At 38.6% G+C, this 72089-nt stretch overlaps 1 pseudogene across 1 annotated transcript; it reads right to left on the bottom strand.

Annotated features, from left to right (window-relative positions):
• Nucleotides 1-22520: 22520 nt before the first annotated feature.
• On the bottom strand, nt 22521-23056 carry LOC308610526 (ferritin light chain-like; annotated as a pseudogene). Its single transcript has one exon. The product of its transcript is annotated as a ferritin light chain-like (transcript).
• Between the last annotated feature and the right edge of the window lie 49033 nt (nt 23057-72089).

The raw sequence follows: 72089 nt of genomic DNA, 5'->3' as shown, positions 1-72089 counted from the left end.
GATTACTGTAGGTTTGTAGCATAGTCTGAAGCCAGGGAGCATGATTCCTCCAGTTGTGTTCTTCTTTCTCAAGACTGTTTTTGCTATTCAGGACCTTTTGTGTTTCCATACAAACTTTAAAATTATTTGTTCTAGGTCTGTGGAAAATTCCCTTGATATGTTGATACAGACTGCATTGAATCCATTGATTTCCTTGGGTATGATGGTCACTTTAACAATATTAATTCTTCCAATCCGTGACCATGGTATATCTTTCCAGCTGTTTGTGTCATCTTTAATTTCTTGTATCAGTGTCATATAGTTCCCTGGGTACAGGTCTTTTACCTCCTTAGGCAGATTTATTCTTCTGTATTTTATTCTTTTTTACACAATTGTAAATGGGATTGTTTCCTTAATTTCTCTTTCTGATAGTTCACTGTTAGTGTATAGAAATACAGTAGATTTCTAGATATAAATTCTGTATCCTACAAATTTACCAAGTTCATTTTTGAGCTCTAATAATTTTTGGATGGTGTCTTTCAGATTTTCTATGGATCATGCCATCTGCAAACAGTGACAGTTTTACTTTTTCCTCTCCATTTTGGAGTCCTTTTATTTATTGACTTTTCTTGTCTGATTGCTGTGGCTAGGACTTCCAAAAGTACCTTCAATAAAAGTGGTGAGAGTGGGCATCCTTGTCTTGTTCCTGATCTTAGGGGAAATGCTTTCAGCTTTTCACCATTGAGTATGTTAGCTATGAGCTTGTCGTATATGGCCTTTATTATGTTGAGGTATGTGTTCCCTCTATGCCCACTTTCTGGAGAGTTTTTACCATGAATGGATATTGAATTTTTTTCAAAAGCTTTTTTTTCATCTATTGAGATAATCATATGGTTTTTAGTCTTCAATTTGTTACTGTGATGATAAGAGACCTAAGAGAGCTACAGAGGCTAAGTGACCTATCCTTCCCTGAATGGGTAGGTATCCTTGTTCTGCCTTCTAATTGAGTTAGTATCTGAGTAAAGAACTGCCAGGTGTCATTTAGTTCACAATACACTGTTGTGGCAATATAGAAATGAATTTGTCTAAATCATTTGGCTTTTCTAAATTATAGTAAATGAATATACTGAATGAATACTTCAACTTAAGGAAATGCTCTTAAAGATATATTAATGTAGGCACTTCAGCGGAGAATTGAAAACAAAACAAATAATTCAGGTAAAATTAAAGTACACTCAGTTGTATCCAGTTTCCTCTTGTAAATCTCTCTTTTTCATTTGAGTGGACAGTCACTGGAGAATATCTGACTTGGGGCTAAGGAAATCTAAGCCTTCTTGGCCACACTGTATTCTCTTATGTCGTTTAATAAAGACACCAGTTGGGTTGCTGAAAAAATAGTGGGAAAAATCAATGCCTCACATCCAAAGGGCAGCTCTTGAAAATATGTGGATTGTTGTAGTCATTTTGCTCTTCTGGCCTCAGAAGTTCTAATCTTAACCTTAGCCCCTCATGCAGAGAGACTTTTTAAACCAATTCGCACATTACTCATTATGTGACTGTTGAATAAGAGAAACCCAGCTCTTTTCCTGTGCTTTCAAGCAGTTATCTTCTTCAAAACTTTGTTTGGATTGTTATACCTTAATCTTGCCTGGCAAGGGACTTATGGGAAGGTTGTTATTGTTTGAAAGTTTGGTGCCAGTATCTGCAAAGAAAGAAGAAAGTAAAGAAGGAAAGGTGTGTTTATCAAACATCCCAATAGTGAAGGTGTGTGAAAGCAACTTTTGAAAAAGTGAATCTGTCAGAGTTCAGCCGTATTATTACATTTTATTTTATTCATTGAACATAAATAATTATCAGTGAATCCTTTCTAGATTTTCTAGTTTCCCAAAGTTCCCTGTATTCACATTCTAAGGTGAAAAATGGTATTTTAAGTCACTGCTCTCCACCTTATATTATTTATAGTCACTCCTCATGACCTCTTCCTTCAAAGAAACGTGATCCTGAGAAGTGTCCTTTGTTTGTCTTTGTGGAATAAGTGATGGGGATGCATCCTGGAGACCTGTGAGATGTTTAAATTGTGGCCTAATGAAACTAGGATGGAGAGTTCTGGAAAGATCTGGAAAGATGGCTGGTAGAGTGTGGCCAGATGTGGGAGAAGAGACACGTACCGAGAGAGGGAGAGGAAATTTTCAGAGGGAGACAATTAAACAAATAATTCAAAAAGTTTTGTTGTGTGGTGTGGGATGCAAGCCTTTCTCTCCCCCTTTCCTTCACAATCTCTTTGTTAAAGACTGTGTTTTTCATTAGTTTTACTAAGATAGGATTTGCCGTTTTGTTTGGATACTGAGAATGGACCCATGGAAACAGTTACATTTGGGTTATCTCTGACTATCTTTAATGAAGAACATAAATATTGGCCACACTATCTATGCACATGCTATCACCATGCCTTTTTTGTTCTCTGTTCATATATCTAAGTCCTCTTCTTTGAGGTCAATCTCAAATCTCATCTGAAATGTACATTTATTGATAGATTCAAGCCATAATGAACTGTCCCTTCTTTGTGCTCCTTAGGCTCTGATTATTTATAAAAACTCATTTTTGAACTTAGACCCTGTCCAATATGATATATTACTTATTTCATCAGCATATGTTATATCCTCAACACAGTTATAAGCTTTTGTGGGGCTGGGATCATACATTCTGTAATTTTTCTCAGTACTTACACTTACTTTGATAGAAAGCGCATTCATTCATCTAAACATCATTTATTGAGTGTTAATTAAATGTCTCAACTCAGTCAATATTGTTTGAGTGAATGCATGCATGAATGAGGGAGTATGCAATAGGTAGCCTAATGTACCGCCCGATGTGAAAAAACCAAAAGCATAAACACAAAAGCAAGCCGAAAAGTGGCCCAGGACTTTCTGTAAAATATCCTGCTTTTGTTGGATGAGGCCATGAAAATCAAAATGCTCCTGAAAGGTCTTAAGAGCTGACCAAGAATAGTAAACAATTGAAATTCTCTCAGGCTTATTCAACCCTATCACTGGACACATTTATACCTCTCAGGAATGTTATTAAAAGAAGAGATTAATAAAGCTTTTATAGATGAGTTGATAAATCTCTAAACATTTAAATCTTCATTTCCTCCTAGGTTTCTCTAGTTTGGGTTTCCAAAAGATTTCAAGAAACCACAGGATAATTAAAAAATTAGACATTATCTTTCTTACCTTCATGTTTTTTGATGGTAAACACATTTTATTTTCTCCATAGTGCTGCCCAATTTCCACCAGTACAGTTCTTAAGTGAATTTTGCTCTGGATGGTGGGATATATAAGATGTAAATGAATTGTTTGTATATGTTTTAGAATTCTTCTAAAGGGCCTGGCCATGGAAATGCATTGAATCTTACTTAAATAAGTAAAGGAACTTCCTCAGAATTATTATTTTATTCTGGTTAGGATACTCTCTGCCCTGGTTTGTTAAAATTTCCCTCTAGAGTGGTTTTAATTTTGTTTCTGATAGGGTCCTAGGATTTATTGCCACACCCATCCTGCATCTGGTTTTCTTTGAATTCCTCTCCTTGCAGTTTCTGATTCATACAGGGCCTTACAGGTTAGTGACAACCTGGCCATCACAACCCTGGGAAGGACAGGCCTACTTTTCAGAGGTGCTGATGTTTTCTGTACCTGAAGGTTTTCAAGAGATATCAATCTTCCTCACCACCTCCCTTGGCCCTCTTAATGGACTAAGCAGTTCCTCATGAAAGTTCTGTAGGATATCTGTACTAACTTCTCCATATTGTTCCATCCTGAGTCTAAATTCCTGGCCTCAAGGTAATGTTAGATTTCTAGCTCCAGCCCCTATGTACATAAGGCCTCTACTAAGGAACAGAACGCATACACATCAGTCTGCTCTTATTTCTCTGGATTTAATTTCTCTGTTACTTTCTGAAACATGCAGGTGCTCCTTTCTTTCTTTTAATCTCAGCTATGTGCTTTTAACATTTTGAAAACTGACCCAGAATTTACATGTGTCTCCAGTAAGAGTACATTAAATTGAGCTTAGTCTGCTCTTCTACTGGCATATTTGAGATCCAAATAATTTGCTACTTAACTGGATTCAGTTACCTGTATATTTCAGGCACCTAAAACTCACCATGTTCCAAATTTCCCCCTTTATAGTTAGTAATTTTCTTGGGAATCTGGATAACATTAGATGGAATAAAGTTAGTGAGTGGCCCAGGATTGCCTGAAATTTTGTTTGTCAGAGTGGCCAGGGAAAGTTAAGCAAAGAAGCAAACCAAATGAAAAACAGAATCACATTATTATGGCTGAGACAAGATTCCATGCAGAACTCTCTGTAGAGCTGGGTTGGGTCATAACTTATGCCAGAGCTCTAGGTGGGGTTGACACCATCTCATGCCAAGCTCTCAGTTCTGGGCTAATGTCATCTCTGGTCCACTCTATGGAGTGGAAACTTTGGAGGAATGGCCAATGTGTTCCACAGTGTAGGAAGAGGGAAATTGTGAACGTTACTTTCTAAATTGTGGAGGAACTAACCACTGTAAATGTGCCTTGAACTATGGTGTTTAATTTGACCAGTCAGATCAATGACTTTCCCCTTGAATGAAATGCTGCTACGTATATGAGCAGAAAAACAAAACTGGTATAAGGAATAGATAGCTAGTGGGAAGCAGCCGCATAGCCCAGGAAGATCAGCTCTGTGCTTTGTGACCACCTAGAGGGGTGACATAGGGCGGGTGGGAGGGAGGGAGTTGCAAGAGGGAAGAGATATGGGGACATATGTATATGTATAACTGATTTACTTTGTTAGAAAGTGGAAACTAACACACCATTGTAAAGCAATTATACTCCAATGAAGATGTTTAAAAAAAAACTAGTGTAAGGAGCTGGAGAGACTGGGAGTCTTATTTTCCCAGCAATTAACTTTTCCTCGACCATGACCTTCCTTTTGAGTCTCCTAGACCTTGGGCATGATAGCAACCCCTTGGGTTGGGTGATGGCAACCCCATCTTCACTAGAACCTCTATAGTTAACTTTGATTTTTCCCACTCCGTCTATCCATCCCATGTATGCAGTCAGACATTTGATCTTGGACTTTTACTGACAAAATATCCTTGAATATAACCATTTCTTTTCACTGCCACTGCTACTGCTTTTGTCACTGCCTTAACTAGAGCTTTAACTTTAAGTTCTTTATATAAATATCTAAATATCTATATATAAATAAAATATACAAATAAATAAAATGTAATATTAATTTTGATGATTTAAAAGTCTTTTCTTGATAAAGACTTTTCCTGATAAATATACACAATATCTTATATAAATATTTGTGTATTATCTGTTCTTTTCTTAGAATTTTAGTCATATGATTCTATCTCTTGGTATGTCTAGAACTTTTTGATTGAATGCTGACTATTTTATTTGGCTTTTAAAATTTTTCTCAGTGGAAATGTTGTTTTGCTTCAAAATATTTTACTCTACCTGGAAGTAGCAAATCTTCAAATTACAATTTGTTAAATGCTTTGAAATATCAATACTATAGGTGTCACAAAATCTAGAAAAATGACATTTGAAAATTAACTACTGCCAGATGTGTCTCTATAAAACTTTTTCCCCACTCTTGTAGCTATATATTCTTTAACTGCCTCCTGTTTTAGAAATAAAATTTTAAGAAATAAACTTTGTAGTTTATAGACATAGATTTCTTTTCACATGGTTGATTAGAGTTTGCTTTTAGTTATTAATAGTTTAGAAAAGTTTATTTCAGCATCACAATTTATTATTGATAATGTCGCATTAATGTTCATTGTTAACTTTGAGAAAACCTCTATGGATTACTTCCTCATAAATATTTACTATTATAAATGCATTACTGATTTCAGTACTGCTATAGGTTTGTGCATTACAGGAATTCTGATAAAATACTCATTCACACCATTCCATTACACACATTATTGATGGGGTATATTCTTTTATTTCTTTCTTTATTTATTTTTGACTGTGTTGTGTCTTCGTTGCTGTGCGCAGGCTTTCTCTAGTTGCAGCGACTGGGGGATACTCTTTGTTGCGGTGTGCAGGCTTCTTATTGTGGTGGCTTCTCTTGTTGCAAAGCACAGGCTCTAGGCACACAAGCTTCAGTAGTTGTGGCTCGCAGGCTCAGTAGTTGTGGCTCACGGGCTCTAGAGCGAAGGCCCCATAGTCGTGGCACACGGTCTTAGTTGTTCCGCGGCATGTGGGATCTTCCCGGACCAGGGCTCGAACCCGTGTCCCCTGCATTGGCAGGTGACTTCCTAACCACTGTGCCATCAGGGAAGCCCCTGGAGTATACTGGGTTTTTTTTTTTTTTTGCGGTATGCTGGCCTCTCACTGTTGTGGCCTCTCCCCGTTGTGGGGCACAGGCTCCGGACATGCAGGCTCAGTGGCCATGGCTCACGGGCCTAGCTGCTACGTGGCATATGGGATCTTCCCGGACTGGGGCACGAACCCGTGTCCCCTGCATCGGCAGGCAGACTCTCAACCACTGCACCAGCAGGGAAGCCCTGGGGTATATTCTTGACAGAAGGAAATTTCCGTTTTGACTAAGCATTGAAGAAAACTGAATCTTTGACTTATCCTTCACATGCCTGATGATTGAAATAATTTTCCACAGAATAACTTCTGGTTTTATACTTTTCAGTTCTTTTTTTCTTCTTCAAACGCACATGCTTTGAGAGCTGTGAAGTGCAAGACATGGCTATATTGTAAGGTGGTTTTTGTCCTTACACTTCTGTGTCTTGTGCTAGTTAAGTCAGTAGAGTAGTCAGTAAGAGTACTGGAAGTTATTCCTGTAATGGGATATTATATAGTCAGTTACATATGGTGGTGTCTGAAAATCACATAATAGCCTCACTTAAAACATCTCCTTAGCCAGATTTCAAGAAAGCCTGTGACCAATCCAATATGATCCAACATAGCAGAATATGATAGAAGGAAAATTGACAAAGAAATAGACGCTGGACTTACCTGATGGAAATAAAAATATCTCACTTTTGACAATTTTGCAAAAACCTATAATGACATGAACTAATTTCTAGGGTTCTTCGTAGGACCTAAAAAGGAACCCATAGAGTTGTGGAACAACAATAGAAGCTACTGTGATGAGAAGCCCGGACACCGCAACAAAGAGTAGCCCCCACTCGCCGCAACTAGAGAAAGCCTGCATGCAGCACTGAAGACCCAACGCAGCCAAGATAAAAATAAATAAATAAATAAAAATAAATTTATCTTTTAAAAAGTGATACTCAGGTTTGAGGCATGAGAAATTTGATGAGGAGAAATTAGCTCATGTTTGCAGAACTTTTAAAATATCAAACTCAGTCTCTAAGATTTTAGCATTCTATACAACATCGGTTACTTATTAGTGGTTTGGGAAGGCCAATTTAAAATTTTCTCATCTTACTGTATTGAAATTCACGGCCCTAATGTTCTCCACGTTGACTATATGAATGATGAAGAAAAGTCAATCATGTATTTCATTTCCAACTGGACAGAAAACAATATTTTGAAAAGTGTTTGGCCTACTGACTTTTGATTTCTTCTAAGGCAAATGGATAGGTAATTTTTATTCCCTGATTAGGAGAAAAATGGGGGAAGAGGGCAGGGTTAAGAATTAAGATTTCAAGAGCATGAGAGGTAGATGGCCAACCATAGTTCCTAAGGTTCGGTGCCTGTAACTGTTGCCGCTGCTTAAGCGTGCCAAAGCAGTGGTACGGCTGCTGCGCTCGTGTTTGCTACCACTAGAAACATTCTTGCCAGTAGTGGCGGCAGCGGGACTCAATTACTCCCTTTTTTCACTCTCTCCAGAAGCTCCAGATGGCGTCTTCCGTGGGCAACGTGGCCGACAGCACAGAACCAACGAAACGTATGCTTTCCTTCCAAGGGTTAGCTGAGCTGGCACATCGAGAATATCAGGCAGGAGATTTTGAGACAGCTGAGAGACACTGCATGCAGCTCTGGAGACAAGAGCCAGGCAATACTGGTGTACTTTTATTACTTTCATCTATACACTTCCAGTGTCGAAGGCTGGACAGATCTGCCCACTTTAGTACTCTGGCAATTAAACAGAACCCTCTTCTGGCAGAAGCCTATTCGAATTTGGGGAATGTGTACAAGGAAAGAGGGCAGTTGCAGGAAGCAACTGAGCATTACCGGCATGCATTGCGTCTCAAACCAGATTTCATCGATGGTTATATTAACCTGGCAGCCGCTTTGATAGCAGCAGGCGACATGGAAGGAGCAGTACAAGCTTACGTCTCTGCTCTTCAGTACAATCCTTCTTTGTACTGTGTTCGCAGTGACCTGGGGAACCTGCTCAAAGCCCTGGGTGGCTTAGAAGAAGCCAAGGCATGTTATTTGAAAGCAATTGAGATGCAACCGAACTTTGCAGTAGCTTGGAGTAATCTTGGCTGTGTTTTCAATGCACAAGGGGAGATTTGGCTTGCAATTCATCACTTTGAAAAGGCTGTCACCCTTGACCCCAATTTTCTGGATGCTTATATCAATTTAGGAAATGTCTTCAATGAGGCACGGATTTTTGACAGAGCTGTGGCAGCTTACCTTCGTGCCCTAAGCTTGAGTCCAAATCATGCAGTGGTACATGGCAACCTGGCTTGTGTATACTATGAGCAAGGCCTGATGGATCTGGCAATAGACACCTACAGGCGAGCTATTGAATTGCAACCACATTTCCCTGATGCTTACTGCAACTTAGCCAACGCTCTCAAAGAGAAGGGCAGTGTTGCTGAAGCAGAAGATTGTTATCGTACAGCTCTCCGGCTGTGTCCCACCCATGCAGACTCTCTGAATAACCTAGCCAATATCAAAGGAGAACAGGGAAACAGTGAAGACGCGGTTCACTTGTATCGTAAAGCATTAGAGCTCTGCCCAGACTTTGCTGATGCCCATTCAAATTTAGCAAGTGTATTGAAGCAGCAGGGAAAACTGCACGAAGCTCTGATGCATTATAAGGAGGCTATTCGAATCAGTCCTACCTTTGCTGATGCGTACTGTAATATGGGAAACACTCTATGGGAGATGCAGGATGTTCAGGGAGCCTTAGAGTGTTATACTCGTGCCGTGCAGATCAACCCTGCATTTGCGGATGCCCACAGCAATCTGGCTTCCATTCACCAGGATTCAGGGAATATTCCAGAAGCAATTGCTTCTTATCGCACTGTTCTGAAGCTTCAACCTGATTTTCCTGACGCTTATTGTAATTTGGCTCATTGCCTGCAGGTTGTCTGTGATTGGACAGACTATGATGAGCGAATGAAGAAGTTGGTCAGCATTGTGGCTGACCAGTTGGAGAAGAATAGGTTGCCTTCTGTGCAGCCTCATCATAGTATGCTCTATCCTCTTCCTCATGGCTTCAGGAAGGCTATTGCTGAGAGGCATGGGAACCTCTGCTTGGCTAATATAAGTGCCCTTCATAAACCACCGTATGAACATATAACAGACTTGAAGCTCAGTGATGGTCGACTGCGTGTAGGATACGTGAGTTCTGACTTTGGGAACCATCCTACTTCTCACCTTATGCAGTCTATTCCAGGCATGCACAGTCCTGATAAATTTGAGATATTCTGTTATGCCCTGAGCCCACATGATGGCACAAACTTCCGAGCGAAGGTGATGGCAGAAGCCAATCATTTCACTGATCTTTCTCAGATTCCATGCAATGGGAAAGCAGCTGATCGCATCCATCAAGATGGTATACACATCCTTGTAAATATGAATGGTTATACCAGGGGTGCTCGAAATGAACTCTTTGCTCTCAGGCCAGCTCCTATTCAGGCAATGTGGCTGGGGTACCCTGGGACTAGTGGCGTGCTTTTCATGGATTATATCATCACTGATCAGGAAACGTCACCTGCTGAAGTTGCTGAGCAGTATTCTGAGAAACTGGCTTATATGCCCCATACGTTCTTTATTGGTGATCATGCTAATATGTTCCCTCACCTGAAGAAAAAAGCCGTCATCGATTTTAAGTCCAATGGGCACATTTATGACAATCGGATTGTGCTGAATGGCATCGACCTCCAAGCATTTCTTGATAGTCTATCAGATGTGCAAATAGTCAAGATGAAATGTCCTGATGGAGAAGACAACGCAGACAGCAGTAATACAGCTCTTAATATGCCTGTCATTCCTATGAATACTGTTGCAGAAGCAGTTATTGAAATGATTAACAGAGGACAAATTCAGATTACAATGAATGGATTCAGTATTAGCAATGGCCTGGCAATTACCCTGATCAACAATAAGGCTGCCACTGGAGAGGAGGTTCCCCGTACCATTATTGTAACCACACGTTCTCAGTACGGGTTACCGGAAGATGCCATTGTGTACTGTAACTTTAATCAGTTATACAAAATTGACCCATCTACTTTGCAGATGTGGGCAAATATTCTGAAGCGTGTTCCCAATGGTGTACTGTGGCTGTTGCGTTTTCCAGCAGCAGGAGAAGTTAATATTCAACAGTACGCACAAAATATGGGCCTTCCCCCGAACCGTATCATTTTTTCCCCTGTTGCTCCTAAAGAGGAACATGTTCGGAGAGGCCAGCTGGCTGATGTCTGCTTGGACACTCCACTCTGTAATGGCCACACCACAGGGATGGATGTCCTTTGGGCAGGGACCCCCATGGTGACTATGCCAGGAGAGACTCTTGCTTCCCGAGTTGCAGGTTCCCAGCTCACTTGTTTAGGCTGTCTTGAGCTGATTGCTAAAAATCGGCAAGAATATGAAGAGATAGCTGTGAAACTGGGAACTGATCTCGAATACCTGAAGAAAATTCGTGGCAAAGTCTGGAAGCAGAGAACATCTAGCCCTCTGTTCAACACCAAACAATATACAATGGAACTAGAGCGGCTCTACCTACAGATGTGGGAGCATTATGCAGCTGGCAACAAACCTGATCACATGATTAAGCCGGTTGAAGTCACTGAGTCGGCCTAAATAATGACTGTGTGCCCAGGAGAATTACCCCTGTAGCTGAGCCTCAACCTTCTGGGGGAAAGGGAACTACTTTTTCAATATCATGGTGCAGATGGGTGACAGACAATGATAAGAAATAGCACAGCCAGACTTGCTTCCTGCATGATCACGATAGGGAGAAACCCAAGAGATGCGAAACTGCTGTTCCACAAGGAGTCTCCATCGAATTTTGCAGCAGCCAGGTGTCTGGAAGGTCTGGAAGGTAAGTCTGGAAGGTAAGTCTGGAAGGTCTGATCTCCCTTGGTCTTCCAGGGGATGGATGGTTAATGTGGAAGGGAGATAGAGATTGCCCGGCCGTTTTGTGATTATCACGGATTGATTGAGTCTTCTGAATTAATTTTTTTCTTTCTATTTTGGGTATTGGAGCTTTTAAAAATGTTTGGTTTCAGGTATTTTTATTCATGTGAAGTGTATATGATTCTCTTGAGATAAGGTTTTAAGCTAAAATATTCCTTGTTTTAGTTTCTGAACTCTACCGATAAATGGGGACTTTGCTGGTGTAGTCTTTTTATAGGTTTTATAAACCACTTGAGCCTCTATCAGTCACTTTAGTGTCTGACATAACGTTTGGAACTCTCAGTGCTTTGTTGGTCTGTAGATGATGGCTTCAATTCTTTTTCTGGTCCGTTTCCTTCTTCCCTTCCCCCCACTTTAAAAATTCTCCTGTAACTTGGCTAACAAAATACCAAGTGTGATTCAAAACCTCCCAGAATGTTTCTCTTCAACACATCATCTGGTGCCAAATGAAGATTGTTAGGAGTGCTTATTAATTATGAAGGGCACAGTTGTGGTACTGTCACTGACGATAATAATAATGGATTTTTGGCCTAGAGTTTTGACCTATTTCACCAGTGTTTTACCATTGACTGCCCCTCTATGCTGCTTCCAAAAGTGAGAGTGTGTGATAAGATTTTTACTTTCATTTCTAAAGTTTGTTTTTTTTAGGTGAGTCCTGTTCTTCCTTTTTCTTTCAGCAGAAATGAAATCCCAGGTAAGTATAAGTATTCAAATATTTGATCAGTAAGTCACAGTTATCTCCAGTACATTAAATAACTTTCATCAAAAAACATGTTATAGGTGAAAAGCTCTGAAGGACCAGCTATGTATATGATAATTATGTTTCAGGCCTTCTAGGGTATTATATATAATAACTTGTCTTCTGGTCGTGGTCTTGAAGTCTTTATGGATTCAGCCTCAGTAGTAGCGAACTGCACTGCTACTTGGTTTGGAGTACAAATTAGACTTTAGCCCTCCTGGAGGTTGAGTTTTTGGTATTGAAAACCATAGGAATGAAATTATTGTATTTCATCAAAGGATCGAGGGCTTGAGGCTTAAACAAGCCAACATATGTGTGGGAAGCAGTCAGCCTTGAGAGCAGGCTACGGACATGCCAGGCATGCCGCCGCTGCTCGAAGGGACTGTCCCTACTTGTTCCCCTCCTTGTTCCATTCCACGGGAGATAAATCACCAGGGCCCAGAAATCAGAAAGAATGTAAAATGAGACAAGCCAATCTGTCTCCACCCTGCACGTGCAGGTTATTTTGGATGATTCTGGGTTTATGGGTTTTCTCCCAGGGAAGTTATCCTTGAGCCGAGACAGTCATTAGATGATGTAAACCACCGTCTGGCAACCTTCCCTTTTCTAGTCGATATAATCTGCAACTGTAGCATAATAAAACTTGCCTTGCAACCGTCAGTTGTCTTGGTCCTTCTGACCCCATTTGTCGGTGCTACTTCAGTTCCTTACCCCGTCCCTTCTGACCCTGGGCGGTGAAATCCTCTTTCTGAGGCTGGTCCGCGGCAAGTGGCGCCTGAACAGGGACCTGAAGCGTGAAGCCAATGAAAAGAAAAAGAAAGTGCAGGTAAGAGAACCCTTATGCAAAATATGTGTGGACACGAGTAAAAGTGAAACTAACAGAGGCATAAGGCAACAGTCAGAAGTAAAATAAGATGGGGCAAAAGGGCTCAAAGGAGCGTGAATTATTTGCTCCGGTTTTACTTTCGATGCTTAAAGCTCGGGGTAATAAAGTTTCTACCTCACAGTTGACTGAATTTTTGCAGCATATCCATGATGTATCTCCCTGGTTTCCTGATGGCGGCTCTGTGACATAGAAATCTGGCAGAAAGTTGGAGAAGATTTTAAAAATTATTATGAGTCTCGAGGGCCTACTCATACTGCCGTTGTTACATTTAGTTTGTGGAATCTGATAAAAATATGTTTAGGTTCTTCTCATGATAGTGTTGATTTGAATGTAAAGTCAGAAAAACATAAGCCTCTGACAGAAGAAACGACTGTATTATCAGCTACTGTGTCGCCACTTCCTAAACCAAAAGAGCTAATAAATTTAAATATTTCAGATGAAGAGGAACATTTTGACTTAACAGATGAGGCTTTTAAACATAAAAGAGAGAAGTATCCTGAAGATGATTTTCTAATGGCTATAATAGATAAGTCAGTGAAAAAGCTGCAAATTAGTAAGGACTGTCTTCCTCAAAATTCTCCATCTGTAAAACTGCTCAGTCCCTTGCAACGTGCTGTACAAGCAGCAATAAAACGAGGAGAAGATCCTATTTTCTGTTGTCCTGTCACGGAAAGACCTGATCCTAATAATCCTCAACAGGCTATTAGGGAGCATCAGGCTCTTCCTTTTAAAGTTTTGAAAGATTTAAAATCTGCTTGTGCTCAATATGGGCCCACTGCTCCTTTTACTACTGCTATGGTTGACACTATTACAGGAGAAGCTCTTCCCCCTGCTGATTGGCAGTCTATTGCACGAGCTTGTTTAAATGGTGGAGATTATTTAATATGGAAGTTTGATTTTTATGAACGGGCTGCTGAACAAGCAGAAAAGAATGCTACCCATGATATTCCAGTTGATTATCATATGCTGATTGGGGAAGGACCATATATTTCTTTACAAGTTCGATTAACTTATCCCTTTGTTGCTTATCCTCAAATAAATCATTTGGCATTACAAGCCTGGAGGAAATTATCTTCTACACACAAAACTGAGGATCTTTCAAAAATTAGACAGGGACCTGATGAACCATATGCTGATTTTGTAGATAGATTGTTACAGCCGGTGGGGAGACTCATTGTGGATGGACTCACTGGTACAATTGTAGTTAAGCAACTTGCTTTTGAAAATGCTAATAATGCATGTCAGGCTGCGATTCGACCTTGGAGAAAACGGGGAACATTGGAGGATTATATTCGCCTTTGTGCAGACATTGGGCCTGCTTATATACAGGGTGCTGCTATGGCTGCAGCATCAACTAAAGTGGGGTTTAAAAACAATCCAAAGAGAACAAAGACTAGTTTTAAATGCGGAAAGGCAGGTCATTTTGCTGGAGAATGTAGATCTTTTCACTGTAACCCTGGTCCTTCCTTCCCTACTCAAAACCCTCCAGATGGTCAGAAAATCCCTGGTTTATGCCCTAAATGCAATAGGGGAAAACGTTGGGCACGCGATTGTTGGTCGCTCAGTGGCCCACAAGGATGGAACACCACTGTCGGGAAACTCCTCCCGGGGCCTTCCCCGGCCCCAACAGATAATAGGGGCAATGTCTGTGTATCCTCCTCAAACTATCAATCAGACATTAACCAAAAACAAAAACATACAATATCTTTGCTCTCCAGAGAAACAGCAGGAAGCGCAGGACTGGACCACAGTACCTCCGCCCGCTATGTATTAACTCCTGAAATGGGTCCTCAGGCCTTCTCTACGGGCATCTATGGACCTTTACCCAAGGGTTTGATGGGACTACTATTGGGAAGAAGTAGTGTCACCATGAAGGGTTTAACTATTATGCCAGGAGTCATAGATTGTGACTACGAAGGAGAAATAAAAATCATGGCACAAACTATTAAAAATATAATAATGATTTCTCCTGGGGATAAAATTGCACAATTGCTACTTTTGCCCTTTGTACCTCATGGACAAATTTTACAACATCAAAAGAGAGACACAAAGGCTTTTGGATCATCTAATGCTGCCTACTGGATTCAGAAGATAGGGAAAGAACATCCAGAAAGGAAATGAACCATTAATGGAAAGGTTTTTTCAGGTTTGTTAGACACTGGAGCTGATGTCTCTGTTATGACACAGATTCACTGGCATAAACATTGGCCCGTTAGTCCTACTATTACAGAACTTCAAGGAATAGGACAGAGTTCTTCTCCTATGCAAAGTAGTCAGTTATTATGGCAAGATAGTGAGGGCCATTCAGGATACTTCCAGCCTTATGTTTTGCCTAGGCTGCCTTTAAACCTCTGGGGCCGAGATATATTAAAAGAAATGGGAGTATTACTTTATAGTCCAAATTCTCAAGTCTCTAATATGATGTTGGATCAAGGATTTCTTCCCACAAAAGGGCTGGGAACAAATCAACAAGGACCTGTCTATCCTATTGATGTGAAAATAAAATATGATAGACAAGGTTTGTGTTTTTCTTAGGGGCCTTGGATTCTCCTCCACTCACTGCCGATCCAATTACTTGGCTGAGTGATGACCCTGTATGGGTGGACCAATGGCCCCTCACAAAGGAGAAATTAGAAGCTGCAGAACAATTAGTACTGAAACAATTAGGGCATTTAGAAATTTCCAATAGTCCTTGGAATACTCCTATTTTTATTACCAAGAAAAAATCTGGAAAATATAGGTTATTACCGGATCTAAGAGCTGTTAATAAAACTATGCTAATAATGGGAGCTCTTCAAGCAGGCCTACCCTCTCCAACAGCCATACCACACGATTATCATCTTTTAGTTATAGATTTAAAAGATTGTTTTTTTCACTATTCCTTTGTTTCCTGAAGATAGAAAACATTTTGCTTTTAGCTTGCCTTCCTTAAATTTTAAGGAGCCCATGAGGAGCTTTCAATGGAAAGTATTGCCTCAGGGCATGGCAAATAGTCCTACATTATGCCAAAACTATGTGGCTCAGGCCTTAACTCCTGTGAGAAAAAGGTTTCCAACGTTATATCTCATACATTATATGGATGATATACTTTTAGCCACTGATAATATTTCTTTATTAGAGACTGCTTTTCCATTTTTACAACAATCCTTACAATCATTTGGCTTGGTCATTGCCTCAGAAAAAATTCAAAGACAATCTCCATTTTTCTATTTGGGAAAATATATTGATAACACTACCATTAGGCCTCAGAAACTGCAAATTCGAGTTGATAATTTAAAAACATTAAAGGATTTTCAAAAATTACTTGGAGACATTAATTGGCCAAGGCCTTCCTTAAAACTTACTACTGCTCAATTAGAGCCTTTGTTTGATATTCTTAAAGGTGACTCAGCTCCTTCTACTTCACGCTCTATGACTCCAGAAGCACTTCAAGCTTTACAAGTAGTTAATAGAGCTATCAGCTCTGCACAGTTAACTCGAATGCATACTCACCTGCCAATTTCTTTAATTGCTTGTCCAACACCTCATGTGCCTACTGCCATCTTATGGCAAACTGTTGGCATTATTGAATGGATTCATATGAAAACTACATCCTCTAAGGTTATTAACCCTTATTTTGAACTTAGTAGTAAGCTAATAATGCAAGGTAGAACTAGATGCTTACAACTTCTGGGTATAGAACCTTCTCAAATTATTATCCCTTATTCAGTTAGTCAACAAAATTGGCTTTTTCAACATAGTAATGAATGGGGTCTTGCTCTTGCAGGATTTTCAGGTGCCTTGGAATGCCATTACCCTCCTGATAAATTGATCCAATTCGACAAAGTTAACTGTTATATCTTTCCTTCTATAATTAGGCAACAGCCTATTCCTCATGTACCTTTGGTTTTTACAGACGGTTCTTCTTCAGGAGGGGCTACTGTAATCACTGACGACGGAACAAAACTCATTAAACAAACTTCCTTGACTTCAGCTCAACGTGTTGAACTGTATGCTGTCATGATGGCTTTTAAACATTTGCCTTCTATATCTTTTAATTTGTTTTCTGATAGTAAATATCTTATCAGCTTATTATTTCTTCTGGAGACTGTGACCAGAGGACATACTAATGACCCTGAATTATCATCCTCTTTTCGTTTGCTTCAACAGCTTATTCGTTCCCACGATGGCCGTGTTGCAGCTCTGCATATCCGTGCTCATTCTAACTTGCCTGGTCCATTGTCTAAACTTAATGTGACTGCAGATGTTTTAACTCGATCTAAACGTGATCTTTATCCTGTGCGTTTTCCTCCCAAAAATAAAGTTAAAGTTACTCTTCCTCCTCAATCTCTTTTCCCTAAAGCAGGACATATCCCAAATTACCGTCCTCCTCCTTTCCGTTCGTCATGCTGTCAAGAATGGCTAAGGTATTGCATTCATTATCTTCATACTGTTGATACTCATGGTCCATGTCCTGGACACCCTCATATTATGGTAAGTTATGATCAAACTGCTTCACAAGCAGCACAGCAGTCGCATGCTTTACACCATCAGTCGGCGGCTACGTTACGCAAAGAATTTTCCCTTACTCGTGAAGCCACCCGACAAATTGTTAAGCAATGCCCACAGTGCTTACCTCACCTTCCTGTTCCACATTATGGTGTTAATCCTCGTGGATTATTACCTAGTTATTTATGGCAAATGGATGTTACTCATATCCCGTCTTTTGGGAAATTACAATTTGTTCATGTCACTATTGATACTTATTCTGGTTTCCTCTGTGCTACAGCACAGACCCGAGAAGCTACTAAACATGTTATCACTCATTTATTACACTGTTTTGCTTTTGTGAACCTTCATTTTACAGGAACCAACATTACTCTTACAGGCCCGGCTACCAGCCGACGAGAGGATCTTAAGGATACCATCATTTGGTATAAAAATGGGCAAGCTATTAATATTAGAGGTCGAATCTCATATGCCTCGCCACTTTGGGATTCCGCTATTACTATGGCCAAGGTTCCAGGTGAAGATTCAGGAAATTATTTCTGTATGAAGCATTTACTTGGAGGACAAGGGATACTTATAGTTGGACATAAGGTTACTATTCTTAACAGAAAATCAAAACCTCAATTTCCTCCTTTTATGACCATTAACTTTGCTGGATCCAATTTTGAATGTTGCAATGCATCTTGGAATAATAACCAAATATGGTGTACTACAGATCATACCAAGGGGTCAATTCTTCTCTCTTCTATTCCCATCATAGATAGGTTTATCACATTTCAAAAGAACTGGGATATATGGAAACTAGCTCTAACTTATTCCAATACACCTGTTATAACTTGTGTTGCTCCTCCATATACACTTTTGATTGGTTCTATTAACATTGGTAATTCTTCCAAAGGAGGATATAATATTAGCTGTGTTCATTGTATTTTTAGCAGTTGTATGTTCCCTTGTGCAGGAACACAATCTGTGCTTATACTAAGGCAACCCATATATGTTATGGTGCCTGTACATCTGAGAGAACCTTGGTATGAAGATACTGGAGTACAGGCATGGGTGGAACTCTCTAAAGCCTTGCAGAGAAGGAGACGCTTTATTGGGTGGCTAATAGTAAGTTTACTTGCCTTGGCTGCTCTGTCTGCTACCGCGGCTACTGCCCGTCTTGCTCTTTCACAGAGTATTAATCATGCTCACTTTGCTAATCAATTATCTCAAAATACCAGTCTTGCTTAATCTTTACAAAGTCACATAGATTTACAGATTAATAACAAGTTAGATGAATTTAAAAACGCAATTTTGAGGATTGGAGATCAGATGGCAGCATTAAAATTGAGGATGCGTTTAGCTTGTCATGCAAAGTATACGTGGATTTGTGTTATTCCTTACAAGTACAATGACTGTATTTGGGAATGGGAAAAAGTAAAAATGCATCTGCTGAGTGTTTGGTCAGATAATAATATTAGTCTTGATCTTAAGAAATTAAATGCTGAAATTCAGGATATACAACATGCACATCTTGATGATATTTCACCAGAAGATGTAATTCAAACTTTACTGGATCATTTAAAGTGGTTAAACCCTTAGTCGTGGATTACTAGAGGGTTGTCAGGAGTTATTACCCTGGCCATAATTTGCCTATTATTGATAATAATCTTCTCATGTCTGTTTCGTATCCTCATGCTTCAGTATACTACTCTCGGCACTAAGCTTCATGGAATTATTTTGCAGCAAAAATTAAAAAATAAAGAAGGGGGACCTGTGGGAAGCAATCAGCCTTGAGAGCAGGCTACAGACATGCCAGGCATGCCGCTGCTGCTCGAAGGGACTGTCCCTACTTGTTCCCCTCCTTGTTCCATTCCACGGGAGATAAATCACCAGGGTCCAGAAATCAGAAAGTATGTAAAATGAGACAAGCCAATCTGTCTCCACCCTGCACGTGCAGGTTATTTTGGATGATTCTGGGTTTATGGGTTTTCTGCCAGGGAAGTTAACCTTGAGCCGAGACAGTCATTAGATAATGTAAACCACCGTCTGGCAACCTTCCCTTTTCTAGTCTATATAATCTGCAACTGTAGCATAATAAAACTTGCCTTGCAACCGTCAGTTGTCTTGGTCCTTCTGACCCCATTCGTCGGTGCTACTTCAGTTCCTTACCCCGTCCCTTCTGACCCTGGGCGGTGAAATCCTCTTTCTGAGGCTGGTCCGTGGCACATATGAATATGTTTTTGTCTTGCTGTACTGCACATATGCTGTCTAGTAACAGATATTTTGTCTGCTATTAGTGTTTTAGATTATGTCTTTCCAAAGCGCTGAGGCAGTGCACCTATTTTGATGTTGCAGCTGATGCCTGAACGTATCCTAGCTGACAAATTATTGATTAATAAAAACATGAATTTCTGAAAGATTTGTACTGTTAACCAAAATCTGAGCAAGGAGTCTCAAATGTAATTCTTAGCCAGAATTACATGTTAATGAACCATTTAACAGTGTAAATCAAGGAACATCAATGTAGGGATTTCTTTTCATTTATTTCTTACCTGCTTGAAATATCAGTTAAAGGTTGCCAGCTTGGTTGCAGATGAACAGACATTTGAAGTTCCCTGAACTACGTAATGTGGAATAGGATAGTAGACTTCCAACGCCCTCAAGGCTGTGACCTTGCAGCCATTTTACATAGCACATCATCCTCCTATAGGGATGAACCTTTCCCTGGCCCAAAAAGTAGCCACTCCGTTGAAGCTTTGCTTATTGTAACAGGCTTTTGTTTCCAGGTTACATGTCTGTGGAAGACTTAATTCTGAATAGAGATATAGATATTACTGGAAACTAATTGTTTTTGCTATTATACTCTGCTTTATCAAAAAAGTAAAACATTTAAATTGTGCTACAAAAATTCAGATGTCTTACAATCTTTAAACAATAAATGAATGAATTGCCCTTAAAAAAAAGAATTAAGCAGTTAGTTAAGCTGTTGGTCCCACATCAGACAAATTATCCTTATACCTCCTGTCAATATTGTTAACAGAGACTGTTATTTTATTAATCCTTATGATCCCATGATTCTTTCTTTCATGTTTCGGGGCACAGCAGGTGAGAGAGTGGGTTTGTTAAGCTGGGTGGGTTTATCCTTCTTTTATGCGTTCATTCAATTTTCTGTTCATTTACTTATTGTATACATATGGCAATAGAAGCTGCTAAGGCAATGATTGCTATTCTGCAAAACAACAAGGCACAGAAGCAGATGTCTTATTTCCGAGATTTCTCCCCCCAGGATTATTATGATTAAAGATCCTTTCCCCCCACTCCCTGGAGAGGACAAGGGGCTGCTCGCTGGAGGATTTTTAATGACTTGGGGAAAGGCTCAAATATCCCCCCATTATGGTAATCCACCCCAGGGGCAAACCACACAAGAATATTATGAATTTATTTTATTTTTCTATCCTTGCAAAGGTAATACTCAGCTCATTAGAATATGAAAACTATACTGTCAAATTTCAGAATTACATGGATGAAGAAAATCACCAAAGTGGCATCATATCATGTGTGTTATAGCTGTATTTACTATATTGACTATATTAAATATGTTGTGTTATCAATGTATTGTATAACTATATATTGAAAAGGCAAAATGCTGTAACGTATTTCAGAGAAAATAATTATGTTGGCCAACCCCAAATTGTACATTGTAGACGGGTCCTAGGAAAAGAAGATTCAATTCATAGTGAACAAGAGGTTAGCTTCTGTTTTCAGCCATGTGCTATTTCAAGAATTAAACATCATGAATAATACAGGATATAAGAGGAATAGTCTAAAGATGGAAAAGCACATTTTGATTAGGAAAGAGAATTTAAGTCTTTTTTTTTTTAAGGAAAACTGCCTTATTACTATGAGATAAGAAAATTGTTTCCTTCTTTTCTTCCTTGCTTTCTTCTTCTTTTTTTTAACCTTTTTAATTTTGGATATTTGACCTCTAAGCTGAGATGACTGAAAATGCCTCCTCTGGGCATCAACCTTTTTGAAAGACTTTTTCCCCCTCCCTGAGGGCTATTTGTCTCTTGGAGGCTTTGTCTACATTACTCCTCAAGAGGCAAGCATTTGTCCTTGCACTAAATGCTGACATCTCCTGATAAGAGGGAAGCTGCAGAGTAGAAGAATTGAAGGTCAGTATGTTGATATTGGTCTCAAGCGCATTGATGTACATTTGTGTATTGGGGAAGGGGAGTGAAGCTTGAGAGTGGGCCAGTGGGGAGGGGTAAATATTTTGTGATGCTGTCTACCTATGGGCTTATAAAGTTTATGGCTGCATTAGGAGGACAAGCATTACCATTAGCATGAAAAGTAGGGCAGACCTCAGTTGCAAAAGCTTCTAGCCATACACATAGGGCAATACGTAAATGATACACCTTATTGCATTCACCCATTCACCCTCCCCTGTTCACGCTAATTGGAAATTTCCATCCATTTCAGAGAAGTAACACAACTATCAATCATTTTCCCTGGCACGAATCTTCCAGGAGAAAGAAAATGGAATACACCTAGCGACAGAGCTCACGCACTAGTAGTCCATGTGTCTTAGATTTAATATCTGATGACTAGCTGCATTGAAGCCAAGAGGTGGTTCACAAAGTTGCTGCACATTAGAATCACCTGGGGAACTCTGAGACCTTCCCGTGCCCAGGCTCCTCCCTAGACCTACTGAATCAAAATCTCTGGGGCTGGGACCCAGACACCAATGTTTTTCTTCAAAGCTCTTTAGGTAATTCAAACGAGCAGCAAAGCTTGAGAACCAGCCCAATAATGGGAACAAACTTATTTCACACAGATAAAGTGGGGCAATTCATATGTTAAAAGAACGTGAATATATGTATATATTTCTTTTTTTCACTTTATTCTGTTTGTATTTCAAATAGGCTTTTTTTTTTCCTTCTGCAAAAAGCATTATTGTTTCCATTTGGTCCAAGGCTTGGGAGAGGGCTCCAGGGCGGTTACAAAGCTGCCTAGTGGCTGCAGAGCGGGGCTTCAGGCAGAAGCTCTGACGCCAGAGGGTCTCCTCAGACGCGGCTGGACTTCAGAGACTCCTGTTTGGCTCGAGGGTGAGCCTTTCAAAGAGATACTCGCCCAGCACAGCCTGCGGACCAGCCAGCCTGCGGAGGTTGGTCAGGTGGTCTCCCATCTTCTGGATGAGTTTTACCTGCTCCTCCAGGAAGCGGCTCTCCAGGAAATCACAGAACTGGGAGTCTGCACGGGCAGGACCCAGGGCGCGCAGATCCGTTAGTGCCTGGTTCAGATTCTTCTCCCTAAGAATGGCGGCTTCCACAGCATCCTGGGTTTTACCCCACTCATCCTGAGAAGGCTTCTGCGCATCCTGGAAGAGGGCGCGGCCGCAGCACTGGTTTTGCATTTTCAAGAGGCGCTGGGCGCCCTCACACTTCTCCTCAGCCAGTTGGCGAAAAATGTGGCCCATACTGTCCAGAGTCCCATTGTTGCTGTCGAAATAGATGCTCAGAGAGAGGTAAGTGTCCACAGATGCATGTTGAACAGGCGGTGGACGGCGGCCTCCACCTCGGTGGAATAATTCTGACGAACCTGTGAACTCGTGGTTGATCAGTGATAAGGAGCTAAGCTCAAAAACTGGTGTTGGCCTGTCCTGGAGGCTGAGGATAGCTGAGTGTCTGATTCCAAAGGTTGCGAAAGGAAGAAAGGTTGGAAGGTGGTCGGGGGCTGGAGCAAGGAGCGTCCCTGGGTCTGTTCATTCCAAACACTGTTGAAGCAAAAGACAGATCTGCAGGACTGCCGAACGCACTGCCTCAAATAGGCTTTGATATAAATGAACAAGAAGTCCAAGCAAGGACAAAACTTACCCTTCCTCCCACCAAAATAGCTGGTGATACTAGAATCTAGATCTGGGAAGGGATTCTTCCATTGCTTTCTTAACATTCCAAGCCACTAGAGCAGTGGTTCTCAAAGTATGGTCACCTTGTAACCAAGCAGTACCCTATGGGGCCTTCCTAGGACAGACCCATCCCCCATATCCTCTATTGTAGTTTCTCTCTGAAGTACTCAGATAATAGTATCTCAGGCATATTTCTTGAGTTTTCAGATGCTAAAAACCACCACCCAATGGAAGAAATGAACTCCTTGATGATCATGAGCACGTAGCCCTCAGACCTCCTGGCACCTAAGGATGGATAATGTTACCTGCCTTGTGGCCTCAACATCAGCCAATCAGAGGATTGTGCACGAGCTGATCACATGCCCTGGGATGTCCCTCCCTCACCTGGCCTTTAAAAATGCTTTGCTGAAATCCTTTGGAGATTTCAGGGGTTTTGGAACACGGACCACCCCTCTCCTTGCTCGATCCTGCAATAAACCTTTCTCTTCTCCAGACTCCAACCTTTAGGTTTGTTTGGCCTCACTGTGCTTCAGACACATGAACCTGCATTCAGTAACAACTTGACCAGCTTTACCAGCGTCCCCTGATAATGTGTCAGATATTCAAGTTTTAGGGCCCTATCCCAGCCCTATGGAATCAGCAACTCTAGTGGGGCTCAGTGATCTCTGTTATAACAGGCCCTCCATATGATTTTTATTCACCTTAAAGTTTGAAAATATCTGTATTGTCAGCTGGCCAAAGTGTCCACCAGCAGGTGAAGGGGAGTGATGCCTGGAAAAGATAGGGAGTAGCCAAGGCAAGTACAGCAGCATTTGCCGTGGTAGTAATGGAGAATGCCTTTTCTCCACTGGTTGGCACAGACTAGTATCTGGGAGCAGTGGCAGGGTTATTTAGGATGCTTTACAATTCAATGTAGTGACCGCTGTCCTGGTTTGCCAGGGACTTCCCCTGTGTGAACACTTAAAACCTCATCCTGGCAAACCCCTTAGCCCTGGATTTGAAAAACTTAGGGAATAACATGAAATTTAGGGGAAACATGATCTAGGATTTGGGCGAGTCACAAGTGCTAATTAAAGCTAAGCAAGTATGGTCAGCATCTAGCCTTCTTTACCCCTTTGTGGGAAGGTAAATCTGATTGGGTGAAAGGACTTATTGTTAAGAAATCTTTGTAGAAACATCCCCTTCTGCTTAGTCTGCTGGTTCTCAGTTCTGGCTAGACACTGGCATCGTCTGAGGAGATTTAAAGTTATTTTATTGGTCTAGGATGACCAACAGTCAGTGTGAGGGTTTTTAAAAAGTGCTTCAGATGATTCTAATATGCAGCCAAATTTAGGTGCCACTGCTTAAGCTTTTGAACCACTGCTACATATTTTCACCTCATCTTCCTATGAGAATATCCAACTGTAGTTGAGGTTTGTTTGTTTTTCTTTTTCTTTTTTTAACTCTCTTATTATAAGATTTACTGTCTTAAATAAGATTGAATGTACAGAAAATCCTGCTAGTCCATCTGGTACAGCTAGATACTTAGAATAATATCGTTAAGATATATACCATTTAAGTACTGTGACTGGCCTTTTTAAAATTAACATATGCATTGAATTAGTACAATCTCTTTTGAAGTTGTCATGTTGGGGAGCTATACCTGTAATCTGCTGCCATTGCTAAATATCTGGACAACTCTTATTAGGAATTGTTTTTAAAAATCTTTAGGGATTAAAACCAAGAGTGCTGTATTATTTGTACTGGGACCACAAAAACCTCACAAAGTTTCCCCACTGTACCTTCTACCCCCATCTCTAACCCTTGGCAACTTCTAATCTGTTCTCTATCTCCACAGTTTTGTTATTTTAAGAATAATACGTAAACATAATCATGAATTACTTAATCTTCGGAGATTGGCTTTTAAAAATTTTTTCTTCAGCATCATTCCCTTGAAGTTCATTTTAATTTTTGCATATATTAATAATTTGTTCCTTTTCGTTGCTCCGTAGTATTCTATCATAAGATTTTATCACAATTTGTTTCAACATTCATCCATTGAAAGACATTTGGGTAGTTGCCAGTTATTGGCTATGATAAATAAAACTGCTATGAACATTTATGTGTAAGTTTCTGTGGGAACTTAATTAAGTTTTTGTTTCTTTTGGATAAATGCTCAAGAGTACAAGTACTGCGTTGTAGGGTGAATCTACTTTTAGGATTAAAAGAGACTGTCAAGCTGTTTCTCAGAGTGGCTAAACCATTTTATTTTCCCACCAGTGACGTGATATAACTTTTCTACGTACTCGCCAGCATTTGATGTTGTCACTATAATTTTAGTTATTCTCTGATATCTCATTATGGTCTTAATTTGCATTTCCCTAATGCTAATGATGTTGAGCATCTTTTCATGTGCTTCTTTGCCATGTGTATATTCTCTTCCATGAAATGTCTGTTCCTGTCCTCTGCCTATTTTCTAGTTGGATTTTTTTAAGTTGTTTGGAGAGTTCTTTGTATATTATAGATACAAGTCATCTGTCTCATATGGGATTTTCAAATATGTTTTCCCACTGTGTAATCTGAGTTTTCATCCACTTAAAAGGATCTTCTATGAAGCATTTTTAACTCATTTTGATGAGATACAATTTATCAGTTTTTGCTTTTATTGATCATACTTTCGGTGTCAAGTCTAAGAATTATTCACCTAGTTCTAGATGCCAAAGATTTTCTATTTTTTTTCCTAAAAATGTCCTGCTTTTACATTTAAGATTATGATCCACTTTGATTTAATTTTTGTGTAAGGTGTGGAGGTTTAGGTTAAGGTTCATTTTTTGTTTGTTTTTGTCAAGGGATGTCCAACTGTTTCAGTACCATTTTTTGAAATGTCTATTCTTCCTTGATAGCTTTTGCACTGCTGTCAAAAACAGGTTAAATGTATTTATGTCAGTCTATTTCTGGGTTCTCTATTCCATTCCATTGATCTATGTATCTACCCTCCAAAATTACTGCAAAGTCTTGAAATTGGGTGGATTAATTCCTCCCATTTTAATCTTCCTTTACAAATTGTTTTAGCTATTCTTCAGCCTCTTCTTACCATACAAATCTTAGAAAAAGCTTGTCTATATCCGCAAAAACCTTGAGGGCATTTTAAGAGTAATTGTGTTAAGCCTCTTAACTTGGGGAGAATTGACATCTTTATTATGTTGTGTTTCCTAATCCATGAACAAGGTATGTCTCCCTATTTGTTTGGGACTTTAAAATTTTTCTTCATCAGCATTTTGTAATTTTCAGTATAGAGGTCCTATAAATGTCCTATTGGGCTTGTATTTAAGTATTTATTTAGGTCAGTTGTAAATGGCATCACATATTTTAATTTAAGCTTCTACACATTTGTTATTAATATATAATGTGATAAAATTGTGTTGATCTTGTACTCTAAAACATTTACAAACTAATATTATTTCTCAAGCTTTTTGTGGATTCCTTGGTATTTTCTCCATTTAGATTATCATGTCCTCTTCAGACACAGACAGTTTTACTTTTCCTTAGGCAATATAATAGGATATATTACTCTTCAACATTCAGTAGGATATATTCCTTCCTATTCAACATAGTAGGAATAGTCCTTTTATCTTTTAAATGAACTTTTTAAAAATTTAACTTTTAAATGTATGTATTTATTTATTTTTGCTTTATTTTCTTACTAGAACCTCCAGTAATACATTTAATAAAAGTGGTGAGAGCAGATATCTGTGCCTTGTTTCTGATCTTACAGAGAAAGCATTCAGTCTTTCACGGTTAAATATAATCTCGGTATAGGTTGTTTGTAGATCATCTTTATGAGTTTCAGTATGTTCCTTTTCTATTCCTAGTTTGCTTGGAGTTCTTTTTTCTTCTTTTTTTAAAATCATGAATGGGATTGGATTTTGTCAAGTGCTTTCTCTGCATTATTGGATAGGATCACATGACTTTTCCCTTTAATCTATTGGATATGGTGGATAACATTGTTTGATTTTAAAATATTTAACCAACTTTGCATAACTAGAATAAATGCCACTTGGTCATGGTATATTATTCTTTTTATATATTTCTGGATTTAATTTGCTAATATTTGGCAGAGGATTTTTACAGCCAATTTCATAAAAAATATTGGTCTGTAGTTTTCTTCTTTCTATCGTATCCCTGTCCGGTTTTGGTATCAAGGTAATACTGGCTTCATAAATTTAATTAGGAACTGTTCCTTCTACTTCTATTTCTTATCAAATCATGTAAAATTGGTGTTAATTCTTTATGTCTTGGGTAAAAGTGAAACATCTAAGCCTGAATATTCCTTTTGGGAGTTTTTAAATGAAAAAACAGTGTTTCTAATGGTTACAGGAAAACTGAGATTATCTATTTCATCTTGGCTGAGTTTTGGTAGTTTTGAGTGTAGAAGCATTGGCCCATTTCACCTACATTTTTCAATTTATAGTGTAGACTTGCTCATAACAACTTGTTCCTCATTAACCTGCAGGATATGCCATGGTATCCCTGGTTGCATTTCTGATATCTGTGATTTGTGCCATCCATCTTTTTATCTTTATCAGTCTTGCTAGATCTTTATTGATTAGATTGTTTATTTCCAAGAACCAGCCTTTTGTTTCATTGATTTTCCCCCCTATTTTCCTGTTTTCAGTTTCATGGATTTCTATTTCATCTTTATTATTTCCTTCTTTCTGCTTGTTTAGTGTTTTTTCCTCTTCCTTTTTTACTGTTGTAATATAGAAAATTAGATTATTGCTTTGAAACACTTTCTTTCCCAATTTAGTGCTATAGACTTCTCTTTCAGCATTGCTTTCACTTCATTCTGCAAACTTTGATCTGTTATATCTCCATTTCCTTTTATTCTATGCATTAAAAAATATTTCCTTGATGCTGTCTTTTTTACCCATGAGTTATTTGGAATTGTGATGTTTAGTTTTCACGTGATTGAAGATTTTCCTGTTGTCTTTCTGTTATTGATTTCTAGTCTGATTCCATTATGGCTAGAGAACATACTCTATGATTTTAATTCTTTTAAATCTGCTAACTTTTTTATGAATATATAAATGAAAGAAATAAGAAAACCTCTGAGTCTTAGCATCCAACACTTAGGCACATTACAATTTAAATCTGCTAAGGTTCTTTTTATTGCCCAGTATATAGTATATGAGTGAATATTCCATGGACACTTGAATATGTATTCTGCTGTTACTGAGTGTGTTCTTTAAATGTCAGTTATATCCTATTGATTGATGATGTTTTCATTTCTTCCATATTCTTGCTGATTTTTCTCTCTGGTAGTTCTATAAATTGCTGTGCTGAAGTCTCAAATAATAATTGTGGATTTAAAATTTTCTCCTTTTACTACTTTTTTCAGTGTTTGCTTCATGTATTTTGAAGTTCTGTTGTTTGGTGCACACACATTTTGTATCATTGGGTCATCTAGGTGGATTATTCCTGTTATCTTTATGTAATGACCCTGTTTGCCCCTAATAATTTCCTTTGCTCTGAAGTCTACTTTATCTGATATTAATATAGCCATTCCTACTTTTTCTGATTAACGTTCACATGATATATCATTATCTTCCTTTTACTTTGAACTCCCTATATCATGATGTTTAAAGTAAACTTCTTATAGACAGTATATAGTTGGATCATGCTTGTGAATTTTTAATCTACTCTTCCAATCTCTGTCTTTGACTTGGTTATTTAGATCATTTACAGTTAATGTAATTATTGCTATGTTAAAGATTAGGTCTACCATTTTATTTTTTGTTTTGTCTTTTACCTTAGTTTCTCAATCCTGTGTTTCTCTTATTTTGCCTGGTGGGTTACTTAAACATTTTTTAATAAGTCCATTTTAATTTAATTTATTTATAATCATTTGTGTATACTGTTTGTATAGTTTTCTTAGTGGTTACTTTTGGCATCACAGTATACATATGTAACTTACCATAGCCTACTGGAATCAGTGTTTTATTACTTCAAGTGAAGTTTCAAAATTTTACTTCCATTTAGTCTCTTAATATTCCCCAGTTTTAAAGTATGATTTTCTGTAGTATTTCCTTTCTCTACATTGAGAACCACATCAGATGGTGTCATAATATTTGCTTTGACCATCAGATAGTATTTAAGAAACTCATGAGGCTAATGATAGTCTCTTATATTTACCCCATTTGTTTTCACCCATTCCATTGTTCCCCTTTTCTTTCTGAAGTTCCCAGTCTTCTGTTATTGTTTTTTTTTATGTTTTCATAACATTAGGTGATATCTGGGCTTTCCAGTGCCATTGGATATGAGTTTCAGGAAACACTGAGTCTGGCTCACTTAATGCTGCTGAGTTGGAGGGTTTGTATATGTTGGGCCTGTTGGCGCAGCAGGTGCTAGCAGATTAGACTAATGTTGATGGGACTAGTGCCACAGGAGGATGGGTTCCCATTCAGGCTATGCTGCTGCTACAGTAGATCAAGTCCCCCTCTACCCCAAGTGTGGGGCAGTGACCTGCTGCTGTCACTGCTTTGTATTAGGCTGCTTTTGCCTCAGGTGTGTGGTGGGATCCCTTGGAAGCTGCTGCTGCTGTCAATCACAAGGTTAAATTCATTTCAGAAATACTTAAGTATAAATATATAGCCTGGCTCCTGTAGGACCCCTGTAATAGTTTTTTATTGCTTTCATACAAATTACCACAAATATAGTGACTCAAAACAATGTAAATTGATTACCTTACAAGTCTGACATTGGTCTCAATTGAGTAAAGTAAAAGTGTTGGCAGGATCAACAGATGAATGGATAAAGATGTGGCACATATATACAATGGAATATTACTTAGCCATAAAAAGAAATGAAATTGAGTTATTTGTAGTGAGGTGGATTGACCTAGAGACTGTCATACAGAGTGAAGTAAGTCAGAAAGAGAAAAACAAATACCGTATGCTAACACATATATATGGAATCTAAAAAAAAGAAAAAATGGTTATGAAGAACCTAGGGGGCAGGGCAGGAATAAAGACGCAGCCGTAGAGAGTGGACTTGTGGATACAGGAAGGGGGAAGGGTAATCTGGGATGAAGTGAGAGAGTGGCATGGACTTATATACACTACCAAATGTAAAATAGATAGCTAGTGGGAAGCAGCCGCAAAGCACAGGGAGATCAGCTCTGTGCTTTGTGTCCACCTACAAGGGTGCGATCGGGAATGGAGGGTGGTAGGGAGATGCAAGAGGGAGGAGATATGAGGATATATGTATACGTATAGCTGATTCACTTTGTTATGAAGCAGAAACTAACACACCATTGTAAATCAGTTATACTCCAATATAGATGGTTAAAAAAGAAAAAAAAGTGTTGGCAGAGCTACATTCTTTTCTGGAGGCTCTTAGGGGTGTTTCTGTTCCCTGGACTTTATCCGCTTCCAGCGGTCACTTGTAGTCCTTGACTCAGAGTCCCCTTTCTCCACCTACAAAACCCAAAATGTTGAATCTCTCTGATTCTGCTTCTATTAAGACATCTCTCTCTTTCTCTTTCTACAGTTGGGAATGGTTTTCTACTTTTAAGGACTCATGCAATTAGATTTGTTCCATGAGGTAATCCAGGATAATCTTTCTCAAGGTCTGTAACTTCAGTCATATCTGCAAAGTCCTCTTCACCATGTAAGGTAACATATTAATAGGTTCTAGGGATTAGGGTGAGGGCATTTTTAGGAGCCATTATGCTGCCTACCACACCCTTAACAGGTGACCTTGAGAAAATTACTAAGATTTTTAAAGCCTTACTTTCCTCAAACATAAAATGGAAAGAAAGCTAACTAGTTAATATCATGAAAGTGAAACAGTATATATGATATCAACTAATTCAAAAAATGAGATTTCTTCTTTTTCTTTATGATTTACATGATTCTCAGAGTTCGGTTACTTGAAGAGTTACTTTTTTTTTAAACAGAACTAAGGAATTTCAGGGTTCAGGTGCTGTAAGATTGTCTGAATTATCTGAGTAACAATTAGCTAAGCACAGGTGTAAAGCATTTGATTTACTCCCTGGTTTTCTTTATCTTCTCATCCCAGTAAATGCATATCCCTTTTCTAGCTCCAGCCAGTAGAGTCAGAGCTTGTTTTACTGTTTAACTAAAGTTCAATTTAAATTCTCTCTACATCTCCAGATTCTCAGCCCTGGTTGCATATTATAATCACCTGGGGAGATTTCAAGAACTACCGATGCCAAATTTCTACCTCTCATGGATATTTGAGGAGGGACCTGGAATGAAATGCTCTAGCTTATGGTTTTTGGAACCAAATCATAGTCTACACTGAGCCAAATTATTTGTGAGATCACCTCTAAAAAGGAATTTATCTGTGGTGACTAATGCTCTTCCTTTGTCAGTATGCTTGATTTGTCCCTCTTTGGGGGAAAAAAAGAGGGGGAAAAAACCCCCAGCAGTTGTGCTCCCTGAATTATAACCTGATGCTTTGGAATTAGTGTTGGCTTAGAGCGCACATCTTCGGATACCCATTCTCTCTCCTGCTTCCTTGCATGAACTTATATCCTTGGGCAGTGTTTCATCCACCACCCTCTTTTGCTTCTAATCTTAGCAAGTAAAGTCTCCCCTTAATGAAATAGCATTTCATGAGGCTTACTGGGAGCATAGGTCTGTTCCAGACCTATCCTATGTTAGCTAAAGCAGATATAAGTGATGTATTTTTGGCATTCATCCTTGTGGGTTGGAAAGAGAAGACAGAATTTTATCCTTTAGGTGTCATCGGACTGGACAAATGGGCTCTTTCCCTCTGCTGCCTATCATGTAAAAACCTGAGGGTGTTACCTCTAGAAGGTATCTTCTAGTTATCAAAATAGTTCAGATAAGTCAAATTTCTCAGTAAAAGATGACAAAACTATGGCTTAGGTGGTTAATTTTCTATGTCAATTTGTCTGGGCCACCATGCCCAGTTATTTGGTCAGATATTATTCTGGATATTTCTGTGATGGTGTTTTCGTGTTTTTTACAATTTTTATTTATTTATTTATTTATATTTTTGGCTGCGTTGGGTCTTCGTTGTCACACGTGGTCTTTCTCTATTTGCAGCAAGCAAGGGCTACTCTTTGTTGTGGTGTGCAGGCTTCTCATTGTGGTGGCTTCTCTTGTTGCAGAGCATGGGCTCTAGGTACACGGGCTCAGTAGCTGTGGTGCACGGGCTTATTTGCTCCACGGCACATGGGATCTTCCCAGACCAGGGCTCAAACCTGTGTCCCCTGCATTTGCAAGCGGATTCTTAACCACTGCGCCACCAGGGTAGTCTCCGTGATGGTGTTTTGGATGAAATTCATATTTAAATTGGTGTTGGACTTTGAGTAAAGCAGATTATCCTCCATAGTATGGGTGCGCCTCATCCAATCAGTTGAAGCTCTTAATAAAACAAAGACTGACCTCCCTGTCGCAAAAAGGAATTCTGCCAGAAGACCTACAGAAATTGAACTGCAACTCTTCCTAGAGTCTCTAGACAGCCTAACCTGCAGATTTTGAATTGACCAAGCCTCTATTATTGTGTGAACCAATTGTTTAAAATCTCTCTCTCTCTTTCTCTATCTTTATATAGATATGGATATAGATCTAGGTATCATTATTGATATCTAGATCTATATCTATCAATATATATGGGCACATTGTATACACATGCTGTTGGTTCTGTTTTTCTGGAGAAGCTTGACTAATATAGTGGCCCATATAAATAAAAGGATGAACCCAAGTTCACCCAGGTAGAAATTAGTACAATGAGAACTGGAACTTAAGGCCTCATGACTCATTCAGCTGTGAACACTGACCCAGAACTGGGGTCCTCAAACTCTGGCCCACTGATCAGATCTCGCTTGACTCCTGGTTTTGTACATAACATTTTGCTTGAACACAGCCACACCCATTCATTAATGTATGGTGCATGGCTGTTTCTGTGCTACAGCAGCAGATAGGCAGTTGCAACGGAGAGGTATGGTACACAAAATCCAAAATATTTACTATCTGACCCTTTACAGAAAAGATCTGCTGACCCTTGCTCTAGGATGCCATCTGATTTCTGATAACACAGAGGAGAATAATTCATGCACATTGGGGTTGATTGTTAATCTCCTGTCCTCCTTAGGTCAAAGATCTCTTAAATGCTCACCCTTGCAATAGCCAGCTTGGGGAGCATTGTCTGAGGATGCAGAAACATTTCTTGCCAGGTCTTTCCAATCCACACTGCTCCCTGACTATGGTTCTTAAAACCTATTTTTAAAAAAATTTTTATTGGAATATAGTTGATTTACAGTGTTGTGTTAATTTCACGTGTACAGCAAAGTGAATCCGTTATACATATACATATATCCACTTTTAGGTTTTTTTAGAGTCATTTCCAAATAGCCCATTACAGAGTATTGAGTGGAGTTCCCTGTGCTAATAAGAAGAGCAGGTTCTTATTAGTTATCTATTTTATGTATAGCAGTGTGTATATTTCAGCCCCAATCTCCCAATTTAGCCTCCCCACCACAATCCCCTGGTAACCCTAAGTTTGTTTTCTACATCCCTGCCTCTACTTCTAAAACCTGTCTATTTTAACCAACTACCACTCATTGCTTACTGTCTCTGGCTTCATGTACTTCATAATAAATCTGCCTCTTGTTCAATCCTGGATGACATGTTCCAAAGACTGAGATAATATCTTATTCTACATAACTTGTGCTTGATATTGTCTAACTTGGGGTCTTTATCTATGTCCCAAAGAAGACAGTCACACTCTGTCTTCTAGTACTACTAATAATACCACATTTTATGGCATGAATTTGACCCAATGCACTGAACTATCCCTTTAGAAACTGTATGCAACCTGTCACTGGGTTTTAGCACCGGGATAGAGCTGAAATTAGTGTTCATATTTAAACAAATCTACTTGACCAGAAACTTTTTGTCTCACCATTTATTTTATTACACAAGTAACTTCTCTCTTTGCATCTATGATGTAAATATTTTTGATTTCCTAAATTATCTGGAAAATTATTTAGAGCTTCCATTTCAGTAGGCATTGGAATTGCTGTGTTATGACTATTTCATTATTTTATTTCCAATGTTAAATTAGGCTTCAAGCTTTGGCCAAGAGTAGACAGGAAAGGGTTTTAAAAGAAATGAAGAATGGGAAAGACTTCTGATGCAACGGAGACTTAATAAAGATTTGCTTTTGAATCAAGAATTTATAATAAAGGTTTGAATTTGAATCAATAAGTTATGTCATTGCAAAATAGCTCCCTGGTAAAATTCCATTCTTTTGTAATCATTAAGTACAGAAATTAACCATCAAAATATGCAGTGATCTTTTTCATTTTCTAAAAACAAACCTATATCTAGATGAGAGGAGAATTCATTTCATAACTCAGGCTCTGGACTTACGACTCCAAGTCCTGTTTTCTTTCAACCATGCCTGCTAAGTTTCTGTCTACCTTCTTGAGCATGAGGTAATGGCTTCAGCTTTCATCTCCTTACTCAGTATATAGCTTGGTGACTAAGAGTAAGGGATCTAAACCTTGAGAACTTGGGTTCCAATCTTGACTCTAAAATTTACTTGTTGAGTACTCTTGAGCATGTTATCTGTTTTTGCCTCAGTTTTCTCATCTATAATATAGAGATAACATTACTTCTCTCAGCGAGTTGCTATGAGGGTTAAAAAAATTCATACAATGCAAGAATTTATCAGTTCTTGGAACACAATAAATACTGAAAAGAAATGTTAGCCATTATCAAGGGCCCCTCATTTTATGGATAATATAGATTAGTTTATATAGGTCTAATATTTACATATACATAACTATTTTGTACCTATATGTGTGTATACGTTCTTCTTAGAAATTGAGCAGTCAACATTCACATCTAAAAGTATGTGCTCTGTGAAATGTAGATCTCCTGTGTACAGACACAGTGCTGTAGTTATCTATTGCTACATAATAAAGAAGTCCAAACTTAGTGGTGAAATAAACAAAAATTGTAATATGTGCCCAGATTCTGTGGGTCAGCGATTCAAACAGTACGCAGAGGAGATGGCTTGTCTCTACTCTGTGACTGATGTCTGAAACCTCAGCTCATGAGGATTCAAATGGCTGGGGCTGCAATCATCTAGATAATTTTAATTCACATGTCTGGCCCTTGAGATGGGATGACTTGAACACTGTGCCCAACAAAGACTGTTGCCTGGAGTGCCTATAGATGGCTGCCCATGTGGCTTGGACTTCTCATAACGTGGTAGTTAGGATTCAAGATAGAGTATCCCAAGAATGAGCGTTCAGGGTTGAAGCATTCCAGGAGAATCATGCAAAAGCTGCATGACCTTTTATGACCTAGTCTTAGATGTTACATAGTATCACTTTATACTATTGCAGGCGTTGGAGACCTTTTTCCATAAAGTGTCAGACGGTCAATATTTTAGGCTTTACACGCCATACAGTCTCTTTTGCAACTACTTAGCTCCGCTGCTGTGATGTGAAAACAGACACAAACAATACATATACTAAGGAACATGGCTGTGTTCCAATAAAGCTTCATTTATAAAAGCCGGTAGAGGCCTAGATTTGGCCCACCAGCCATAATTTACTGACCCCTGCTCTACTGTTTGAAGCCATGGAAAGCCTGCCCAAATTCAAGGGAAAATGCCCACATCTGGATGTGAAGAATGGCAACGAATCTGAGACCCTGTATTAAAACCACTACATATGGGATACTTAGAAGAAGATCTGTCTGCATACCTTGTTTCTCCCATGTATGGTGGATATGAGGTATTGGGACATGTTACATCTCTGTAAGCCTGGGTCAAGGTCAAAGTTGGAATCTGAACTCAATGACCTTGATTTCTGGAAGAATTGGTAACTCTACTTATGATATCCTTACACTCCTTACCCATATAAATACACCACAAAAGATAGATTTCAAGTAAACAGTTGCTTTATGGCAGCTTTTTATTATGTCTCCATTGACTGAATTATTCCATTTTGGTTAGAAACATGAGTTTTGTTTCTTTCCTAAAGAGATCTGCAACTTTTCAGATGCGGCATTTCATTCTAATGAGAGGATGATGTAGGTTTTTATAAACGGAAAAAGCAGGGCAGGCTGAGTTCACTCAGATCATACCAATGCTTACAGGAATAACCGAAGCTGGAACACAGGCTTCCAGGTTTTCCTGTCCTGTGCTCTTTTCAGTAGGTGCCATTGTCTGCTGGGCCTGGCAGTAATAAGTTTTGACCTTTACCTCTCTACGCTATTGTGAAGTGGTTTTGGGCTTTGTTAGCTTTCTTATGAGTTTGTACTAAATTGTGTCCATAAAGTAGGCTGAATTCCTCAGGGAAGGATGATAGCTGTTACTGTGTTATTACTGCAAATGTTGTGTTGGTTACTTTTTTTTCTTTTCTTTTGTCCAGTTGTATCCTGAACTTAAAAGTTATATTATCTGAAATGAACGATGTGCATCTGGTGGAAAACACTAATTTAAGGGATGAAAATTCCTGATGATTGCTTCAGTCAACCCTTAATACACACTGAGCTTCATTAGTAAATAGACAACTCTCAGACCTTTCCCTTGGAAGAGGTCACATAATCAGGCTTTGTGTTGATTTCGCATTCTGTTCGTTAGAGACAGAACAAAGTAGAATAATTGGCTGGTACAGGGAAAGCAGAAAGAACTTTCTTCTATTTTGGTGATGCATCCCATAATAAGGGTTGAAAATGAGACTGGAGGTAAAAACGTGAAACTCAGAAGAGCAAAGGAGAGAGGATATTGTTTCTTTGAAAATATTCTTTCAGTGTTGGCCCAGATGAAATATGAAGCTGAGGAAATTTTTTTTTAAATGATGATTTTTGTGTTAACAATGTGAGTGTGGAATTAGTAAGAATCAGAAAGCAAGCATCCTTTTCCACCAAGGACTTGGGAGCAAGTGAAACCATAAATACTCCCGGTTCTTGGAAACCCTTTTGGAGCAGTAATCAGAGAAGGGTAAAGGCAAAGCCTCAGAGCAGAGGTGTTCAGAGCAAAGGGATAGGAGGAGAACAAAAGGAGAGTGGATATTTTTAGAGCTGTCATTTTGAAATTTACCTGCTTCTGATTCAGTGCTGCTTTGCTACTGTGTTGATCCCGTGGAAATCCTCAAAGCAGGAGCAGCCCTATTTTAAAATAATAAGGTTAGAGCAAGTGACTTGAATCCAGGTCTCTTTAGCTCAAGAGCACAGAGGAGAGTGTGAGGAAAGAGTGAGGCCACAAGGAATTGTTCACTGGGTACATTTTCCCCAAACCTCACTAACTGGGAGAAACTGACCACTGGATTATGTGGCTTGAAGGAAAGCAAAAATGTTGAAAGCAAAGAGTGTGGAGCTTGTTTAGAAAGCAAGCTCTATCATTTGGTCACCTGCTGATGATAATAGCATTGGCTGAGTCCTGACCATTTACAATGAAGGCACTTCTGTAGGTCATAAGTTCCAGGAGGGCCAGAACTGAGTATGTCTGTTTCAGCATTTAGCATGGTGTAGCATCTTAGAGCCCGGTACATTATTGGCATATAGTAGACTTAAAAATGAATATTTGTGGATTGTCTGAATGAGTGGATGAATGTGTGTGATTCATATCCTATTTGCAGGTCCTATGCCCTACAGTGGATTTTCAGTGTCAGATTGGGAACGTATTTATGATGGGGATTGGCATTGTTCCCTATCTAATGGATAAAGATTACACATCAAAGGACTTTACATTCACATCCCAAAAACCTCATAGGAATTACTTAACAAAAAAATAAAATTGGATTCTGTATAATTTCTAATTTATAAGCTGGCTAGACCACTGGTATTTCTGCCAGTCCTCTGGTAGTTCCGATGATGTCCCCATGATGACCCAGGCATAATCAGAATGGCTTTAGGATTGGGGAGCCAAAATTTTCCTCAGTATTTACTGCTTTGCTAGTCCATTTAAGAAAATGGACTATTGAAAAAATAGCTTCAGACACAATATGGCATTTTATGATTTAGCATAAAATCTGAGAAATATAGAGGTTATCTGAAGCCTGCAATGGTAAAGTTCCCTCTGCTATTGAAGTTATTGTCTTTAAATAAAGATTCTACATCAGTAATGCTATATATATATATTTTTTTCTGATATTCAGGTTAATTTCCTATTCTCTATAAGGAAGTAATTGGTTGGTTGATATGAGAGATAGTGTGGCTTCCAAAAGTGAAAAGTATTATTTTATTGTAATTTCCAGCTACCTAAGGATGGGAGAGGCCCAGGACACTGCAGTCAGTATATTATGTGGAGCAGGTTATATTGTGGTTTATTTATGACCTTTTACATGTTTATTTTCTATGCAATTTTGTGTGCTCCTTTTTGAGTTTTGGTAGATAAGTGCTTTGTAACTTCGGAATACTTGGAGTTATATAGATATATATATGACATATATATATATATATATATATATATATATATATATTATCATAGTAGTTAAAGCCGTGGACAGTGTACTAGTCTACCTAGGTTCAAATTCTGGCTTGACCCTATGACTTCCCTGTGGCTTCCTCTGCTCACCTATTTAAAAGGAGTATAATAAGACTGCTGTGGTGAATTATATACTAAGTGCTATTTAAGCATTTGCTATAATGATTATGTATACTCGAAGGCAAGGGACTTGCCCCTTGATTGTCTCTGTATTCCTAGTGCTTAAGAATTCCTAGTGCTTTCCTAGTGCATTGTCTTAGGATAGAGATAGCTCAGTATAGTTCTTCTCACTATAAAGTACTGTTACGTTGAAAGTCTTTGCTTGTGTACTAATAATCTATGACATATCTGCTGAGGACAAGGAAAGGAATAGTTTTAAAACTGCAATGGATAACAAAAGATTGTATGATGTAATGCCTTTATTATGTAATTATAAAACTAACAAATGATCATGGTAGAAAATTTGAAAAACTCCTAGACAAAATAGAGATCAATAAAATTTGGAGTAGCGTTCAGAGTGTAGAGTTGTCCATGAATATTAGTGCTTTCACATTTTCCAGGACTTTAAGTAGACTCTGCTTCTTAAGAGTCTATTCATGATATTTTATTTTAATGATGTTTTCATCATGGGGACACACACACACACACACACACAGAAATCTGTTAAAAAAAAAGAAAGACATGTAAATCACTGATGTTTCAGATAGCCACATGAAATAAAGTGAGAAAGGTCAACAAGCTGAAAGAATGTGGAGTAGCATCTCCTTAATTGCTTACATAATTCTGATAATTACCTCTCTGTGGATAATGTAATTAATGGGGAATCTAATTCAAGAAAAATGTATGAACTTCAAGCCTTCTCGAAGCCAAGTATTTCTTTCCACAAAAGTTTAATTTCCACGGCCGTGCTTCCTTATTACCTGACAGGGAAAGTGTATTGTATGGCAAAGGATCTTCCCGAAGGAGGGTGCTTCCCACACTGATCGTCATAAATGACTTCGGAATTACTGTTGCTATATTACCAAAATCTTAAACTAGGGTATTTTTGACAAATGCGGTCCTTAGTTAATTTTTAGAGCTACAAACTGTCAGATGGCTCTGCAATAACAATTGTCTGGCTGTTCTTCAGGGTGATCACAATATGGTAATGACCTTGCGGTACCACTAAAAAGCAGGAAGGTGTGAGTCTTCCTTTGGTTCCAGAGTGAAATGCGAGTTGGAGTTGGAGTTGGAAAAGAGGCCGACAACCAAGTGATAGAGAAGGAAATGTGAGGTCATTAATGAAAAACCAGGTTTAAGTTAAGGTGAAGAGGCATGAGGAAATGGTCAGCTGTTACAGTATTACAAAGATCATGAAGAAGCATATCCATGAATGTGGTTTGTATTGCAATCTGCTGAAAAAGAGACAAATATCCTGGCCTGGCCTTCATGGAGATTATTTTTATTGATTCTGATAATAGATTATTGTTGAAAAGGGCTTCCTATAAATTATAACCATGCAAAGGCAGCAAGATAATTTGTTTTTTCTTTATGTATGTGTTTCTCATTCCTACTCACTTCTCTCTTAGGGGAAGAGAAAATCACAAAACACAAAAATGTCAAATCTCAGCTATTCATTTTCAAAATAATTTTTTTTCCAAATTCCAAAGGAGGCAATAGGTTAACTTTTAAGATTTGTAAGGCTCAAAAAACTAGATTTTTACAAAGTGTAGCCAAATTTTGTTCCATAAATAGTAGCTTTGGAAAGAATATGTGATGATGCAAAGTTGGAAAAAGCTGGTTTTTCTTCCGTAAATGACTTCACCGTGTGGGAGAAGAGGCAGAGAAGAAATCAAAGTAATTAAACATGGGGTGAGTTTTTCTGATAGGGGACTCTAGTGCTTTCAAATAGACTAGATAATCCTCGGGATAATCTGAGGGTAGAACAGACCAGTGCCTCATTTCCAATCTGGTACCCTGGAAGAAAACAGTGTATTTCCTTTGAGGTCTTGAGAGGTTTTTCTTCTTCTTTGTTTTGTTTTTGGTTCATTTTGTAATCAACTTTATTAAGGTATCATTTACACACAATAAAATGCAGACATGTTTAGTCAACGGTTCAATGACTTTTAATTAATGTACACATTTGTATAACTACCACCCCCATAAGATCGATAACAATTCTAAAACCCTAGAAAATTTCCTCCTAGGCTTTTGCAAAAGTATCCCCATCTCCCACCCCAAGGCAACCACGGATCTGATTTTTATCTTTAGAGATGAATTTTGCCCAGTTTAGAATTTCATGTAAGTTGAATAATATGGTAGGTGCCCTTTTGATCTGGCTTCACTTGCTCAGCATATGGTTTTTGAGATTCATTCATGTTGGGCTGTTTTAAACCAGGACTTTAGCCTGGGTGACTGATGTTGTCTGAAGGCACCTATAGGTACATCTGAGTCTCTGGCATTGTCACTGTCTGTTCTTGGCTCAGTATTTTCAACTTTACTAAGAAGCACAAGGTTGAAGTAAGGAAGATCATTGTCAGTATAATGGAGGTGAAGTGGGGTCTGTTATATAATATTCTCAGCATAAATTGACCTGCTTGGAATCATTGTGTTGATAATCGACAAGGATACTCTTCCTCCAAAAACCTTGATACTATAAAACTTCTAAAGGACGCTGTCCTAGGACTCTTTTAGTTTTCATTTTTGGGGAAACATTTCTGGAAAATTGAAATGCTCACAACCTGAAAGAAGCAATTATTCACCTGAAGGCTAACTCTGCTAAAGTTGAGTTGTCCGACCTTTACCTGCTGATAGAACCCAAATAGCCTTGCAAAACAATGCTCTTATTGGATATAAGCATATAGATTGTTTAAGACGGACGTGTATATGCAGTAAAGTAAACAAAAAAAGAATCTTTGAGTTTTCCTTGCTGGTTTTTTTTTTTCATTTATGCTTCTATATCATACGCTAATAGTTTAGGGTAACCTCAGGTTAGTTTTAGGTCCACTCTTTATGTAAATGTTGATGTACTCCATACGCAACTTTTTTCTACCTTCCTTCTTTTCTTCCATCTTTCCTTTCTAACTTCTTATAATCCATTATACTTAATCCTGCATTTGTTGAGGTGGCAATTACTGTAGGAAATTGAAAGCAGTGTGAAATTTTGCTGTTCAGAATGCATGTTGACCAAATTCTATATTGAGAAAAGGTCTGAATTTACCCACAGTAACCGTTTCTCAGCGTCTCTGAATAAAGGCCGTAGAAACTGGACTATATATAATATCCTGACAGGTATGTAGAATTCATAGCAATTACCCTCAAAGAGCTTACCTAGCGTAGATGCCTATGAATGCATTTAATGATTGCTTTATTGGCAGCAGTGCCAACACACACAGTCTATTTTGTTTTATATGATTATCGTTACCTGCTGTTTACCACTGTATACATTGCTAATGGTGTGGTTTCTATGGCTTGTGAATTTCACGGCCCAATATTATGTAATTTATTGCACACTTTAGTGTAGAAGATGGAGACTCCATAAATTTTCGTGTGCTCTTTGCCCCTTTGGAATGTATTACACTGAGATCAGGCAAAGTAATAAATTTATTTCAAATGTGCGTGATAGCTAAACATCAATTAGGACTTGATGGGAAATATTTCTTCTTCCAGCAACATAACAGTTTTTAAAGACTAAGCCATTGAACGTGGAGTTCCTGAACATGGGACTCAGTTCACTGGGATCCCTTCTTAGAAAAATAAAGGAAAACTTGAATTGGATATGTGTGGCTTATTCAAGTAGTAACTAATCAGCTACATCTTGGTTAACTTAATTTGTCACAATGGTTTGGTATTTTATTAACTCTCTTCCCCTTCTTCCCCTGACTCTCACTAGAATGGATCATGAGTATCTTAAAACATACTAAGTCGTCTTCCATCCCTGTTAATCTAACTACAAAAACACACTTTCCTTATCCAATGTAACATACTGTCTTTTAGAGTAGCTGTGGTTTTAATTCTCTACAAAATTAAAACCAGCAAAGAGAAACATTTTCAAGGAGCCACCACATTGTAGAGCTTTAGAAAGAAGACTTTAGAATTAAGAGCAACTATATCATTTTATAGCTAAAGCACCTGAGACCTAAAGTAGGAAGGTAACCATCGAGGTCAGGGAAAGGGGTTGAAGATCAGGTTTCAAGCTGAGAAAGAGTCTACAGGGACTCAATCTGAGCAGGTCAAAAACTGAAATGAGACCACGAATGTTCTGGGAAGGGTGGCACCTGGCCTCAAGGGTGGGATTCAAACAGGGAGTGGGCCTGGGGGAACTGAGCTTCTGCAGTAGGCAGAGAAGGCCACCTCATCTGTGGAAAGTGCCACTGACATCAGGGAGTTGAGGGGAAAGAGCAGTGAATTCCAGTCCCCCTGAGAAAGCAGGCCAATCTGATTAACTCTGAATTTAGGCTTATTTCAGATACTTCTAATTTTTTTGTTTGTTTGTTTGCGGTACGCAGGCCTCTCACCGTTGTGGTCTCTCCCGTTGCGGAGCACAGGCTCGGACACGCAGGCCCAGCATCCATGGCTCATGGGCCCAGCCACTCCACGGCATGTGGGATCTTCCCGGACCGGGGCACGAACCAGTGTCCCCTGCATCGGCAGGCAGACTCTCAACCACTGCATCACCAGGGAAGCCCAGATGTGTAGTTCTTTAAAAATATTTTTAACATTTTTCCAGCTACATGTAGACTATAACTTAGCATAAAAACAATATGGGTTTTATTTTAAGTAATTTAACATTTTGACATCCTCATAATGAAATTAAATCCAGACGGTTTCTCTCCATGTTCTCTTGAAATAGTCCTTGATCATCCACAGTATTTCCCATCATCACAAAGGTGGTACCAAGGGCAGAGAACTCCAACATTATTAAAGTTTCATAAAGCAAAGTCAATTTTAAGAATATAATGTCCCCTAACTGCTAAAGGTCTTGACAGATAATTTCAAGGGAAGCATAAATTATTTTCTGTTTGTCAGAGGGCAAAATTATTTAGGTTGACTTAATGAATAGTAGAGTTTTTGAGTGGAGAGTGTTCTTAAAATATTATGTAGATCTGTCTAGCATCTGTCAACAGATGCTAGCCACGTGGCATTCTTTATGTGGAAACAAATTTTAAAATAAGGTTAAAAATTCAGTTCCTCAGTTGCATTTGCCATATTTCAAAGATGTTTATTAGCTCCATGTAGCTATTGAATACTGCTTTGCATAGTACAGATATAGAATATTTTCATTATCACCAAAAATTCTATTGAGCAATACTAAAATTATACCCAGATATTCACAGAGAAGGCAACCAAGTCTCAAGGAAATAATATAACTTCCCCAAGGTCACACAGCTATGTTTTTAAAGAAAAGCAAAATGACACAAAGGAAATAGTAACAGAGGCATTAAAGAAACCTAGTAAGTTTCTGGAGCAGTCAAAGTAGGGTTTAAAAGTGCACACTTAGCTGTTAGCAGGGTTGAAGCTCTTGATGGTTGGTAAGATCTACCTGCCTGAATTTGGACATTAGCATTTTATGCAATGAATTAAAAGCAAAAAATCATTTCAACGAATGCCTTCCAGCTCCATATTTTTAGCCACTGCCGTGCTTCCAGATTATGTTTATCACTTTCATATACAGGGCACCACTGTGAAATGTGATGGTTTATCTGACCCCAGAGAAATCAGGAAATCTTGTGGGGGTTATGGCTCTATTTGAAAACGTTGATTTTTAAATGCATCATGCATACTGGCCCTGTTTTAAAAGGGATTCCTGCCATCAAATAATCAAAATGTAAACCTCTTCTCAGCTTGCAAAAGTCAAAGATAGTCCCTGCATCTTTATTATTTCATTGAAATCCAAATATTATTTTTCCTTTCTCTAACTTGTTTTCCTCACAGTGTGATCAACTATTGCCAAGGAAGGAAAGGTTAGATTTATCAATCAAAGTTTGCTAAAGGCCCCCTAGGTAATTGAACCCTCAGGAGAAACAATCCTCATGTATTCTTTTTCTGTTGTTTCAATAGCTTTGTAAAGAGTCATTTCAGTATGTTTGGTTCTGTAGCAGAGGTTCTGTGAAGTGCTTGTCGTCCTCAGAGGTCCAGAAAGTCTGCGAGTCTGTGGGTAAAGATGGGTAAGGAGAGAGAGGGAAGGAGGATAGAGAGAGGCTCAGGGCTGAGATAAGGACAGTGATCTAAAGACTCCTGGGGGTGAGGCTGGGGTGCACAGACACCCACGACTAATCTAGACAGAAACTGAGTAATCAAGGGGATGACCACTGTGAGGTCATGTGGTCACCTCTCCCTCTAGAAATAAACATTGCCCTCAGTAAGTCTCCTCCCACCCCAGAAGAGCATTAGGAAGGTCTGGAGAGGGGGCTTATTGGCAGAAATGGAAAAAGCAGGTTGAAGGGATTAGCCTGGAGCAGAGAGACCAAGAAACCCAAGCCAGTAGGTGGAAGGCAGACTTTTCATGGAAGTCTCCAAGCCCAAGTCAAGTTCTGGGACCACCAAGTACAAGTCAAAGAGTGCTCATTTAACCCCTTTGGGCCCCCATGGGTGTGGAGGAAGACTGGACAGAGAGGGAGAAGGGGCCAATGAAGGTACAGTATTTACTATGGGATTTAACACCTGAAAGGCCTCCCAGTAGCTTCAGGTCTGCTCAAGAATCCTTCATGTCCTGCTGGTTTGCAGTGAGTGGCTCACAGCTTCAAGGCCTCCTCTGCCAGATAGAGAACTATTTCAACCATCCTGCCTCTATTTTGGACTGTAGCAATGCAGACAGGAAACCTGACCCCATTTTCAGGTTCTAAAGAGAAATTCTAAGTACCTGAAAGACTGAGGAACATGGTGGCTTTTATTTAAGATGGGGAGCTAGAGAGCACATACCTGGACTTGGGCCTGCAGCAGCACCAAATTCCACCAAGAGTTCCCTTTATTTTCTCTCGCATCTCTGTTTCTCCTTTTCTCTCTGCTGGATTAGCCACGGGGACTCCAAGTTCTTCATTGTGTGGTCCTGGTACCAAGATTCTCCTGGGAATTATAAAGCTATTCACCTTCTACATCGAGCACTTCTTATTTTTTCCCCAGCAAAGTTAAGTCATCCTTAAGAGGAGTCAGGGTGCTAGCTCTTAAATATATTTTAGTCATCCCTTTGTACATTAAATGCTCTTTCTTGGAGACTGCTCCTGACGTGGCGTTCACCGTGCTCTCAGCTGGCCTCCTGAAGTTCTGCCCTGCCTTCCCCACCAGGTACAGTTCAGGAGCTGCCTACCTCAGGGTGATAGGTTATCTTCTAGTTGCTTTATTCCTTTCCCTTTTACATTTAGAAAATATAATTTGAATACATAAACTTCTCTGTGGCCACAGCTTTATTTGCAACCCACAGGTTTTGTTATGGCATATTTTCATTATCATTCAATTAACAAAATTCTAATTCCCATTGCGACTTTATCTTTGACTTACATAATGATCAGAAGTATGTTTTTAATATCCAACTATTTGGCAAAATATTGGTTATATATTTTTTAAATTCTTGCTTATTCGGAGTCTTGTTTTATAACCGGAATATAGTCAATTTTATAAATGTGCCATGTGCACCTAAAATTTTCTGCATAATATATATATTCCATCATTGTTGTTGCAGTGTTTTATGTAAATGTAGGCCAAAGTTTTTAATGATGGTATTCAGATCTTCTCTAACCTGCTGATTTGTTGTTGTGGTTCTATGTTACTGATCTAGGTAATTTAGATTTTTCTATTTCTACTTAGTTTTTTGGAATTTCCCTTCATCTATTGCATTGAAGTTTAGATTTATAATATATTCCTTGTAAAGTAACAGTGGGTTTTATTATCCTGCCTTATCGCCAGTGATACTTTTTGCTTTCAAATTTATGTTAATATTAAAAAATCTTCTTCAATTTTACTTATTGTTGTTAGGACATAATTTTTGAATCCTTTAATTTTCAATCTGACTCTTGTCTCTTGTAGGTGGCATAGAATTACGTTTTTTGTTTGAATAATCCTTGTCCTTTAATTTGAGTATTTACAGTTAAGGTATTTTCTTGTAGACCGTTTACTCCTCGTTTACTATCTGTCCCACCTTGTTATGTTCCTTTTGCTCTTCTTTCTTCCTTTTAGATTTCTTCAAATTCCATTTTCCCTTGTATTAGCTTGTTATTTGTACATAAGTAGCAGTTACACATGTACCATGACTTATTAGCTCTTTTACTGCTTCTCAAGCAATGCTGAGATCTTAAATATCTTTTACTACTTTTTCTCTTCCATTTTTTTAATGCATTTTAATTTTTGATATATTTTATTATTACTTTTTTGTGCTGTTAGATTTTATTTAGGTTTATCCACTTATTTATTCCTTCTGTTATACATAATTCTTTATAAAGTCCTTATTTTCGTCTATGATAATCTTCCTTCAGCCTGCGGGTCTCCCTTTATAATTTAATTCAGGCAGTTCTGATAAGAACATATTTTCTAAATTTTGTTTGTCTGCAAATTTCCTTATTTCATCTTTCCTTCCAAACAACATTTTCTCTGCCTCTAGAATTCCCAATGGGCAGTTCTTTTCTTTAGCACTTAAAAATATTATTCCATTATTTTCTAGTATCCAGTCAGTTTCGTTGAGAAGAAAGCTGTAATCTTAATCCTATTGTTCCTTTGAAAGTAATCTCTCTCTTTTTCGTCGGGCAGCTTTTAAGATGTTATGCTTTTCATTGCTATTCATGAATTGTACTGTGGTGATCTCATGTGTGGTTTTCTTTGGATTTGTTCTTGTTGCATTTTTTAGTGCTTATTGAATTTATGGCTCCATATATTCTTTTTAGTTTTAGAGAACTCTCAGCTGTTAATATTTCTGAAATATTGTTTTCATCCCAATCTCTCTCTCCTTTTTTCTTTGGACTCCGGTTTACACATATGATAAAAAATATTTACTGTGGCCCATGTGTCTCAAATGCGCTTTTGTCTACTTTTTATTCTTTTCGTTTCCCATGCTTTACTCTTAATATTGTTACTACTCTATCTTCCAGTTCACTTACCTCTCTTTACCTGTGTCCAATCCAGTACCGAGTTTTAAATTTCGTATAGTTTTTAATTCTATCAGTTCAACTTCAATCAGTTTGTAGTTTCTACTCGTCAAGTTAAGTTCTCCACCTTGTCATCTATTTTCTTGAACTTGATAATATTTACCGAAATATGTATGAACTTTAATGTTTAGGTCATCTATGATTCTGATTCTGTTTTGTTTTTTATTCTAATTCTCCTTTTCTTGGTTGTCTTGGTGGCTCTTCAGTGAATACCAGACTTGGGATATGACAAGTTGTATAGAATCTGAATGACATTACAGTTGCCCTTTGAACAACCTGGGTTTGAACTGCACAGATGCACTTATACATGGATTTTTTTTCAATAAGTAATACAGTACTACATGATGTGTGGTTGGTTGAATCCTCAGATTCAGAACCACAGATAAGAAGGGCCGACCATAAAGTTATATGTGGATTTTTGACTGCACAGGGAGTCAGTGTCTCTAACCCCTACATTGTTCAAGGGTCAACTGTATTTTCTTGAGGAGAGAATTTCCTATTCTTAGGTAGGGAGCAGAGGGGAAGATCACCTCAGTCACTGGACCAACTTCATACTCATTTTCCTTCTTTATAAGGTTCAATGTAGATGTTGCCTCAACCTTCCTAACACACACACACACACACACACACACAAACACAGACACACACACACACACATATGTAGAGATTTCAATGTCCTAATTCATATCATTAGTTTACCATTGGGCCACAAATCTTTCATAGGTTCTGAACCCCAATTTTGTCTCTTCAGCATTATGAACCAACTAAGTCTTTGTTTTGACTTCAGTTAGCTTTTGTTTGACTTCTTAGCATCTTGCCTTGTCTACCTATTATACATGGAAAATACTGCAAGGGAACACTGTTGCTGAATCCAGCTCTGTTCTCTGAATCTTTACTCTCTCTGTGATTTTGGTCCTTAAAATTCTAGCTGCCTTGTTATTTCTCAATTCCAATTCTGGTTTCCTTAGTCCTATGACATTGTCCTAAGATCTACTGGCTTTTCTACCTCTTAGGAGCCGCATTTGGTTTCTCAGCCTTTTGCTCTTCATCAGTAGTTTCTAAATGTCTGGGCTAGAAAAGCATGTGCAGAATATTGTTCTCACTTCAGTGAGTTTCTTTCTCTATTTTACTTTTCTAGGTCATGGCTACCTCAGTAGCTTTCTAACGCTCACAGTCAAATGTTGCTTATGATTTATCTGGCCTTTCTAGTGTGTTTTCCTAAGGTAAACTGATATAGTTGGAAACAGAAGTTCATACCCACCATTTAAAAAATGCTGTTTTGTCTTTCTATGAATTCTCTTTTCGTCCCATCTTCTGTCGCTTTTTCCCACCAAAAATTCCCATTCTCCCAGATAGATTATTTTAGACTAAAAATTATTATTAAGCTAATATGTTAATTTTGAAAGGAATTAATTTTGCTTTGAACAAGAACACAGATTGGTGAATGGAATATGGAAGATTCCTTAAGACCTTTTTCATCTCTAAGAGTAGTATCCAACCATCGGTACCATAATAAGTTTGCCAACAATGGAAGAAAGCAGTCTTTATAAAATCAGCATTATTCAGTAATCTCAAAAACTGCTTCACTTTCCTGCTCATGCCACCAATTTCCAAATGTTCAATAGGAGCAGAGAATCATGGGATAGGATGTGGAGAAATGGCCTGTCATAGTAACTATAAATATTGGAAAAATGGAATTATAAATAAAGAGGGTTTTCTATGAATATATTTGAAGTGTTTGTTCCTACAGAACTTCTAGAATAAGACTCAAAAGTTTAACATAGAAACACCTCTTAATAAGTATGAAAATCACTAAAATTTATCTCATAATACTTTTTTCTTTTGTGTTATGTGATTGTCAGAGTCACACAAAACTATTTTTATCTGGACTTCACAGATCTTCTTATTTTTACTATGGGATCAGTTACCCTACATTTTTGAAATTTGGCAAAATAGTTAAAGTTGGAACATTTCCCCAAAATCCAGGGCATATGACTTACATTTCTGTAGAAGGCAATATTATATTTCTGTCTAGTTCTGGGGTAAACATTTTCATACCTGCCAATCCAATTTGACGAATGTATCATTTTTCCAGTGCACTAGTGTAAAGTAAATGGTAAATTCAGTCAAACAGTCATTTCATACATCAAAAAGGAAAATCAGTCAACACAACTGTCTGACTGAAATGAATGAAGAAAACAAATCAAGGCAAACAACTGTCCCAGTAGACTTGTATAAATACAGTAGTGGTGTCATGTGCAGGATTAATCTTCCCTCACCCTTAACTGGAGAACACTGGGCCAGCCAATTCAGTCACTCAAATGATACTGAATTATAATAGTCCAGTTTCATTTACTCTCAGTTACTGCTGACTGCCCTTCCTTCTCCTTCATCTGTCCATCAGTGGAGAATGTCAGAGCAGGAGAATAGTAATATTGGCATAAGTTGTAATGTACTGTCGTGAATTCTACAGCTTCAAAATTCTTAGGATAACTCAATGATCTTAAAGAGTCTGGTGCAGAAAGGATATGTGAATTAAATCGCAGACCACTGTCTGACCCTACCAGCACTAACACCCCTTATTCCTGGTTCTAATATATCACAGAATACTCAAGAGGAAGGTTTTGAGTGGTCAGCAGAAATATGGCTCCAAAGCAGCCACATGGAAAAGAAATGTTGTCATCTCTGATCCACTTTAAAGTTGACTTGTCTTTTACTCATAAACCAGATTCAGTGTGAACTCTGTTCTGCTAAATGTTAGAGAATCTATTGGAGGAGTGTGGCCAATTCTTTTGAATTTTTTTACTCTCTAACTTTTTGTTTTTTTAACATCTTTATTGGAGTAGAATTGCTTTACAATGCTGTGTTAGTTTCTGCTTTATAACAAAGTGAATCAGCTATACATGTACATATATCCCCATATCTCCTCCCTCTTGTGTCTCCCTCCCACCCTCCCTACCCCACCCCTCTAGGTGGTCACAAAGCACCAAGCTGATCTCCCTGTGCGATGTGGCTGCCTCCCACTAGTGTGTGTTTTACATTTGGGAGTGTATATATGTCCAAGCCACTCTGTCACTTCATCCCACCTTACCCTTCCCCCTCCCCGTGTCCTCAAGTCCATTCTCTACGTCTGCGTCTTTATTCCTGTCCTGCCCCTAGGTTCTTCAGAAGAATTTTTTTTCAGATTCCATATATCTGTGTTAGCATACGGTATTTGTTTTTCTCTTTCTGACTTACTTCATTCTGTATGACAGTCTCTAGGTCCATCCACCTCACTGCAAATAACTCAATTTCATTTCTTTTTATGGCTGAGTAATATTCTACTGTATATATGTGCCACATCTTCTTTATCATTCATCTGTCGATGGACACTTAGGTTGTTTCCATGTCCTGGCGATTGTAAATACTGCCACAATGAACATGGTGGTACATGTCTCTTTTCGAATTATGGTTTTATTAGGGTATATGCCCAGTAGTGGGATTGCTGGGTCGTACGGTAGTTCTATTTTTAGTTTTTTAGGGAACCTCCATACTGTACTCAATAGTGGCTGTATCAATGTACATTCCCACCAACAGTGCAAGAGGGTTCCCTTTTCTCCACACCCTCTCCAGCATTTATTGTTTGTAGATTTTTTGATGATGGCCATTCTGACTGGTCACAGAAAGAACTTTGGCATGGTGTTCATCATCTAACTTATCCTAACATGCAGACATTTATGAGAGTAAAGTCATGTCTTTGCCAGAGTGGGTTGGTTATCTGGGCAACTGGGTCAAATCAAGAAGGGCAAATGTAGGCTGCCAGAGTAAATAAGGAGAGGAAAAACAAAAAGAACGAGCCATATCATTCATCAGTGATTTTCCCCCCAATATTCTTAGACTCCACCTATCTCCATCTTACTGGTAACACAGGAACTAGACTGAACAATCAGGTAAAAGGTCTCTACAGAAACTGAGGTAATATAGAAAATTAAAAAAAACATAAAATTGTAAATTTTCTTCCTAGGGCTAATTGAGATGATACTTCAATAATAACATAAGATCAGGTGAAGTCTAAAGAAATTTTAGAAAACCTGGATACAGTAAGAAAACATGTGTTCGCCAGCATCCGAATGTTAGAGAGACACCAAGACATGTGGGCCAAGTTCTGGAGAGAAGGGAAACACAGATGCAAGCTTGACATTTGGTGCAGCTTTTCTCCTTGGGGCATTTGCTGATTCAAATGTTATAGCCTAGGAGCTGAAAAGCCAAGGAGTTCAAAAGACTGTAACCACAGAAGCCAAACGGCAAGAGCTGAGGCTAAAAGCAACAACTAATGGAATGACAAGTTACACGTATCCTTAGTCTCACAGGGCTGGGGGAACCATTACATTTAAAGCCTAACAAATACAAGGGTAGTTGGGAATAGGGAGAATCCAAACGTTCACATGGTAATCCCAAACGGCAACACCCGTAGAGGAAGGACAAGACAGAAATAGAGCACCCTTCACACAGACGGAAAAAAAGGCTTTGAATGAGCTCAAACTGAGAATGGACTAAGGTTTCCAGTCCCTATGGTAACTGTCTGCCATGGGCAAAAGGAAATCTTTTCAAGAGAACGATAACAACATCCAGAATATGGAGGTATCTTTATAGTTTCCTAAAATAAGTTAAGCCCAATTTTAATATAAAAAATAATTGGACATACCAGGAAAAAGACTCAATGATCAAAAGCTCAAAAAAAAAAAAAGAAAGAAAAAAGACAATATAAATAGACACAGGAGGACAAGAGTTAGTAGGCATTGGCTAAAAAACAAAACAAAACAACTATGATTAAACAAAGAAAATAGACACATGGCAAATAAGCATATGAAAAGATGCTACACATTCCATGTCATCAGGGAATTTTAAATTAGAATAACGAGATACCACTACACACCTATTCAAATAGCTAAAATCCAAATAATGAAATACCAAAGTTGTTGATGATGCAGAACAACTGAAATTCTCATTTGCTGCTAGCAGGGTACTTGGCAGTTTCTTATAAAACTAAACATACTTTTACCATACAGTGATCTAGTAATCATGCTCTTTGGTATTTACCCATAGGAACTGAAAAGTTATGTCCACATAAAAACCTGCACATGGATGTTTATAACAGTTTCTTTCATAATTGCCAAAACTTGAAATCAACCAAGATGTTTTTCAATAGGTGAATGGATAAACAAACTATGGTATATCGGTACAAAGGAACAACATTGAGCAATAAAGAGAAAATGCTATGAAGCCATGAAAAGACATGGAAGAAGCTTAAATGTATATTGCTATGTGAAAAAAAGCCAATCTGCAAAGGCTACATGCATATTATATGATTGCAGCTATATGAAATTTAGGAAAAGGCAAAAGTGTGGAGACAGTCAAAAGATCAATGGTTGCCAGAGGTTGCGGGGAGGGAGAAAAGGATGGGTGAAGTGCGGAATTTTAAAGGCAAAGAGACTTCCTGTGTATGGTTCTGTAATGGTGGATACAGGTTATTGCACATTTGTCAAAAATCATATAATGTACAAAACAAAGAGTGAAGTCTAATGTAAACCATGGATATTAGTTAGTAATAATGTATCAATATGGGTTCATTAACTATAACAAACATCTTACGCTAATGTAAGATGTTAATAATAGGGGAAACTGGGTAGAGAGCTAAGGAGTTATGAGAACTCTGTCCTTTCTGCTTAATTTTTCTGTAAACCAGAAACTGCTCCGAAATAGTCTGTTAATTTAAAAAACAAATCTAGACCTGCATACATAACTTGCACGTAAATCCAACCACAGCAGCATTATTCATAAGAGCCCCAAAGTGGAAATAACCAAATGACCATTTATTGTGAATGGATAAATGAAACATAGTAATATCCACACCATGGACTATTATTCAGCCATAAAAAGACATCAAGTACTGATGCATGCTACAACATGGATGAACCTTGAAAACATGCTAAGTAATTGTATGATTCCATTTGTAGGCAATGTCCAGACTAGACAAATCTGTAAAGACAAAGTATATTAGTGGCTGCCTAGGGTTTGGAGAAATGGGGGAGTGAGTGACCTATAATAGATTCTTTTTCTTTTGGGGGGTGGATGAAAGTTCTAAAATTGATTGTGGTGGTAGATGCATAACACATTAAATTGTACACTTTAAATAATATGGAAAGTAAAATATATCTCAATGAAACTATTATTTAAAATTATGATTAATGTATTAAAAGAAGGGCAACATGTACAATTTAAGCAAAAATGATCTGTGAAATGCAACCAAAAGAAACTTCTAGAATTAAAAAAGTTGAAATTAAGCACTCAGAAGATTGGTTGAACAGTACCTTAGTCAAACAAAAGAAAGGAATACAAATGTCAATTAAAAAATAACTACACAAAAATTTGGAGGGAAAATGATGGAAAACAGAGAAATAAGTACTTAAGACATATAGAGTATATGTGAAACACTGTGTCTAGCCAGCCCCAAGTCACACAGCCTAGGAAGGAGACACACAGCCTACCTGAATCACAAGGACTTCTCCAAAGTAAAAATGAGGTTCTGAGGCCAGAAGTGGAAGGAATGAATTACAAAGGAAAAGAACAATGGTAAACTATAATGTAGATATACATCGGTAAATACATAGGTTCCCTGGGGTTGTGATCTGGTACAAACAATAAAAAGAAAAAAGATAATACTCATAGTAGAGGCTGCTAGATTCTGCTGAGGAAAATGTCCAGGGAGGGAAGAGTTGATTTATTTCATTATTTTTCTAGAGTCCACATATAAGTGACATCATGCACTATTTGTTTTTGTCTTATTTCACTTAGCATCGTGGCCTCCAGTTTTATCCATGTTGACTTAAATGATAGGATTTTCTTCTTTTTTAAGGTTGAATAATATTCTATTCTATATATATACCATATTTCCTTTATCCATTAATCTACTATGGACACTTAGGTGGTTTCCATACCTTGGCTCTTGTGCATAATGCTACAATAAACATGGGAGTACAGATATCTCTTCAAATTATGATGATATTTCCTCTGGATATATACTCAGAAGTGGGCGTGAGGAAGAACTTAGGACACAAATCGACCCTATGTAAAAGATGTTGTAGGAATGAAAAAGTCTGAACACCTAGAAAGAGTGTGGAGTATTTGGAAAGGTCATTGTTCAAGGTCATACATAGTTTAAAGTTATGACATTTCAGTGAGCCTGTGTGCATGAAGGCTTGCTCATATTTTGGGATTTGAATACAGTGCAAAGAAGTGTTGCTAAATTTTCGATCAACATCAAAAAAAGGGTGGAAATGTTTTTTCTTTGATTATGAAACTGCAGGAAAGGCAAGCCTAGAATTCTAGGCCCACTAGAATTTTCCCTGATGATAGTGCTAATTTAGGAGAAGAAGAAGGATCCAAGGCTATAGAACAATTTTGAAAGCAAAATAAGACCGCCGAGTCTTCACACAGTGTATGAGATTAAGTTTTAATGGCATATGATGAAGTGGCCATGACACAGCCAGCAGAGCTCATTGAGTTGTGGAAAATGGCTCTTGAAGCTACAGGAAATGGACCGTAGACATAGAAAAAGAACAAGGTAAATCCCAAAGAGTGGAAGGACAAAATTAATCAAGAGAAAAGTCAAAAATAGAGAAGAAAAGCAGTAAACGTGACAAAGAAAACCAAAAGCTTGCTCTTTACAAACACCAATAAAATAAGCAATATTTGGCAAATATGATAGAGATGGGACTAGCTATAAAACAGAGAGAATTTTTTTTTAATTACAAAAGAATACTATGGTAGCTTTATACCAACACATCTAAAAATCTGGACAAAATGGCTGATTATGATTAGTTATATGCAGCCATTATTTACTCCTGTTTTGAGTAGAGAATACAAGAAGCTTTATGAAAATAGAAAACATAATCAAAGATATACACCTTAGAAAGACATCAGTTATTTTCCAATGTATATAAAAAATTAGAAGAGTCCTAATACGAAAATCAGATACGGGGCTTCCCTGGTGGCGCAGTGGTTGAGAGTCCGCCTGCCGATGCAGGGGACACAGGTTCGTGCTGCGGACCGGGAAGATCCCACATGCCGCAGAGTGGCTGGGCCCGTGAGCCATGGCCGCTGAGCCTGCGCGTCCAGAGCCTCTGCTCCGCAACGGGAGAGGACACAACAGTGAGAGGCCCGCGTACGGCAAAAAAAAAAAAAAAAAAGAAAGGGAGTGACAACTTAAATGATATATGGAATATTTTGCTGACTTACAAGAGCATGCAGAATTAACTATGACCCAGTTGAAATGTTAATTTTATTTTAATGTGTATGTTGGGATGGAGTCTTCAAGGTGCCAGAAAACAACCATTCATCCATGCTGTTTGGAACTGCAGCACACAGACACCTTCAGTTACCAGTTCTGTTCATGCCACAGAATCATCTTCAGAAAACATACTGTTTTTTATGGACCTGGTATATATCTTAATTAGTTTGAAGAATTCCCCAAATACCTGTTAATATGTAGTGCTCCAATTCCAATCTTGCCACGACCTGTACCAGTGACACAGCACATAGGAGTTTTATTTCTCTTTCTTTCTCTGGGTTGTTCAGAACCCAACGAAAGAACAATGGAATGGCATCAAAGAGATCAGGGTTCTTGTCCCAGATTTACCATAAAATAATAGTGTCCTCTTGGGAAAATTATCGTTATTCTAGGCCGCTTTCCTTTTCTTTACTTTGACAGAGCTGCACCAGATGACCCCAAGTAACATTGCACTCTTTGCAGTAGTAGCTTAGATGTTATTGGTTTTCTGAAACAAATGAAGACAATGACACATGAAACTGTGCAACATCTCTGTAACTATGTTTTCTTAGAGTTGCCTCCATTTTACAGATGATAAGATGGCTGAGCACAGAAGTAGATGTCTTGACCAGAGTTTGCAGAGTAGATGGAACGGAACCACAAGTTTCCTTCTTTCCTGAAGCTCACTTAGCCAAAACATAGGCTTCTGAATATTAAGCTGTAAAGCATATTATCAGTATGCTTTAAAAGAAGCGGTTCTTCTAGGATTTCCAATTAATAGCAGGAGGTTTTGAAATTCTTCAAAGATCATCTAATTTTGTGAGATTTACAGCTCAATTTTCCTGTCAAGCAAGTTGTATTAGTGCCAATCATCTGAGCTGCTGGATGCTTCTCTGAACTTCTTGAAGTTTTCTTCTTGCTCTCTGAAATTCATGCCAGATAAGCCTTTTTCTAGAGCGTATATACAGACTTGTGTATTTTTTATACAGAAAAGCAATGCAGTGAGTCAGGACGGGGGTTAAGCCCTCATTCTCAGAGTGGTATTGAGCTCCTGGTGAAATATAATCATCATTTCCTCAGAATCGAAAAGCAATTATCTCTAGTTTTTAATCCCATTAACTATTTATACATTTATGTATGATACATGTATTTATTGTACCTACTAGGTGTGTTCTCTTTGGGAAGTACAAAGCTCTTTGAGATATAGGTAGTTCATTTTTTTTGTTTTCCCACAAATACTGTGACCTTTTGAGCAGGAAGGTCTATATTTTACTAACATCTAGAACCAGCAGTTAACACGGTGTCTAAGATGTAGTCAATAAATATGAAATACATAAATGAACACATTTTTAAGGAAGGGCCAGGAAATGAACAAATAGAAATTTTTCATTTTCAGTCACAAAGCAACCAGAGACATAAAAATGATACAGACAACGAGTGCTACGGTCATTCAAATAAGGCATAGAATAGATACAACAAGGATCTCCTTATTGGCACAGGGAACTCTACTCAATATTTTGTAATAACTTATAAGGGAAAAGAATGTGAAAAAGGAATCACTGTGCTGTACACCTGAAAGTAACACAACATTGTAAATCAACTATACTTAAATTAAAAAACAAACAAACAGACAACAACAACAACAAAAAAACACAAAAGAGGTCATAGAAGTTTTTATGAGATTCCATAAGAGAAGCCAAATGAGGACGGGAGAGACAGCTTTTGAATCAATTCAGAGGAGAGGTCACAGAGAAACTTGTCTTTGACCTGAACTTGAGTTTCCATTAAGATTGCAACGCAGGGATATTACAGATGAAGGTAATCACATAAACTTACTACACTGAAACTTGCAGAGGTTATGAGTGTTGTTCAAGATCCCAAAGCAAGTGCATTGTGGAATCAGAATTTTAAGTGAGACCTAATGAACTAAAAACAAACAAACAAAAAAACAAACCTTTTCTGTGATACCATGTTGCCTTTGAAGTCGTTATTTTGGTGGGTTGGTAGAAAGTGGTTCCCGTGTTTCTGGCAGCAATGACTAGTTCTGTGCCCCCTGCGGCCCCCCACCCCCGAGTTGATCCTCAAAGTTTCCTTTAGAATGGACTTGCTAAAATGCAGACATGCAAGTATTCATGACGCCTGTGTCCAATCATTTCTCTTGCCATTGCCTACTTCACTTCTGGATTATATGAACAATTCACTGTCTTCATTTATGCTTTTCCCTCCTCCAAGAATTCCTTTCTCCCTATGGGGCACCTGGGAAACCCACTTCATTTTTCAAACCTCAGTTTACATATTATGTCTTTTGTGCAGTCTTCTTTTTAGTGTTGTGATCACATGCTCCTTTTTGCTACCCTTGCACTTCTGCATGCCTGATTGTTGCACTCGCTACACTGTATTGTGATTGTGTTGTTTACATATATCTGTGTTCTCCTGGACAACGTTCCTTGGGGCCAGGGACTACCGTTTTTCATCTATTGGTGTTGCCTTAGCATGTTGCTTGTTGCGAAGTAGTTAGTTATAAAAATGAGATTTGTTTAAATTGAAAATTGTTATGTACATATTAGTTATTATCATTTACAGATATAACAGGAAAAAATATTAATGCTGGTGCTGAAAGTTCACTTCTAGTAAATGATGGTGGTACTTGACTTCACTTATATTATTTTCCCCACTATTTTATATCTTTCTACCTGATATCTCTTCTTTATTTCCATCTCTTTCTTTATTACTAAACCAAGAAAAACAGGGATGAGGGTAGGGCTAGGCCATACTTGGCTGGAATAGTAAAGAAATTGTGTGGGGTTTTGGTGAGAAAATCCTGAAGCATACAGGTCTGCATCTTCCTTTTATTTTTATTTTTTTGCGGTACATGGGCCTCTCACCATTGTGGCCTCTCCCGTTGTGGAGCACAGGCTCTGGAGGTGCAGGCTCAGCGGCCGTGGCTCACGGGCCCAGCCGCTCCACGGCATGTGGGATCTTCCCGGACCAGGTCACGAACCCGTGTCCCCTGCATCGGCAGGTGGACTCTCAACCACTGCGCCACCAGGGAAGCCCCTGTTTGAAGTTTTTTGATAAATTAGATTTGATAACACAGTTTTATAAAAACTTAGTTTGGACATTTCTGAACCTCTTTTTTTGTTTCCTTATGTAAGAAAGCTGCTTGCTTAGGGTTAATACTAATTCAATGGGGGTAAGATTTACACAGGACTAACCCTAACATTCATAGTGTGTGGCACAGGAAACAACTTTGAATGGCCATTTCAAGGAACAATATACTTAAGTGTATACAATGAGTAAAATGGATGAACTACACAAATTTATGAGTTGAAAACCATAGAATCATAGAATTTTCTCACTGTAAAGGCTCTTACTTTTCCAACTGCTTAACTTCAACCTCTGTTAAAGCACTTCAGTAACAGGGAGTTCTTGAGTTTAAAATGCAGTCGGTCCATTTTATAGTTGAAAGGTTCTACTTGTCAAAATATTCATCCTTTTATCAACCTAAACCTGTCTACTTGGTCTAAAATCTTCAGTGTGGGACAGTCTAAACCCTTTTTCATAGGACAACTCCTAAAATAGTTTAGAGCGACCACCTACTTCTCTCCTGGTCTTGCTTCATGTCATCTATTCCCAGTTCCTTCAATTACTTCTTATTTTAGATTCCAGACACTTTACTGAATTCATCACTTTCTTCAGTATAATAACTCATTTGCTGAATGTGATATTTTAAGCCTAAAAGGATTTGTTTACTGTTTTCTGTAAAGAATTAAAACATAAAATGTCCAATCAACCAATAATTCTTCACCTAACATGATTCATATACACCAATTGATAAGGAAAATTTAAAAACTCAAATTACTTCATTCTTAAAGAGTGATCATAGTATGTCCTTATTTATAATGTACAGGAAATATGAATTTTCTTTCTGTGCATCTATAACAGTGCCCTCTTGCAGGGTACAGAGGATCCTCCATTGATGCTGCCTAATGATGCGTATGTGATATCCTGATATTTACTAAGAAGTTAGATATTCAGGAGGATTTTTTGTTCCCAGCAGACATACACATATGAATTTTTCTTCTCTATTTTTGTGTGTTTCTAACTTTTATTATTCATCTATTGGCACTTCAGTGCATTCACCAAACTGCACCATAAACATCAAAGTAGATTACTTCACTTTTCCTTTTATGAGATTATTATACTTATCAACCAATATTTGAGCCCTTAATATGGGCAAATCATCCTAGCCTGTTAAGCACAGAGGTAAAGAGCATGGAGTTGAGAGGGCACACACCAAGATTTGAACAAATTACTTAATCTCTCTAAGTCTTCATTTTTGTATGTGAAAAATGAGAATAATTACAATGATTGAACTCATAAGGTGGATCGTAGAAAACATCTAGGTGCTACATGCAAAGAGCTTGTTTGACTACCTGGCAAATATATCCATTCTTTATTAACATGATGGTGATGATGTTGATGGTGATGATGATGATGATGCAGCTACCAGCAGGTGTCCTTATTAGGTTGGTAAGGATGGTGAATAAACCACAAGATCATGTCTGTGAACATTTGCATTCTAAGGCTACACTGCCTTTGCCTTCTCAACTCCGGCTCCACTCCTCATCTGTTTAAACATCTCCCAAGATAGCTCAGGTCTTCTCCTCTATGAAGCTATTCTGCACTACTCCTCTAGAATGAACTTAAAATACATTGCTTGCACTTATATTAATTTATATCAAGTACAAACTTCTGCAGTGGAATCACTCATCCTCCGTCAACCTTATATGGACCTTTACCTCCAACACTGATGCCTAGCAAATCCTTCCACTACATTATAAATTATTAACCATAAGGTTTAGCATGTTCTCTCTTCCAAGGTGTTTAGAACTTTAAAGGAGAAAGAAGCCTGCCCAAGTGGACAAAGCTAACACTTATCAAGCATGAGCTCCCAACATTTGCACCAGACAATTTCACATCATCTCATTATAAACTGACAATAATCTTTGTGAGGTTGGGGTCCTAACCTTCTTTTTACTGTGAATCCCTTTGACAATATGGAGTAGCCCATTTAAATAGTCTTAAAATAACACTTTTAAATTCATAAAATATAATACATAGAATCTCAAAAGAAACTAGTTACTATGTTTTAAATGTAGTCATTAGAATATTTTAAAAACCAAATTTGTGATATAGAAACGAATGGGTATTTAAACTCATCAAATAACAAGATATAACAGAGACTCTATTAACTACTATACTTAAAAATAGTGATGTTGGGGAGATGGGTTCACAACTCTGATACATGTGTACTGAAATTGGAACAATTAAATAAATAGATGGTGGATGGTGGTAGCCACATTTCTCAATATTGAAGTATGAATTTACAGATAAACAAGAGGAGAAGGCTAAACTAATCTCAGCGTTAATGCATTATAGTTGCAGACATCAGTATACACTCAGCTCAATATAGATATAGATAGTTATATATAGAAGTATTTACTGATATGTGTATATACATGGGTTAGTATACATATATATTTCTTTGTTCTCTCAGTTAAGAGAGCCTAATCAAATAATAGCCCATTAGCAACAGCACATCTAGAGCCCAGATCTTGGTTTCTATTACTACTCTCCAATAAAAGGAATCAGGGCTCCTCAGAGAAATGACTGATTCTAGGACTGGGGCAGGAAATACACAAAATGAGCCTGGAGCATCTTGTGGTACCAGAAAGTCAGGAAGTATTAAACACACACACAAACATGCATGCTAAACACAGATACACACAGATACACACACACACACAAACTCACACACCCCAAAGGGAGTATGTCAAAGGAGCACAGGTGCCAAAAGCAAAAGCTCCCAATGGCCAAAGCTGGAACAATTCAAACAACAAAATAAAGTAGTATTGGATTATAACCCAAAGGATAAAATAGATATCCATGAGTCTATACTGATATAAATAAATATCAATAATTGAATAAATTAATGTTTAGGGGAAAATAGACAAATCTGTGTGGAAGAATTCCAAATACTTTATGTACATACTCTGTCCTCAAGGAGGTGGATCATAACTCTCCACTTTTTGGGTTTGTGCTTCACATAGTGACTTCCTTCCAACAAGTGTAGTGTGGAAGGGGTGGAGGAGTAACTTTACAGTGGAGAAATCTGAGACACGACCTCAGCCAGGTTATCAAGGTCAACATCAACAGGCAAATCACATTGATAGCATGTACCCTTGATAAGATGTTATTAAAAAGGCACTTTATCTGGTTGTCCTCCCAATAAACCATAATCCCAGTCTTACCGTGAGAAAAGCATTGGACAGTTTACATTAGTGAGGTATGCTACAAAACACTTGATCACTGCTCCTCAAAACCGTCAAGGTTGGGGCTTCCCTGGTGGCGCAGTGGTTGAGAGTCCGCCTGCCAATGCAGGGGACACGGGTTCGAGCCCTGGCCTGGGAAGATCCCACATGCCAGGGAGCAACTAAGCCCGTGAACCACAAATACTGAGTCCATATGCTGCAACTACGGAGGCCCACGCGCCTACAGCCCGTGCTCCACAATGAGAGAGGCCACTGCAATGAGAGGCCGGCGCGCTGCAACGAAGAGTAACCCCCGCTCTCCGCAACTAGAGAAAGCCCGCGCGTAGCAACAAACACCCAACACAGCCAAAAATAAATAAATTAAATAAATACATTTAAAAAAGAAACTGTCAAGGTTATCAAAAACAAGAAAAGCCTGAGAAACTACCAGAGCCCAGAGGAGCCTAAGGGGGCTTGATAACTAAATGTAATGTGGTGTCCTGGATGGAAGCCTGAAATGGAATTAAGGACACTAGGCAAAAGCCAAGGAAATCTGAATAAAGTACAGACTCTGGTTAATATTATTGTATTAATATTGGCTCATTAATTGTAAAAAAGGTACCACACTGGTGTACGGTGTCAATAATCGAGGAAATTGGGAATGAGATATATAAGAACTCTGTATTATCCCCTTAATTTTTCTGTATATCTAAAACCATTCTAAAATAGATATAGTCTATTAGATAAAACAAAAAAGGTAATGATGATTTGATTGTAACATCAGACTAGTGATACTTTGAGATATCTATAAAAACTGCCTTAGGAAATTGTCTGTGGTATCTGCTGGGGATATAGTCACAGGTACTCCTAATATTATTGTGGTTTGTTGTCTGCATTTAGATTTAAAGGACATGCTAAATACTAAATTGCAGCTAGAGGTTAGTGAAATTAAAGATGTAATATTCCCATCCAGATTCCACATACACTTTGATACATATTAAGAATCCCCTGCTCTTTGGTGAGGTCTAATTTTATGAAAGTGAAACTCAGAGAGATGAATTAGGTTGTTCCAGCTTTTTAAAAGCCCGCATTCTAGGGTCAAGAATTCTTACTGAGCCTTGTTGAAACTGTTTGCTACACTACCTCCTAATTTTGGAACTGCTAAACAGAGAGTTGGGAACTCTTCCTAGATTAAAAGTACTGCCTTGGCCTTGTGCAATTATACTGTTTAGGTTGCTGGACAAATCCAAGGATAAAACTGGCCTGGACCTAGTGATGGGCAATTCCAAAAGCAAGCTGAATGTGAGAAGTTCACTCACAGAGAACCCTAGGGTCAAAAAGCCTCTCTACTTGGGAATGGCTGAACACCGGGAAAATAAGCCCTGGTTCAGCTGTAAAGAGAGCACATCCTTGGCCTTTTTTTCCCCCTTAAGTCCGGAAACTGATGATCTGGTCAGCTTAGGAGAGGGAGGAAGGGAAGGAGGGAGGGAGGAAAATGAGAGAGAGAGAGAAACCTGTTAATAGCTGGTGCCAATTTAAAGAGAAGGAAAGGGTTTATTATATACGTATATGCTAATATTATTCCTAAAGCCAATTCTGATAAATCCTTCGGGAAAGAAAGAGATGCAGCCACCTGTTAATGTGGCTTCAGCTTCTTTGTGTCCAAATGTTACAGCTGTCACCAGACCAGCCATTCCACTTGGGGCGGGGCCAGGGGGTTAGAGGGGGAACATCTGTCCACTAAGGACACTACTGAACAGCAACAAAATCTTGGGGCGACCCCTCTCTCTTTCCTCGAGTGCTTTTGCTAGCCGGTCCTACTTCCCCACTCCTTTGGGAGTTTCCTGTTCCATTACGTAGGCAAGAGGGCGAGAGGTCCCAGCTTTCCTAATTGTGAGTGGTTTGGCTGGGTGTGTACGTGCGAGTAACTGTGTGTGTGTGTGTATGTGTGTGTGTGTGTGTGTTGAGGGAAAGTGGAGCTTGCTACAGGGGCTTGGAAAAACTAGTCGCCAATTTAAAATATTTTCGGAGTGTTTGAATGATATCTTCAAAGCTAATCCCACTCTCAAATTCAGCGAAATGAACAATACAGATAAGGAAGATGAAGAGGGTGGAAAACCCACACAGCGGAATGGAGCTGTGCATGCCGCGGGAGTGACAGGGGAGCGCTCAGAGGTAAGGCGCTCTGCAGAGAAAGTCACTCTGGCTCTTCTCTCTCGGTCCACCAGCCGGCGACGCTTCTTCTGTAAAAGCATTCCTAGAAAATAACCCTACAACCGGGAAGGGTAGCGATCTTTGAGCGCAGTTTCCAGGAGCCGGTCCCCGCAGCAGGAAGAGGCCCCTCTCCCCCCGCGGCTGGCGCGGAATGTGGCGATCCGGCCCGGCGCGGGGGATGACTTCCTGCGGCCGGAGCTCGGCGGCGGAAGCGGCGGGAGCAGCTGCTGCAGCTGGCAGGTGGGGTGGGGGCCGGCCGAACTGACCAAGCACAGACCCGGCGCGGCGGCACTGCGGCCCCGGGGCAGCCGGCGCGGGGACATGCGCTGATTCGATCCCTCCGGAGAAGGTAAGCAGCCCGGCTATTATTAGCCTCGGCCACACTAATGGGGTTTGTAATACAGAGGGAAGAAGGGGAATATCCCTGCCGCCTTCTGCAATGGGAAAAGGAGCAGCAACTGGAATTGAATTATCAATCAGCCAAGTGCTTGAGATTATTGGAGGAGCGGTGTTAGTGGGCAAACAAAGAAGGCGGTCAGCCTCTGTAATCTTAAGATAATCAACCATTGCTGTGCCACACTCGCTTAGATATTGAAGAGGATTCAGAATGTAAAATAATTTGAGTTGCACTTTTACGTTGCTACCTTCAACCTTCGCTTGGTTATTTTTGGTTTGCGAGCAGCAGGTTCTTGTCAGCAGCCTGGAGAAGTAATCGGAAATCTTCCCTCTTCTTTTGCCTTCCTCAGTCTTCTCCCCTTCCAGTTATTAGAATGGGTCTGCACATTTCAACGTCAAACACCCACTTCAATACTGAACCTTTAGAAAGAATCTCCAATTAGAGGAGAAACTTACCTCCTGGAGTTCAGCTTGGGTTGAGCAGCACTTGTCCCCACTTCTCCCTTCATTTACCATCTTCTCTTGTCAATCATTTCATGGATTCCCCCACCCCCCACCCCGGGGATGCTGTGCTCATTAACAAGCCAGCTCTTGTCAGCTCCTGTCCACCACCTCTGTTCCGTGACTGATTTTTCAAGGACCCAGAAAGGGCATTGCCTTATACCATGTTTGGACTATTATCTGTGTCCTTCCCCAAAATGCATGGCATGAAAAATCCTTTAAACTCAGTACCAACATGGTTTCAGATAACTCCCTTCATTGTAGTCACTGCAGCTACCAGATGGGTTTCGAGGACAGCAGGATCTGTTGGGGTGTGAGAAAGAGGGCTATACCTACATATTTTGCTCCACGTGCATAAGAATAGGTGGAAGTAGAAATGCAAATGTCAGTCTGTCCCGTTTTTCTTGAAGCTTTTTTAGTCCAGCTAGGTTGTGAGACACCTAGCTGGGTAGGGTATGGGGCAAGTCCTCCTGCAAAAGCAAGCAGTGTGTTTGTCCTAGGATTCCCCCAATAACCTCAAAAGAGTTTCCAGAGAGGCTTTTCCCACAGGCAGTCAGAAAGCCAGGGGAGGTGGCCAAGGTAAACCTCAGGTTATTTGGGCATCCTCAAGTTAGTCTCCCCTTTTAGGGGTTCTGACCTAGGATTTCCCCACAAACGCTTTGCTGCTGAGCTCAAGTGCCCATTCTTGTTGCCACCTAGGGATGTACAATTGAATGATATTCTGTGAAATAGTGAAGATTGCTATGGTGGGGATTACAAATGTGCCACTTCACCAACAGAGAACAGTTGCAATAAGCCAGACTGTGTGGTGTCTGTGTGCCAATATTCCATTTAAGAAGAGATTTGTTATCTTTAAATCTGAAATTAAAGAGACAGTTTGACTCAAAAGGCCATGGATTTTATTTTAACAAATTAAAATAGGAGATCAATGAAAAAGAGGTCCAGGGTTTATAGCTAACCTTCTTTTTTATATATTGCTTTAGAACAAGATACTGGTTCTGAAAAATCATGTTACTTCTATTATATATTGTTATTGTTTTTCTGATTACAAATTCTCTATTTATAAATACACTTTGGAAAGATTTGAGTTGGTTTCTTTGTCTCTATCTTCAGTATATGAGGCAGAAGGAGTGGAGGGGGGTGGGCAAATCCCACTCCAAGTGGCCCACTCAGAGAATTGTTCCCCGGACCATGCAAACCTCTGGACCGATATTGTTTTGGCTGGTTGTTATTATTATCTTTAAATGTGGTTTGGGTTTGAAATATTAAATTTTCAATATTCTAAAATTTTGACTCAGGCACACCAACTAGAAGAGAGAACAAAGAACAAGAATAGCAAAACTATTTTCCACCTTTCTTTTTTTCTTCCCCCAATGTATTTATTTATTTATTTATTTTTATTAGTTTCTGCTTTATAACAAAGTGAATCAGTCATACATATACATCTGTTCCCACATCCCTTCCCTCATGCATCTCCCTCCCTCCCACCCTCCCCTTCCCACCCCTCCAGGCGGTCACAAAGCACCGAGCTGATCTCCCTGTGCTCTGCGGCTGCTTCCCTCTATCTATCTACCTTACGTTTGGTAGTGTACATATGTCCATGCCTCTCTTTCGCTTTGTCACAGCTTAGCCTTCCCCCTCCCCATATCCTCAAGTCCATTCTCAAGTAGGTCTGTGTCTTTATTCCCGTTTTACCCCTAGGTTCTTCATGACATTTGTTTTTTAATTCTGTATATATGTGTTAGCATACGGTATTTGTCTTTCTCTTTCTGACTTACTTCACTCTGTATGACAGACTCTAGGTCTATCCACCTCATTACAAATAGCTCAGTTTCGTTTCTTTTTATGGCTGAGTAATATTCCATTGTATATATGTGCCACATCTTCTTTATCCATTCATCCGATGATGGACACTTAGGTTGTTTCCAGCTCCGGGCTATTGTGAATAGAGCTGCAATGAACATTTTGGTACATGTCTCTTTTTGAATTATGGTTTTCTCAGGGTATATGCCTAGTAGTGGGATTGCTGGCTCATATGGTACTTCTATTTTTAGTTTTTTGAGGAACCTCCGTACTGTTCTCCATAGTGGCTGTACCAATTCACATTCCCACCAGCAGTGCAAGAGTGTTCCCTTTTCTCCACACCCTCTCCAGCATTTATTGTTTCTAGATTTCTTGATGATGGCCATTCTGACTGGTGTGAGATGATATCTCATTGTAGTTTTGATTTGCATTTCTCTAATGATTAATGATCTTGAGCATTCTTTCATGTGTTTGTTGGCAGTCTGTATATCTTCTTTGGAGAAATGCCTATTTAAGTCTTCTGCCCATTTTTGGATTGGGTTGTTTGTTTTTTTGCTATTGAGCTGCATGAGCTGTTTATAAATTTCGGAGATTAATCCTTTGTCAGTTGCTTCATTTGCAAATATTTTCTCCCATTCTGAGGGTTGTCTTTTGGTCTTGTTTATGGTTTCCTTTGCTGTGCAAAAGCTTTGAAGTTCCATTAGGTCCCATTTGTTTATCTTTGTTTTTATTTCCATTTCTCTAGGAGGTGGGTCCAAAAGGATCTTGCTGTGATTGATGTCATAGAGTGTTCTACCTATGTTTTCCTCTAAGAGTTTGATAGTTTCTGGCCTTACATTTAAGTCTTTAATCCATTTTGAGCTTATTTTTGTGTATGGTGTTAGGGAATGATCTAATCTCAAACTTTTACATGTCCCTGTCCAGTTTTCCCAGCACCACTTATTGAAGAGGCTGTCCTTTCTCCACTGTACATTCCTGACTCCTTTATCAAAGATAAGTTGGCCATATGTGCGTGGGTTTATCTCTGGGCTTTCTATCCTGATCCACTGATCTATCTTTCTGTTTTTATGCCAGTACCACACTGTCTTGATTACTGTAGCTTTGTAGTATAGTCTGAAGTCAGGGAGCCTGATTCCTCCAGCTCCGTTTTTCGTTCTCAAGATTGCTTTGGCTATTCGTGGTCTTTTGTTTTTCCAAAAAAATTGTGAAATTTTTTGTTCTAGTTCTGTGAAAAATGCCAGTGGGAGTTTGATAGGGATTGCATTGAATCTGTAGATTGCTTTGGGTAGTAGAGTCATTTTCACAATATTGATTCTTCCAATCCAGGAGCATGGTATATCTCTCCATCTATTTGTATCATCTTTAATTTCTTTCATCAGTGTCTTATAATTTTCTGCATACAGGTCTTTTGTCTCCTTAGGTAGGTTTATTCCTAGATATTTTATTCTTTTTGTTGCAGTGGTAAATGGGAGTGTTTTCTTGATTTCATTTTCAGATTTTTCATCATTAGTGTACAGGAATGCCAGAGATTTCTGTACATTAATTTTGTATCCTGCTACTTTACCAAATTCATTGATTAGCTCTAGTAGTTTTTCGGTAGCATCTTTAGGATTCTCTATGTATAGTATCATGTCATCTGCAAACAGTGACAGCTTTACTTCTTCTTTTCCAATTTCGATTCCTTTTATTTCCTTTTCTTCTCTGATTGCTGTGGCTAAAACTTCCAAAACTAAGTTGAATAAGAGTGGTGAGAGTGGGCAGCCTGGTCTTGTTCCCGATCTTAGTGGAAATGGTTTCAGTTTTTCACCATTGAGGACAATGTTGGCTGTGGGTTTGTCATATATGGCCTTTATTATGTTGAGGAAAGTTCCCTCTATGCCTACTTTCTGCAGGGTTTTTATCATAAATGGGTGTTGAATTTTGTCGAAAGCTTTCTCTGCATCTATTGAGATGATCATATGGTTTTTCTCCTTCAACTTGTTAATATGGTGTATCACATTGATTGATTTGCATATATTGAAGAATCCTTGCATTCCTGGAATAAACCCCACTTGATCATGGTGTATGATCATTTTGATGTGCTGTTGGATTCTGTTTGCTAGTATTTTGTTGAGGATTTTTGCATCTATGTTCATCAGTGATATTGGCCTGTAGTTTTCTTTCTTTGTGACATCCTTGCCTGGTTTTGGTATCAAGGTGATGGTGGCCTCGTAGAATGAGTTTGGGAGTGTTCCTTCCTCTGATATTGTTTGGAAGAGTTTGAGAAGGATGGGTGTTAGCTCTTCTCTAAATGTTTGATAGAATTCGCCTGTGAAGCCATCTGGTCCTGGGCTTTTGTTTGATGGAAGATTTTTAATCACAGTTTCAATTTCAGTGCTTGTGATTGGTCTATTCATATTTTCTATTTCTTCCTGAGTCAGTCTTGGCAGGTTGTGCATTTCTAAGAATTTGTCCATTTCTTCCAGGTTGTCCATTTTATTGGCATAGAGTTGCTTGTAGTAATCTCTCATGATCTTTTGTATTTCTGCAGTGTCAGTTGTTACTTCTCCTTCTTCATTTCTAATTCTATTGATTTGAGTCTTCTCCCTTCTTTTCTTGATGAGTCTGGCTAATGGTTTGTCAATTTTGTTTATCTTCTCAAAGAACCAGCTTTTAGTTTGGTTGATCTTTGCTATCGTTTCCTTCATTTCTTTTTCATTTATTTCTGATCTGATCTTTATGATTTCTTTCCTTCTGCTAACTTTGGGGGTTTTTTGTTCTTCTTTCTCTAATTGCTTTAGGTGCAGGGTCAGGTTGTTTACTCGAAATGTTTCCTGTTTCTTAAGGTGGGATTGTATTGCTATAAACTTCCCCCTTAGAACTGCTTTTGCTGCGTCCCACTGGTTTTGGGTCGTCATGTCTCCATTGTCATTTGTTTCTAGGTATTTTTTTATTTCCTCTTTGATTTCTTCAGTGATCACTTCGTTATTGAATAGTGTATTGTTTAGCCTCCATGTGTTTGTATTTTTTACAGATCTTTTCCTGTAATTGATGTCTAGTCTCATAGCATTGTGGTCTGAAAAGATACTTGATACAATTTCAATTTTCTTAAATTTACCGAGGCTTGATTTGTGACCCAAGATATGATCTATCCTGGAGAATGTTCCATGAGCACTTGAGAAAAATGTGTATTCTGTTGTTTTTGGATGGAATGTCCTATAAATATCAACTAAGTCCATCTTGTTTAATGTATCATTTCAAGCTTGTGTTTCCTTATTTATTTTCCTTTTGGATGATCTGTCCATTGGTGAAAGTGGGGTGTTAAAGTCCCCTACTATGATTGTGTTACTGTCGATTTCCCCTTTTATGGCTGTTAGTATTTGCCTTATGTATTGAGGTGCTCCTGTGTTGGGTGCATAAATATTTACAATTGTTATATCTTCTTCTTGGATCGATCCCTTTATCGTTATGTAGTGTCCTTCTTTGTCTCTTCTAATAGTCTTTATTTTAAAGTCTATTTTGTCTGATATAAGAATTGCTACTCCAGCTTTCTTTTGATTTCCATTTGCATGGAATATCTTTTTCCATCCCCTTACTTTCAATCTGTAAGTGTCTCTAGGTCTGAAGTGGGTCTCTTGTAGACAGCATATATATGGGTCTTGTTTTTGTATCCATTCAGCCACTCTGTGTCTTTTGGTGGGAGCATTTAGTCCATTTACATTTAAGGTATTTATTGATATGTATGTTCCTAATCCCATTTCCTAAATTGCTTTGGGTTCGTTATTGTAGGTATATTCCTTCTGTTGTGTTTCTTGCCTAGAGAAGTTCCTTTAGCATTTGTTGTAAAGCTGGTTTGGTGGTGCTGAACTCTCTCAGCTTTTGCTTGTCTGTAAAGTTTTTAATTTCTCCATCAAATCTGAATGAGATCCTTGCTGGGTAGAGTAATCTTGGTTGCAGGTTTCTCTCCTTCATCACTTTAATTATGTCCTGCCACTCCCTTCTGGCTTGTAGAGTTTCTGCTGAGAGATCAGCTGTTAACCTGATGGGGATTCCCTTGTGTGTTATTTGTTGCTTTTCCCTTGCTGCTTTTAATATGATTTCTTTGTGTTTAATTTTTGACAGTTTGATTAATATGTGTCTTGGTGTATTTCTCCTTGGATTTATTCTGTATGGGACTCTCTGTGCCTCCTGGACTTGATTCACTATTTCCTTTCCCATATTAGGGAAGTTTTCAACTATAATCTCTTCAAATCTTTTCTCAGTCCCTTTCTTTTTCTCTTCTTCTTCTGGAACCCCTATAATTCGAATGTTGGTGCATTTAATGTTGTCCCAGAGGTCTCTGAGACTGTCCTCTGTTCTTTTCATTCTTTTTTCTTTATTTTGCTCTGCATCAGTTATTTCCACTATTTTATCTTCCACCTCACTTATCCGTTCTTCTGCCTCAGTTATTCTGCTATTGATCCCATCTAGAGTATTTTTCATTTCTTTTATTGTGTTTTTAATCGATGCTTGATTCATCTTTAGTTCTTCTAGGTCCCTGTTAACTGTTTCTTGCATTTTGTCTATTCTATTTCCAAGATTATGGATCTTGGAAATAGAATCTTGGATCAGCTTTACCATCATTATTCTGAATTCTTTT

This window comes from Mesoplodon bidens (genome assembly GCF_964165515.1).
Source record: "Mesoplodon bidens genome assembly, contig: HAP1_SCAFFOLD_466, whole genome shotgun sequence".
NCBI lineage: Eukaryota > Metazoa > Chordata > Mammalia > Artiodactyla > Ziphiidae > Mesoplodon > Mesoplodon bidens.
Note: the sequence above shows the minus strand (reverse complement) of the source record. Positions and strands in the feature narration are given on the sequence as shown.